This window comes from Paroedura picta, chromosome 14 (genome assembly GCF_049243985.1).
Source record: "Paroedura picta isolate Pp20150507F chromosome 14, Ppicta_v3.0, whole genome shotgun sequence".
NCBI classification, from domain to species: domain Eukaryota; kingdom Metazoa; phylum Chordata; class Lepidosauria; order Squamata; family Gekkonidae; genus Paroedura; species Paroedura picta.
In genome coordinates, this window is record NC_135382.1 from 17,928,636 (window position 1) to 17,992,442 (window position 63,807).

General features: G+C 47.2%; 2 protein-coding genes across 4 annotated transcripts in view; one reads left to right on the forward strand and one right to left on the reverse strand.

Moving 5' to 3' along the window:
• Positions 1–13,038: 13,038 nt before the first annotated feature.
• Positions 13,039–60,652, forward strand: DUSP16 (dual specificity phosphatase 16). The gene is made up of 7 exons (XM_077310779.1): positions 13,039–13,270; positions 36,601–37,281; positions 39,715–39,853; positions 52,268–52,431; positions 54,097–54,256; positions 56,984–57,107; positions 58,670–60,652. The coding sequence occupies exons 2-7, from the start codon at positions 37,051–37,053 to the stop codon at positions 59,841–59,843; spliced, it is 1,992 nt and encodes a 663-aa protein (XP_077166894.1). The 5' UTR covers positions 13,039–13,270; positions 36,601–37,050; the 3' UTR covers positions 59,844–60,652.
• A 2,254-nt stretch (positions 60,653–62,906) lies between these two features.
• Positions 62,907–63,807, reverse strand: part of BORCS5 (BLOC-1 related complex subunit 5) — a 23,543-nt gene continuing 22,642 nt past the window's right edge. For all 3 annotated transcript variants that reach the window (XM_077310781.1, XM_077310782.1, XM_077310783.1), the window contains exon 4: positions 62,907–63,807. This exon is cut by the window's right edge and continues 2,943 nt beyond it. The gene's annotated coding sequence lies outside the window, so the exon portion shown is untranslated.

The following is a 63,807-nucleotide window of genomic DNA, read 5'->3' on the forward strand; positions in this document are numbered from 1 at the left end:
AGAGATATGAAAGCGAATGCTAGAGCGTCACATCCTGGGACTTTAGGCGGAGCCGCCTGAGTTCCGGCGTGGAAAGCCGGTGCCGGAATGAGAACTACATTTCCCAGAGGCCTCCAGCAATTGCCCCGCACGCGATTACCTGGCTGCAGCGGAATTTGTGTGCATGTTAACTAACTTTGAGCTAGCGAATTATGTTTTATGTGGGTTTTACTGCTTGATTTCACATCGATCTGCGAAAACTGCTGTGTTTTGCCTGTGATTTTATTGACCTCCAGCAGGTGGTCAATTGCTACAATTACCAACTTCCAGGTGGGGAGCTGGAGTTCTCCCAGAATTACAACAGATCTTCAGAGCAAAGTTTGAGTCCAGTGGTACCTTAAGACCAAAGATGTTTCATTTGGGGAGTCTAAGCTTTCATGCGCATGCACACTTCTTGAGAAGTGATGTCCAGATTACAGAGATCAGTTCCCCGGGGGAAAATAGCTCACCCTCCTTTTTTTGTTTTTTTAAGAACTATTTATTTATTTACTTACTTACTTATTTCTTTATTTATTGGGGGGGGGGGGAAGCTTGTAGATAAAACCTGCCTTAAAATATTGATAGATTCAAGTTGGTCTGAAGATAGCTACTGTTGTGTAAGGTGACCAGATTATCCCACTTTTTGGGGGGCACCTGGCAAATTGTACTTATGTTGAAATTAAAAATATATATTACAATACTATTTTTGCATTCTATGTGTCCTGTGAAAATTTTTGTTGTTTCATATAGACCAAATTTTAATCAAGACCCCCCCCCCCCCTGTGACAATGGTGTCCCGTTTTACCAATGTTAAAATCTGGTCACCTTACTGTTGTGGATCTGCCAAGGACAGATCTTGATATCCCAGGCAGCAGAGGTAGTCAACCTGTGGTCCTCCAGATGTTCATGGACTACAATTCCCATGAGCCTCTGCCAGCAAACACTGGCAGGTGCTCGTGGGAATTGCAGTCCGTGAACATCTGGAGGACCACAGGTTGATTATCCCTGCCAGGCAGGACCAAAGCTGGCAATGTAATTTACCAATGTGCTGTTTTATTCCCTGTGCCTGGTTCAGTCAGTTGAAACCTGAAACTGACCAACAGACCGCACTGGCAGGAAGATCCGTTATTTTATTATGTATATAAGTTGGAGTTTTTCAGGGGGGTTAATCAGTTCAGTTTTGATTCTTATTCCATCAAACTGAGATCACAATAAAGTGCTGATTGAACTCCCAGTGTCCTGGCTTCCTTTGAACCCACGGATCTAACAGTTGCATTCTGCTTTTACAAGCCTTCTTATTATCACTTGTTATCAATTATTTCGAGTCTGATATGAACTTAACCCAACTTTATGATCAACACAACATGCCACGTATTAAGACAGATTCCATCGAAAAGTTACTTTATGATATGATTAATTTGATAGCGTTTCCTCATATATGTAAACAGATGTCAAAATTATTTTTAAAATCTATAGATATATAGATATACACACATTATTTATAATAATAATATGTACATTATTATTATGTACATGTGTGTACATACACACATTCACACTTTTAACCTTCAGCTTTAACAATAAATATTACATTTCACATAGCTAGTCTTTTAAGCCCTTTTTATAAATATATTAATCCAAGATATTATTTTAAAAATTAACGTGAAAAATAAGAGGGGAAAAAAGGTTTCCATCTGAGAAAAAAACCCATCAACCTTATCCCAAAACATTACTTTCTACTTAAAAACAAACCAACCCTTATCTGCAAATAATCTACTATAGAAGATCTCTTTTAAAAGGTACAATGATACTGTAAATGTTAGATGTTATATTGTTATTGCATTATTATATTTGCTAACAAAACTGAAAGAAAAGAAAACGGCTTCCTCTTGTCCCCACCTAATATTCAGGGAAAAGAAAGAGTGGGGGGAAGAACCAAGATAGAAATAACTACTCTCCCCTGTCTTCAGATCTCCCCCCACTAAAATAATTCTCTACCATCAAATTCATTACCAAGTCAAATTTATATCACAACAATACTGAACAAGTTTTCAAATTCTCCGACTACAGTCAAAATATTTTCACGTTTTATCTTCTATCATATACCTAAATTATACATATAATTGTTAAGCTTCAGTCTGCCTATCTCACCACGGGGACCACAAGGATCATCTGTGACAAATGTGTTCACCTCCCTCATTTGGTAGCCATCCTCAGCTAGGAAAAGGTGAGGCCAGTTTTGGCTCTCTGCAAACATTAGGTTGGGGGAGGGGGAGGGAAGGATTTGGTGCAGGATTCAGGCCCCAAATGGTGGGGCATGACTATATATGGTCCTATCACCCGATACATGTTTATCAAATTTAAAAGATATACTAAAAATTAATTAACTCCCACCCATTCAGGAAACCCTTCCAGTACTGTCGAGGTTGTCACAGAACCCTGGTTGCAAAAGCCTGCATTAAATAACAGTTCTGTTGGATGGTTGCCTTGGCCATTTGCCCGCTAACATGACATCTCGACGAATGTCCTCACTGGCTCAACAAGAGACTTCCCACTTTTTGAGTACACGTCCCTCTGCTTGCCTCCAGAACAGCAGTTGAACAGAAGAATGACTGCAGATAACAATGGACAGTTCATTAGGCCTCTCTTCTTTTCTCTTTCTATGCCTACCTGTTTCTCTTCTGGAAAGAACTATTTTATTCTTTAAGCAGCCTGGTGCTGTGCCCTCTCTGCATATTCAAACTCTCAACATTTTCTGCTTGGTTTGACATCACTGACTGTAAGCTACTCCCCCCCCCACTCCCTACCCCCCAAGCTCACCCCTTTGTTCCGAATTTTGGGGCCTCAAGACAATCTGGCAAACTTGTTAGGGTTGCCAGATACCCCTGGCCACCAGCGAGGAAGTGGGATAGGGTTGCCAGGTCAAGGTTGGGAAATTCCTGCAGATTTGGGGATGATGCCTCGGGAGGACAGGGTCCTTAGTGCGGTCCAATGCCACTGAGTCCACCCTCAAAAGCACCCAGTGTTCTCCAGGGGAACTGATCTCTTTTGTCTGGAGATGTGCTGCTATTCTGGGGGAATCCCCAGGTCCCACCTGTAGGCTGGCATCCCTATAACCTGCCCTCAAGCATCACGCAAAATGAAATGTACGACATCAGACCTATTTTTCATAAAATTAAAGCCTGAGGGGAAATACTGGGCTGCTTATTTTAAATCTGCGTGGGATCCATAGTCTGCTTTACGTCAGCGGTTCCTGGCCGAGTGCCTTTCTCCTCTCTGTCCAAGTCCCCTTTTGAGGTCCCTCCTGAGACCTCCTCCTCAGGTTGCCTCCATTTGCAGCCCTTCCTGTGTTCCTCCCGGCTTTGCCCCTTCCTTGGGCCTCTGCCTGCTCCTTTCCAAGGCCTTCAGAGAAGATCTACAACCATGGATGGCTGCCAGTTCAACAGTCAGAACTATAAATCTCAATCCAGCAACCACTGCGGAAAATTGCCAGTACAGAAGCCATCCCTTCTCTAAAAGCCACGGATAGCGCATAGAAGTGTCTTTGAAAATGCGTCACGTGGCCCTCTTGTGTCTTCAGTGTCACATCTTCGATCGGGTCTTCACACACTGGTAAGATGAGAAGAAGAGCTGTTTTTTTGTACCCCACTTCTTACCACCCAAAGGAGCCTCAAAGCGGCTTCCAGTTGCCTTCTCTTCCTCTCTCCACAACAGACACCCTGCGAGTTAGGTGGGACTGAGAGAGCTCCGAGAGAACTGTGACTGCCCCCAGGTCATGCAGCTGGCTTCATGGGAAGGAGGAGTGGGGAATCAAACCAGGCTCTCCAGATCAAAGGCCACTGCTCTTAACCACTGCACAAAGCTGGCTACCTAGCTAGGCAACAGGTATAAAAGGTATACAATTACTGTGTGGCACAGGAAGGGGAAAAAAATTCAAGTCTCTCTATGGCTCCTGGGAGACCAGTCTCAAACATGTCACACCCCTGCCTTTCTACCTTGCAGGGCTGTTTTTCCCTAACCCTTCCTAGGATCTGGGCACAGACCATCTGTCTCCTCTGTGACATCGGGGTAGTTTAAGCCTTTATTGATAGAAGTTTCAGCACTGCCACTGTCTATATATATAGGAAAGGAACCAAAGCATTTGTAAAGACATTCAACAAAAAACGAAGAAGTCCACAACAAACCAAAGAATCTCTGGCTACAAGGCGATGTCACGAGGTAAGAAAAGGAGTTGAAGTCAACCTTAGCGCTGAAGCAGGCTGCACAATGCCCTTCATTCAGGGGGACGATGGTTACACTGATGTGTCTATCTGGCATTCAAACAACAGGGAATTATTGCAGCTGATACGGTCGTTGCAGAGGTACAGAGGGAAAAAGTGGGTGGGTCATGTGAAATTCATGGAATACTTGAGGTGAACTCAGACTGCAGAAATATTAGTCACTTCTTCAGCGCTGTGTGCTGTGTGTGTCTTGCTTTGTACAAGCGCATTGTTCGTTCTCCAGGGAGGCTCAGACATGAGCTCCGTCGCAGAGCTGAGAGCTTTTTGTTGTGGTGGTTCTAAAGATATTTTCATGACATATGTTTACTCCTTTGGCCCACGCCGAGAAGTATGCCCGCATATGCATACCTATTACAGAACACACGCTGTAGTCTGTGAATGGCCCTTTCAGACCTAATGCTTGGGATGTGTTCACGGCTAGATTAGAAGACCCAAAAGGGGGGGCAGACTCAAAAAGTGGCCTTAGAAATACCCGATATACTTCCGCAGCTAATGTCCCCCGATGAAGATCAGCACTCTTAGATCAAAATTATAAAAGTGTCTTAAAGTGGCACAGTGTTTCAGGGAAATGTAACTGGCAAAGGTGGTAGTAGTAGTAGTAGTAGTAGTAGTAGTAGTAGTAGTAGTAGTAGTAGTAGTGTAGTAGTGTAGTAGTGTAGTAGTAGTACTAGTAGTACTAGTAGAAGAAGAAGAAGAAGAAGAGTTGGTTCTTATATGAGACTTTTCCCTACCCGAAGGAGGCTCAAAGCGGCTTACAGTCGCCTTCCCTTTCCTCACCCCACAACAGACACCCTGTGAGGTGGGTGAGCCCTGATATCACTGCTCAATCAGAACAATTTTATCAGCACCATGGTCATCCAGCTGGTCACCCAGCTGGTTGCATGTGGGAGTGTGCAGAATCGAACCTTGCATGCCAGATTAGAAGTCCGCACTCCTAACCACTACACCAAACTGGCTCTCTCACCAAACTGGTAGGGCCCTCTCTCTGGACAGAGGAATTCTTAGCACCCTTCATCACACTATAGTCCCTGGGATTCAGTTAAACCAGGGTTTCGTGAACCCCTGGAGTTTCTTGATGGCCCTGGAAGGGTTTCCCAAATGGGTGGGGTTAATTAATTTTTAATATATCTTTTAAATTTGTTAAACATGTATTGGGTGATAAGACTATATATAGTCATGTCGGCCCACTCCCCCACAAGTGGCCAATGATGGGGTTGTAGGGGGTGGGAAGGGAAGGGGCCCCAGGTAGGTGTGTCCACAGCTCTGCTTCCCAACCATATTCTGCAGGATCGCTCCTCTTTGGGGGTTTCTCAAAGCCAAAAGAATGTTTCAGGGGTTTCTCAACAGTAAAAAAGTTGAGGAAAGCTGAGTTAAATTGTTTACTTCTCGAGAAAGAACACTTCTTTGAAAGCGTTCTTTCAAAGTGGGAACGTGTCAATACAGACTGGGGGACTGTGTCAATACAAACTGGTATCCCCATACTTATGTGAACCTGTGGCCAATATTATACTATTAATATATATAAGGACTTGCCACTAGTGAAAGAACTGAAAACGGAGATTACCTGGATTCGTTTTGACAGAAGTCCTAAAGAATAAAGAAACAAGGAAAACTACAAACAGAGGACATTTTTCTTTCTTTTACGAATATATTTATCATATTGCCAGTGGATAGGTCTCTTTCTCCCCGTTTGGTTTAATTATCAGACCGTCCTTCTTATACTTCTCGAGAAAGAACCCTTCTTTGAAAGCAAAACATATAAAATGATTGCCCTTGATGAAAACAAGTTGCCAAAGCATGTTGTGGCTTTTTATTCATTATTCGGCAACAATCTAAGATTCGCCATTTCTTGTTGCTTTTCTGCATGCGAAGCCACCAAGATTGCATTGCTATCCCTTAATAGGCTCCACCATGGCAGTTTGCTGGGTGACACTGGGTCAATCACACACCCTGCCAGCCTCACTACCTCACAGGGTTGTTGTGAGGATAAAATGGAGGAGAACAGAATGATATAGAAGGAAAGGAAGTTTTTATACTCAACTTTTCTCTGCCTTAAGGAGTCTCTATGCCACTTACAGTCACTTTCCCTTCCTCTCCTCACAACAGACAACCTGTGTGGTCGGTGAGGCTGAGAGAGCTCCGAGAGAACTGGGACAGCCCCAAGGTCACCTAAGGCTTATGCATGCGGACGAGTGGAGAATCAGACCAGTTCTACAGATTAGAGGCTGCCGCTCTTAACCACGACTCCAAGCTGGCTAGCTTTCAACTCGAAAGGACGAGAGTTGAGTGTGGAGATGCCCACTCAGATCCTGTCTCCTCCTATATGAACAGTGCAAATGGAAGTCTTAGAAACAACTGGAACTGATTTTCCACTTGCAAGGAAACCAGAGTCCAGATAGGAGCTGTTTTCTCCTGCTCCAGATCAGCAAACACTGCAATTGGTACCAGCTTAGAACGGAATGGTCATGAGGCAGGACTACTGCAGGTGAATGTGTACAAGCCCTCCTCAACTATCCCCACCCAGGAACTACCCATCTTTGGGGGTTCCACATGTAGGCCCACTCTTCGGTGATCATGAACAGTACATTCAGCAGCACAAACTAACCAGCTAACTACCACGCAAACAGATTCTTCACTTTCAGTAAAAAAAAACAAAAACAAAACACAGGAGAGTTTTGTTCTTTTTTCTCTCTCCTCTCCCTCTGCACAGCAAAGCTAATTATTGACCCAGGCCCTTGTTAGTACAACATCCAGTGTATAAATATTAACCAGAGAAAGCCATTGATCTGCAGCGTGGAGTGGACTCCTGACTTTCCGGGTGTCAACAGCTAGGCAGAAAAACAGCACCTGCCCCATGAGCCAGACTTGCCCTAAAGGGATGAATGAGGTTTGCTAATGTTCTCCTACCAGGCTGTGCAACTTCCTTGGGCTGAATCAGAACATCAGTTCTCCCTGGCTCAGCGTTGCCTTCGACGCTCATTCACAAAATGTCGTGTTGACATCCTGCTAGAACCGCGAACGTGACGTGCTTAAGGATAACAGTGCATGTACGTGATCCTGGGAGCACAAAGGATTCATGTGAGATAAGGTTGCCAGACTGGTGCTGGCCATTGGGATGCCAGCCTCTAGGTGGGATCTGGGGATCCCCTGGAATTATAGCTCATCTCCAGACTGGAGGGATCAGTTCCCCTGGAGAAAATGGCTGCTTAGAAAGGGGGATTCTGTAGCATTAGACTCCACTGAGGTCCCGCCCTGCCCCTAGTCCCGCCCACTTCCGGCTCCACCTCCAAAGTTTCCGGGTTTTTCCCAACCCAGAGCTGGCAACGCCCAGGAGTCACAGGGCAGTGGGGCATCTTTGTGCAACTGGGAAATAAACACCTTGCCAATGTGGCAATGTCATTTCCAGCTGGATGATAATTTCCCCCCCCCCCTGTTTTTGCTCCCACTGCTCTAGGGAGCAGCAGTGGGAGTAGCTCTCTACCTGCGCATGAGAAAGCCAAAGGACACAAGTGGACTTCCCGGCCTGAGGAGTTTGGTGCCCCGGGCATGCAGGGGCCTTAACTAGGTTGTGAGTGTTGTGCACGGGGTGAAGGCAGTTTGGTTGCTCCTCCAAGTGCTGTTTTCCTGACCTGAAATGTCCCTGGGAACTGCTGTTTCCCTGTTGGGGAAACTTCCATATATTGGTGACTCTCCAGGGCCATTTCAAGTTGGAAACGTTTTGCAGCGAGGAAGCTTAAGCCTCTTTTCCCCATGTACAGCTCTGGACTGGGAAATACCAGAAGACTTTAAGGATCGAGCTGGGAGTGGGCAGGATTTGGGGTGGGGAGGAACCCCAGTGGAGTCTAACACTAGAGTCCGCCCTCCCAAGCAGCCATTTTCATCAGGGGAACTGATCTCTGTTGCTAGGAGATGAGCTACTGTAAACTACGATCCTGCCTTGGACCTCAAGCTGAATCCTCGGCAGGTCTACAGACACAACAAGTGCTTGTTGTCCTGCATTTGTTCAGGAGGCAAGCAGGGAGGAAGTGTGTGTAAACGAGCAGGAAGTCTCCAAAGGAGCCAATTAGGACACAGGAGGAGACTATTTGAAAAGTATGAGGAAGTTCCTTATCTAACTATGCTAAATACATATCTCCTCCAATGCCCCCTGCAGGATATTCTTCATATCCTCTTCAATCATGCACACACCGCATATCTTGCATATTACAACAGTTGGGTCTCCATGGCAGAGAGAAGCAGGGCATCTGTGAAGTCAATCAATAAATTAGCTGTTAGAAATTTGGGGAGCATGGCTGCACGCTGACTGGCCTTTGAAGCTTTAGGCAGAGGCCTTTCCCAGACTAACTGGAGGCACCAGTGACTGAAAGTCCAGTAAGATGCTTATGGCCTTTTATAATAAATGGACACCAAACAGAAGATAACTTGCAATGCTGGATCTTCCACTGTGCATCTATGGAAACATGAACCAACACTCTCATGGAAATATATAAATCTCACCGGTAGTCCCTCCTTTTTTGCTTTATTTGCTTTCGCATTCCCCTAAACCACGTTTAGGAGACATATGGCAACTTGGCTGGGAGCAAATGCCACCGTATTTATATCCTTTACCCGACAAACCAGCAAAAGATGTCACTGGAAATGCCAGCAGTGGGTGTATGAGCCAAACAGCCATGAATCAACTCTCCCAACGAAGTGAGGCAGTAACGGTGCATGCGTTCACATTAGACAAGTGACAATGATTTACAGCAAGATGGGCTGAAAGGACATAGAGGCATCCAAAACGACAGATTGGCCAGCCTTCAAAGCAGATGTGATTCTTGCAGGACCATCCTAAGCAGAGTTAGCCCATGCTACGTCCGTTAAAGTAAATGGGTTCGGAAGGGCGGAACTCTGCTACGGATTGCACGGTGACACTTTCCACACGGGTTCTCGCATGCATCGTTATCTCCCGATGACTACAGCCTCAAGCAACAACGTGCAACTCTTCATGAGCCATCAAGAGATTCATGGCAAAAGTCCTCATTTCCACACATCGGGATGGTTCCGTATGCCACCCCCCCAAGCCCTACACACACCAATCCAGTGTTTGGAAGATTACATGCAAGAGATATCCAAGCTAGGAATATCATTATACACTCCTGAGCACTGAGACATTCTGAGGGAAGAATGTTCCAGGGGTTTCTCGGTGGTAAAAAAAAAAACAAAAACGAGAAAGGCTGGTTTAGAAAACCTGTCACATTGACTCCTGGGGTTGCCAGCTCACGGTAGCTTCTGATGTCATCGTTGTATGGACAGGATGGAGGAGAGAAGATTGTGGGGAGCTGCCCTGCGACCACATAGGGAAGAAAGGCAGGGTGTAAGGGAAGGAAATGAATCCATTTTATGCCCATTTCAGATGGTTCAGGCCTTGGGAGAGAAAGGCAGGGCATAGATGAAGTAAATTTACCTAGATTTTAAAACATTGCATTAAAAATAAGTTTAAAGGAATTAACCTGACTGATCATTTCCGGGGACATGGTGCATTTGCTTTGAAAAAGCGGCATTGTACATTTGTCGAACAACATCAATCCAGTGTGTTCTTATTTGTTTAGTTTTCTGAATGCATTCCTGCCGTGGGCAGGGCAGTCCATGCTGACTTTGGCCTGGTTCTCACAGGGGTGGCATTTCGCTGTCTGCGATGCATCACCAAAGACGGCGAGCTCCCTTGGCTGAATTCCCCCGCATACATACCTAAGTGCTGCCAAGTCACAACTTAATGATTGATTGATTTTTATACTGCTGCTTTTCCAATGATCTCGCATAAAGCACTAAAATACAATAAAAGCCATAAAATCACCCCTTACAAAAATGCAACAATAATAGGCAGCTGGTGATCACACATTAAACAATTCTAATTTCCTAATCCCCTCCCTCCCTGTTCAGCCAGAGGCCAGGTTTCCTTCCACTGGGAGGGAAGTGCTAGATTTAATTATACCTTGGGGGATTCTCAGATGCAAACACCAGGACGGATGGCGGCCCCAGAAAGGGGCTTTCAAGGCAAGCAAGGAGCAGAGGTGGTTTGCCATGGCCTTCTTCTGTAGGATCCTCCTTGGGGAATGTCCATCTTGGTGCCAACCCTGCTTAGCTTCTGAGGTCTGGCTAGACCATCCCATTGCACATCCATGCTCCGGCATACGTACAAACAAAACAACAGAAGCCCCCTCCCCCATTTCTTTGCACTCTGAGAGCCAGCATGTCATGGAAGGTGCTGTGGCTCAGTGGCAGAGCATCTGCCTGTCAGTTACCCTAGGGGTCATGCACCCCTCCCCTGGGCCCTGGGACATTTGCAGTTTTTAATTTCAAACTCTCTATTGATAAAACAAGCCTCCCTTACCAGCTTGGGGTTCTCCTCCTACATCCCCCTTCAAGGAGGGATATTAGGCAACCATTTGGCTTGCTATTGTGTTGTTAGTCTTTAATCGTTTTAAATGTATTTATGTGTATAGTTTATGGTTTTATTGTTCACATTCTTGAGGCGTCAAGAAACCCCAGAAGTGGCTCCGTCATGCCGAATATGAGATCGGGAAGCAGAGCTGTGGACATGCCCAGCCGGGGCCCCTCCCCTTCCCACCCCCTCCCGGCCCATCATTGGCCATTTTGGGAGGGCTGGTCACCATGACGCAAAATCTGACACACGGAAGCCTCTTGAGCCATGGGGCCTAAGAGGGAAGCATGATGTGACAACAGGGGGCAGACAAGTAGACTGGGCAGACACGTTCTACCTCTGGGAGCTGGCCTTGTACCTGCCTTCTAGTCTTTTAGCCAAACCCTTTCCCATTAACCAGGGTTATCGATGATCTTTCCTGTGCTTTTATGGTCTGCTTCTGTCCCAAGGTCTGGTTTGTGGGTAGCGGTCATCTGGGTTGCCAACTCTGGGTTGGGGGTGGAGCCTGAGGAGGGGAAGGGCTCCAAAGGGTTATAATGTCAGAGCTTCCTTGTCCAAAGCAGCCACTTTCTTCGGTCAGCTGGAGACCACTTGTCACGGTAGGAGATCTCCAGTCACCACCTGGAAGTTGGCAGGCTGAGTTATGCGGGTTTTACACCCTAGTCCTTGACTTAAACAAACAAGCAGCCAGCTAATGGGCTGTTTTCCTAGAACAATGTTTGAGTGCAGGGGCACCTGTCCACCTTCTCCATGGTAAGCCACCTGGAGCTGGACTCCAGGGGGGGCATAGAAATGGGGAAAGTTCCTGGTGGGTCACTGGGAAGAGCGGGTTTTTTATACCCTGCTTTTCACTACCCAATGGAATCCTAAAGCGGCTTACAAACCCTTCCCCTTCCTCTCCCCCCAACAGGTTTCTGCAGTTGAGAGAGCTCTAAGAGAACCATGACAGTCCCAATGTCACTCATGTGTCATGTATGTATGTATGTATGTATGTATGTATGTATGTATGTATGTATGTGTTTTACCTACCACGCTCAGCAAGCTGGCTTGCACCAGGTCACCATGATAAAAACCTCACAATAAAATATAAAACCATCCCCACATTCAAAACCCTTTCTTCTTTCAATGACACTTTAGAACAGTGATCCCCAACCTTTTTATCACTGGGGACCGGTCAACACTTGACAATTTTACTGAAGCCCGGGGGGGGGGAGTGTCTTTTGCCAAGGGACATCATAGCCACCTGAGCCCCTGCTCCGCTTGCTTTCCCACCGGTGCCCCTGACTTCCCACCGCCTGCTGGGGGGCGCTGCCAGCATCAGCTGTGCAGTGCCATGCTGAGGGGGAGCCCCAGCCATGGCGGCCGCTGGTGGCAGAGTGTCAGGGCAGCCCCCAAGGCAGCAGCTGGGGAGAAGGACGAGGAGGAGCCGTGGCCTGTTACCGACTGATCTACGGACCGTGACTGGTCTCCAGACCGGGGGTTGGGGACCACTGCTTGACAATCCTGAAACTTACAAACTCCTTTCCCTTCCTTTCCCCGCCACAGATTGTCCAGTAGGTGGGGCTGAGAGAGCCCCAAGAGAACTGCACGGGTGAGAAAAGCTCTAAGAGAACTGCAACCAGCCCGAAGTCACCCGGCAGGCCTCGTGTCTCTCCAAGCGGCTGCCAAACACCGTTCCCCCTCCTCTCCCCACCGCAGACACCCCGCAAGGTCGGGTGGGGCCCGAGGTCGCCCAGCCGGCTGCATGGGGAGGGAGCGCGATGGGCCGGGCTGGAGGTGCGCGGACTGGGGTCCAGCTCGCCCTGGCTTCGGCCAGCGGGACAGGACGGGGAGGGAAGGGGAGGTCCGAGCCGGGCTTGCTCGCCGGGTATATATGTGTGTGTGTGTGCTGCAACCTGTCCGCACTCTGCTGGCCCAAGTGGCAGGAGGGAGGGGGCAGCAAGAGGGCCGGGCTGGAGCGACCGGGGAGGGGGGAGCCAGAGCTCTGTTCCCCCCCCCCCACTTGGGGACCGGCCGGGGGAGAGCCCAGCCCTGGCTGCCGCTCCTCCTCCTCCCCCCCCCTCCCTCCCGGCGGCTGCGGCGGCGGCGTTGCTCATTCCCTGGGATTGGTTTCCAGTGACGGCATCGCTTTATTTTTACCCCGATGACCTCATCCCAGCAGCAGCAGTGCCGCCGCCGCCGCCGCGCGAGTCGAGTGACCAGCGAAAGAAAGCTCGCCTCTCCCCCCGCCCCCCGGGTTGGTCCCGGCGCTGAATGACCCCCCCCCCTCTGCCAGCCCTGTCGGATTCTCTCTCCCCCCCCCCCCCCCGGTTTCTTTTTCCCGGCTCCCCTCCAGCCCGCTGCAAGGAGGAAGCAAAAACTGCAGACGCGCTTCTCTCCCCCCCCCTCCTTCTGAGCCCTGTTCCTGACCCACCCCCGCTGGAGGAGAAACCGAAACAGAGCCCTCCTTCGCCCCCCCCCCCCCGGCTCTGAAGAAGGGAGACGGAAGAGGCTGGTGGGAGCTCTCGGTCCTTTAACAGCTCGGGCAATTGATAAGAGGGGAGAAAAAGTAAGTCTTTGGAGTGGGGGGAGTAAAGGCAATGGGGGGTGGCGGAGGAGAAGGGGGGACTTTTCTTTCAACCCCCCCCCCAAATGCAAGCCCCTTTCCCCAGGTATCACATGGGTGTTTGTATTAGATTGTTGGGCTCTCCATTTTTTTTTAAGTGACATTCTCCCCCCCCCCCCGATAAAATCAAAAATGCTGTCTTTGCTTTTTCATTTGTTGAGTTGGGTTTCAAAGGCTCCTCGACAAGGTGGTGCTTGTAAGACCCTGCTTTATTTTTCCCCTCTCCTGCCCCCGGTTAGGCTCCGGCAGGCTAGTGAGAAGAAACTAGTCATATGAGGGGAAAATGCTATGGGGTGGTTTGTGTCTATACATCAGTGGTTCCTTTTGGTCTCAGTTTTACAGCCTGCCTTTGCTTTCCCTCCTCCTATAATCGTGAGTTGCTTTATAGTGTTTTTGTTAAAAGATTTTTGTGTGTTTATTTAACCTCCCAGTGTGGTTTGGGTCCATTGACAGGGGAGAGAGGCGAGCTAGAGAGGTAACCTGGACGAGGCACTTTAAAAAAAGGAGATTTGAAATGCCTTTTTTTTTTTTGAATTTCTATTTTGGAAAGAGTACGAAACCACCTGTATCTCCCTTGCTGTACATGTCATATTTCTGTTCCAAGAAGACAGGTAATCTCTTGAAGTCTTACCTTTCTTTACTAAAGCAAGCAGGCTGGGAGGGAGGAATATGTCTCAGAAATCCCCTGGTTAAGGAAGCTCTATATGTAGGTGTGTGTACAAATAATCGTAGCAATGTTTTGCCCATCTGTTGTGTTTGGTTTAGTGCTCCTGTCTCCTTTCTGCTTGTGGTATTCTATACTTTGACCTGACTTTGAGCTTTAATGTACAAATTCGACCCTGACAGCTGTATCTCCATTCTGGGGCTCACATCTACTGTTCTATTTCTGACGGTTAAGTACAGTTAGGGGTCTTTTCTATGAAAAAAAAATACCCATAAGTACAGCATTTACAAATGTTGCCATTAAATTCTGATTGTCTACTCTTTTCCATTAAAGTACTAGGCAGAAGCATGATTAGACCACAGTGTAGGAATAGGTGACCTTTTAGAACAGCCCTTGCTGTGAAAGGAATAAGGAGAAATGGTTTTGGGAAAACTGGAGAGGGACGTGTTTGCTTTTGTGAAAGAGTCGGTTGGTGGTGTCCAAAAGGTTTGTAAGACCCTCTATGAAACTGCTTGGGGACGGGGGGTTGGGGCAACCTAGTAGGCTTGCTGGCTTTATCCCCCACCTATTTAAGGCAATTCTGGGGTGTAATTCTACCTGCAGTGGGGGGTCCTAGTTATACTCCTAATGAGATTTCTCTGAAAGAAAAGACTGTGAAATGTTAAGTCTCCCAATTTTGGGGAGTGTGCGTTTCTTCCCAATTGATGTTTGTGGTTTTAGCGAGTGCTGCTTTCCCATAAAAGGACAAGGTAATAGGTGATGAGATGGACCTTGGAAAACCACTGCCAGTCAAAAGGGACACCTGACCTTGATGGATCAAGGGCCTGATTCAGTCTAAGTAGGTTTGGTCTGCAGGAAACTGGCCTGCCCCTTTAATAGATGTGTGGAAATGGGAGCTGAGGTTTTTCATGGCATGGACCTAAATAACATCCTATTAAGCCTCTGTTAAAGGGGCAGGCAGTTAGTTAGCAGCCCTAAGTGCACAGCAGCTTCACATGTTAGCATTTATATCAGCAGATGCATAACTTGTGAGTTAATAAGTTGGACTGATTTAGGAGCTGGGGAGAAAAACTGACTGTCACCTTCTAGAAGTTTCTGAAGTGCAGTGCGCTTTCTTGGAAGGACTTTAGCGTGTTACGTGTAGCTTTTCCAAGGAGGTATAGCTGCCAGAAATAGAAACTGATTTTTAAAAAAGACCTAGTGCTCTTAACTTTATCTGTCTGATAATGGGCTATGGTCCTTGTAAGCTTAAGTTGAAATGCAAAGATTTAATGTTTTTGTTTTGTTTTATTTCCACTTAAACTTCACTTGCAGAAGGTAAATTGCTCCATTCTAAAACGCTTGTTCTGACTTTAAAAAATCAGGAGTTTTAATGATTTATTTGCAGAAATGTGAGCACATCTCCCCAGGCTGGGCTTCTCTCCTCTTCTGTTCCTCTCCGCTCTGACTCAATTTCGTATTCTGGGTTTGTCTGAGAAGTTTATCTCAGTTTATTCAGCTGGCATACTGTAACAACCAAATACTTCTAGCCTTGACTGTCAACAGAGGATTCAGTCAAAACAAAAAGTCTTTTTGGTGACTTCAAGGAATGAAAATAGAATTCCTCAAAACCACTGTACCCTTCACAAGGTGAGAATTAGCAAAGCCGGAAGCCAAGGTCAAAGGTCACCAGTTTGGCATGTATCAATTACACTTAATCTTATGAGACAATTCAAAAGTTGGAATGAGACAATTCAAAAGTTGGGATGAATCTTTAAAAGCAAGGGGGAGAAGGAAGGTGTTTTAAATTAAAAATGTGAACAGCTGTCTAAAATAGGTGCTGGCCACAACATCTGTGTTTACTAAAGGATGTACTGCATAAAACTAGAATAAATGCTTAGTGGCAAAGACGGTCCTATTGGGGCTTATAATGTATATGTAGCAGGTGGTTAGAAAGTTGATATTTCTGATACAGTAGAGTTGGCATGACACCATAGGTTGGATTTGGGTACCTTGGTTCACGCCTCTGTCACCCAGTGCATATGGCTACCATGTCCAAGAATGGTTTTTGAAATACAGGGCCTGTGATTATGGCATTTGGGGTGACCTGCATGACCTCCTGGTTTATACAGTAGGCTTACCTGCGTCTTAGGAATGTGCTCAGGTCTGAAATGACTACGTGCCATTGATTGTGCAAGCCAGCTCTTTGCAGTGATTCTCTGATCTGTGTGGGAGATACAAAGAAGGAAGGCACAAAACAGGCAGGTGAAATTTGTTTGGGGTCTATAGAGTTGTCTTCAGGGACCACTGGACCAGTTAATTCAAGAGATCATCTTAAACAGCCTGACATGCTGAGACTGTCATCATAGAACAGTGTCCCAAGATGCTGGTTGTCTAGATTTTTAAAATCCAGAATTAAACCTGGCCATCGACTGTGGTGTACTTCGTCTTGCTTCTTCTGTTATATCTCCAGTAAGGTTTCCAAAACGTCCCATGACCATTAGCCTATAGTGCATAAGAATTGCTTCTAGATGACTCTTAAATTGTGGACTAGTGGGTTCTGTTCACTTCCTTGTGGTGCAGATTTCAGCCAAGAATGTAGTGGCTGTCGTTTCTGATTCTCCTAGAATCTGGCCTGTCAGTCTGAGAAAAACACCCTGTTTAACTATGGAGCAGATGATGTGTGTTTGCAGACGGATCTGAGTGCTGGGAAAATAAAACAAAACACAGCTGATAATCCACAGAGGGTTTATTGGCGCTTTTGTTTGTTTGATGGTGGTTGTGGTAGAGAGAGAGGTTACTTGGGAGAAAGGCCCCGATTTACCTGTTAACAATCCCTCTCGGGGTTATTGTCGCTTTAGTTCTTCCACCTTCTCCAAAGACTGACCCTGTAATAATGCAAGTAGATTATAATACAGATATACAAGGAACCTTTGTTTGCTTTGCTACCCTTGTCCCATATATTATGCACTGCAAAATATCTCTCAGCCTTATCCAAGTCCTTTGGTCTGAAAAGGGGGGGGGGGTTAGGAAGAAATAGCACTCCATGTTTTCAACAGCTTATTTAAAGAATTCAGGTCCTGAGGGTCTGGGACTGTCTTTCCTATGAGCTTGATTCGGGTGGCATCTTGCTACCCGGTATGTATTGAGCAGCATATGGTGAGAGGATCTTGGGGTCATGTGCTCCCATGGAGAAAAGCCATCAAATGATACAGGAGATTGGGTATGGGTTGTCTTGTCTTCAATCCTGCTAGATCTTATTGGAAGAGGGTGTCTCATCCCCTCTCAAGTGAGAGAGATCTTGCGTTGATTCAATTCTAAACTTGCCAAGTTCATTCAGTGCCTTTTCGGTATAGTGAGGGAGAAGAGCATGGGCTAGGAATTTTATCTATTCTTATTAATTTTATTTAATCACCCAGTGAGTTTTTAGTTTTCTTTTCATACAGCGTCCAGTTGATCCCTGGAACCCTTTGCCAGACCACAGGGTGCCATTAGCCAAAGTCTGGCCAATTAATACAAGACAAAAATATCTGTCCCGGTTGCCAAAGAGGATTGTATATCAAAAATCCACATGTTTAAATAGTGCCTAAACTTTAGATTGGAGCAGATGTTTCTGCTTGCATTGGCTGTTCTGTTGCAAACGCAGGATACTGCTGGTTGAAAGGAATTACAGTTCTTATATTAATTTCATATAATTCTTAGTAATGTTATAATACGGACTTGTTCATTATATGTTCTTTGTGTAAATTGAGATACATGTACTGTTTGTTTAGCAGCTAGCAAGCTGGGGCTCATTGAAATTTTGCTCAGCACCTCTAGCCCTACAGAAGTGTATTTGCTCATGTTAAATATCTGGTGAAAGTTTCTGTCATATAGAGAAATAAAATAATTTTGCAACAAGTGATAATTAGAGTATGTATACTGATAAGATTCAGATATGCTATTTTTTTGAAACAACATGTTTGAATATACAAAGAAAACAGCTGTGCGAGAATTATTCTTGCTATACCGACTGAGATGAAAGGATGACAGATTCTTTAAATGAAGAATCTATTGAAGAAGAACTGTAGTTTTAGAAACTGAAGTAAAAATTGCACTCACAGCAGTTTTGAGAAACCTATCTCCAGGAATATATGGGGTATCAATAGAGCTATAACAAGCTCCAGAAACTTCCATCACGAGTCTCTAAATAAGAATATGCCATCAAATAGGGAAAACAAAACAATGGCCCTCAGAATGGAAATGGTCAGTTTCCATTCCAATTTTTTAAAAAGGAGACATAAAAGACTGCAGCAACTATTGTGCCATTGCATTAATTTCTCACACAAGTAAAGTGGTGATCAAAATCTTACAGCAAAGACTGTTACTGTATATAAAATGAGAAATGCCGTATGTTCAAGCTGTATTCAGAAAAAAGAGGCACTACAGATCATATTGCAAATTTATGTTGATTATGGCAGCATATGAAAGAATGTCAGAAGAAAATCAGCTTGTGATTCATAGATTACTGCAAAGTTTTTGACTGTGTGGATCATGAAAAGATATGGTTGGTTTTAAAAGGGATGATGATGATGATATCCATTCAGTCATGTCCGACCCTTGGCGATTCTATCAGAAAGTCTTCGCCATGCGTCCCTGTCTCTAACAATATATGAATAAGGATCATGGTGGTATAAATCAATGACCCTATGAACAGCATAGCTTCATCAACCAATTTTTTTTTTATGTAGACCCAAAACACAGAACATGTCCTACAGGTCCTTGGAACTCACTGGCATTGACCAGGGACTTCCTATTAAAAGTAGCTCAGTGGTCTCTGTGTAGCGGCTGAAATAGTCCTGAACTGCCTGTTCCTTTCGGCCAACTGCATTCCCATCTTTCATGTTGTGGCCCTGTGATACCTTGGCTGCTTAAGCACCACTTTACTCTGTATTTGTTTGTGGGTGTTGGCAGTTGATGAAAATGTAAAAGGAGGGAGATGCAGTGGGTGTGCACTGGATTCTAGACCCTATCCTGGTTCCTCTTCTGCATGTCCTCATGGGATGAGAGGTATATGTCTCCTCATGTGTGTTTTTATTCACAGTGGCCAATGCTGAGTTATGTGAATCATTTCCCATGGCCAGCCCCCTATGCTCTGGGTCTTCTCAGTCTTCTGTGTTTCTTCCTTAGAGGTAGCCATGATAGTCAGCTAAGATGAAAATAACCCAGGGTCTGTTTTCCTGCATTTCACAGACCTCTGACCCCGCTGTTTGTTTCTGGTTTTTTCCACAGTCATCTAGCGAGGACTTGACTCTGGTATTTGAGGATGTGACTCTTGCCCATGAAAGCACGTTCATTTTTAGGGTGCCACAAGCTTCTGCATCTTTAAGATGCCATGAGAGCCAGTGTAGTACCAGGGAGAAGAGTTGGTTTCCCCACTCCTCCACATGAAGCTCCTGGGTGGCCCTGGGCCAGTCATGGTTCCCTCACAACTTTCTCAGCCCCACCTGCCTCACAAGAGGCCTGTTATGAGGAGAGGAAGGGAAGGTGACTGTAAGCCCCTTTGAGACACGTAAGGCCTGCTGGGTGGCCTTGGGCCAGTCATGGTTCCCTCAGAACTCTCTTGCTTGTCTTATCACCCCGTTGTCCTCTTTCCCCACAGTCAGTAGCTCAGATTCTCTGAAATTTTATCCCATCTGAAGAGTACTGACTTATACTGTAAGTTCTGAATTCGAAACCTTATCTTATCCCAGCCTGACTTCATTTGTATGCCTTGGTTTCTCAGGTTTCTGTTGACGTGTTTAGGCAGCCAGAGTGTATGCTTCTCAAACTTTTTTAAGAAGTCAGTTTGAAGCAGGCCTGTGCAGACTATTTCTCTCCCTTTCTCTTTTTCTCTCTCTGTCTCATTCATAGACCTCTAAGAGTCTGTGAGCAGTTTCCCCATGCGTTTGAAGAACATAAACATGAAGCTTGTTCAGACTCAGCTGGCCTATTGGTTCATCTAGCTCTAGCTCACTGTCCCATGGGCTGTGAATGACTTTCCAATGTATTTCTCAAGCCTGGTAGGGCAATCATTCTTGGATTGAACCTGCAATCTTGCTCATGTTCTGCATACATTTTCCCTCTTTCCCAGGGTGACATGGTGCTTTCCTCCCTGTCTGGAAGGTTGCACACTTGCTTGGAAAGTCCCAGGTGACTGATCCCACCTACATGGTTGCAGCACTCCTATGCGCTTCATAGTCATGTACATGCCCATGGGAAAGCAGTTTCCACAGCACTGTGTATGTGAAGGAAAGGGAGAGGCTGATGTTTTCCTTCTCTTCCAGAATGTTTATCCTTAGAGAAACACATCACTACTGTTTGATTTGGCTATGGTAGAAGAAGAAGAAGAGTTGGTTCTTATATGCCGTTTTTCCCTACCCGAAGGAGGCTCAAAGCGGCTTACAGTCGCCTTCCCATTCCTCTCCCCACAACAGACACCCTGGGGGGTGGGTGAGGCTGAGAGAGCCCTGATATCACTGCTCAGTCAGAACAGCTTTATCAGTGCCAAGGTGACGAGCCCAAGGTCACCCAGCTGGCTGCATGTGGGGGAGTGCAGAATTGAACCCAGCTTGCCAGATTAGAAGTCCGCACTCCTAACCACTCCACCAAACTGATAGAACACTGTGCAGCATACAAAAGGGCCTTTTCTGTAGTGGCCCCAAAGCTGTGTAAAACTCTCACTAGGACACTTAGCTTCTTCCCTTCCTTTGCTTCCTTGAATTCTTTAAGGCCTTTTGACAAGCTTTGAGTAACTAAATCCTACTACTGCTCTTTGTAGTCTCTTCAGGTTTCACATTTTTGAATTTTGGAAACACTGAAAATTGGAGTATAAAAACCTTACGTCCTCTTTGTTTCTCTCAGTTCTCTCAGCCTCACCTCCCGCACAGGGTGTCTATTGTGGCGAGAGGAAGGGAAGGCGATTGGAAGCAACTGAGACTCCTTCAGGCAGTGAAAAACAGGGTATAAAACCCAACTGGCCTTCATCAACATATACCCAGTGAGGTAGATGAGGCTGAGAGAGTGCTGAGAGAGCTGTGATGGGCCCAGGGTCATCCAGCTGGCTGGATGTGGAGAAGGCATGTGGAATTGAAGCCAGTTTTCCAGATTGGAGGCCAGCCTCTTAACCACTGTACCTATCTGGCTCTGTGCTTCACCCTTCTCTATCTTTCAGCTGTTTCTTTTCTAAGGCTGTTGTTCTAAAGCAGAGCACTAGTCTGCCTGATCCAGCCCCTGTCTCACATAGGTGCTCCTCCATGAATCCACCAAATCCCCTTTGCTCGTGGCCATCCCTGCTTCCTCTGGCAGGGAGCTCCACAATCAAACTACGCAACGAGTAAAGAATGCTTCCTCTTGTCCGCTCTAAATCTTTCTCCCCGTCATCTTTATTGCGTGCGCTCAAGTTCTAGTGCTACGGTAGGGGAAGAAGGTCCCCAAATCCCTTTTCCCGTCTCTTGTAGGATTTATAAACCTCTCCATCATGTTTCACTGTTGTCTTTTTTCCTAAACTGAAAAGCCTTGAACTCCTCATCCAGCCCTTAAAAAAAAAATCTCTAAGCGGTAGAGATTTTTGCGCCTGTTATTAAAACGGCTTTTGCTGTAAGTGTGAAAAGTTAAAAAAACATTAACAATAAAAAAGTCAACTGAAGTTCTTGCCTTTCAGCTGTTCTTGCTATTAGTTGGCTTCGGGACGCGTGGTTTGTTGACGGCTGTAGTTTGAATTCTCCAGTGGTGATCTGGTTGGTCCACGGTTTATGTTTTTCTCAATGACTGTAGCAGGTCCAGATTTTGGGAGGGGGGGGGCTAGAGGCATGTGCGAGGGAACAGGCCTTGTGTTTTCCTTGTGCTCCATTTGTGGTTTGCGGCTAAGCCAGGAATGACCTACTCAGAGCTGGCGTCCAAACAAACTGGCAGGCTTCCATCTTGTGTCTCTGTGAAATGCTCTTGTAGACTTTTAATAACTGAGATGAGATTTAAGAAGAAAGGGGAGGGGGGAGAGGGAAAGAAAATCAGGATTAGTGTTACCAAATTGAGGTCTGCCCCCCCCCAAGCTTTAGGGAATGATTTGGTGCCAAGAACTGCTCCTTCTGTCCCCTTTGTCTTCTCCATAAGCAGAAGCCATTGATCCTAGTAGCACATGCTGGGGACACTGTGGTTCCAGGGGGCCTTCAGGGGGCACAGAGGGCCTTCACACTGTGAGTAGTAGAGGGTCTTCGTATTTATGCAGCTTACAAACTGCAGTTATGAATAAAGGCAGTATGTATGCTCTGTTAATAACTGAATGTGCACATTGCTCATTGAGCATGTGTGCGGACCGCAAGCTGTATAAGGCTGGAAGTCCCTATAGATATTGGGGCCTTGCGCTCGCGTGTCCCGCCAAGGTGTGAGAAATGTTTTCAGCAAAGTGAAGCTGTTAGTTGCTTCCAAAGTTACTACTGTCTGTAGGAAGTGCGCCCTACTGTATACAAAAGTTGTATACAAAATAGAGACTTAAAAGAAATATATTAAATCGTAAGTATTAAAACAAGAATGAAACGAATTGGCCGCTCTTCTAGGGAGAGAGGTGACATTATAAAGATGGCCATTTCAATTGGTCAGAGGATTCTGACAGGGGGTCCGGCAGATCATATGTTTTTTAGGCCTCAACTGAAGGCCTGGCGGAATAGCTCTTTCTTACAAGCCCTGCAGAACTGTCCAAGGTCCTGATCTCAGTTGGCAGAGCATTGCATCAGGCCGGGGCCAGGGCTGAAAAGGCCCTGGCTCTGGTTGAGGCCTATCGGATCTTTTTGGAACCTTGTGAATGTGGACTGCTCTATGTACAAAGAGCTATGTTAGAGAACATACTTAGCTAACATGTCAAAGTTAAAGAAGCTCCTCCCTCTTCACTCGTTAAATGAAAACTGTATGAACAGCTGCAACCTAGTTGTGTGAGCATAAGAAATCCAGGCTTCTCCTTTTTGTCTTCGTTTAACAACAGGATCAGGAATTGCAGAACAGTATATGGGAGGCTGCAAGATTATCAGTGACTATTCACTTGTAGCAGAAAGTCTTTAAGCTAATGGAAGGGATTTTTAGCGTGCTGCTTGATCGCGTATTACACAAAGCTTGGCAGCCCAGCTCTGTGCTTGAGGTCTCATTTAACTGGATCCTGAAAGCTTTGACAGAAGCGCCCATCAGACATTACACAGTGTGCATTCGTCCTTTTTTATGGCCAGTCTTTCAAGAGCTTTGCTGATAATACCTTAAAAATTGCTATGGGTGGAATTTGCCCATTATTCTGTGGAAATTACCTACTGCAGGGGTAGTCAACCTGTGGTCCTCCAGATGTCCATGGACTACAATTCCCATGAGCTCCTGTCAGCATTTGCTGGCAGGGGCTCATGGGAATTGTAGTCCATGGACATCGGGAGGACCACAGGTTGACTACCCCTGACCTACTGCATTGAGAAGGTCAGGAAGGCTCCCTCACTTCTGTCATTCCACAAGATGTGGGGGGAAAAAAGAATATGCAACAGGGCATTTTAAACAAGAGATTAGAACTGTAATAAAATGTGTGAGCCAGGAGGGAATTTTATAATGCAACAGGGTTGTAATCCGGGGCGGTTATTATTCTATGTGTCATCTGCGTTTACAGCATCGTTTTATAACATGTGATCCACCTGTCCTGTTTGTAGCATGCCTTGCCTTAGATCAGCCTTTTAAAACTTTTGTTTACTGTTGAGAAACCCCTGAAATGTTCTTCAGGCTTCGAGAAACCCCAGAAGTGGCGCAATTGTGCAGAATCTGGTTGGGAAGTATAGCTGGATACAACCCACCTGGGGCCCCTCCCCTCACATCACCTGATAGATGTTTAACACATTTAAAATATATATTAAAAATTAACTAACTCCCACCCATTCAGGAAACCGTCCCAGGGCTGTCAAGAAACCCCAGGGTTTCCCGAAGCCCTGGTTGAGAAAGCCTGCCTTAGATGGTTGTTGCCTAAATCTGTAATTGTAGTTCAGTGGCCTTGCCTTTTTCTTACAAACTCCTTAGAACTGTGGAGAGAAAGGCAGACTATGCGCAGTGCAAAGAAAAAGACTGTTATTCCCTCCTTCCTCTATGTTATTCCACACCCCCGCTGTTTTTGCTTTTGCAAACTGCCCCCGGGGGCTATTCTGAGTTTCATTTCGAAACCTGCATGTAGCCATGTGAGTATCATGATTTTTGTTATGTGTAGATGTAGTCATAGTTAAGTTTCGTTAACTGCTTAGGTTTCTCAGCCCCAAAGCTGGCCTGGGACAGGGCCTTCTTGTCCTTGGCCCCAGCCTGGTGGAATGCTCTGCTTGAGGGGGGGATCTCACATAATTCCAGGGGGCCTGCAAATCTGAGCTGTTCCTCCAGGGCTAGGGTTGAAGCCAGGCAATGACATCAAGATATATTCCCACTTACTTAAAATATCCAGTAAACAGAGACCCTCTCCAAACTCTGAAAATCCGCCTAGGGAATTAATATTGGGAGGTGGTTTTAGTGGAAGAGGGTTGTTGTTATGTGATTTATTACCTGCCACCCAGACCCGCGGCTAGTGGTGGGTTACAATTTTAAAAATCCCCACAATAAAAACATAACCCCCCTCAACCCTTAAATTACAAGGGACACAACAGACGGCAGCGACTCCATCTCCCAGACCCTCCCTAACCCTCCTAGAATCCCCTTTCAAACCCATAACTCAGGAGAAACAAACAGGGAGATCATATAGAATGATGGCGCTATAGTTATAGTTGTACTGAGGAGGAGCTGAGTCTTAATCGCTCTGGCCTCACTCAAATGCCTGGAGGTTTTTAGAATGTTGATAACCGCCGGGAGCTGACAGTATGGGGCGGTATCCAAATAAAGTATTTATTTATTACCTTAAGCACAATTTGGCAGGGTGTCTCCTCAGGGAGGCTGGCAGAGGCTCATGGGAATTGTAGTCCATGGACATCTGGAGGACCACAGGTTGACTATCCCTGCTCTATGGCATTAAACCCCATTGAAGTCCCTGCCCAAGCATACCTTCCTCAGGCTCCACCCCTAAAATCTCCAGGTGTTTTCTAACTTGTAGCTGGCACCCCTCCTTCAAACACAGTGGTGTTTCTCCACTGCTGTCCCCTCACGATAGTCCTTATCATTTTACTTCCAGAATGTGAGAGGTATCAGGGACTGGCAGCCCAATACTAAAGCATCCGTTTCAGAATTGCCATTTTGGACCTCCTGCTTTCTTGTGTTTGCTTAAGAAACTGGTTCTGTTTGACAAATTGTTCCTCAGCCTGAGCTACCTGACCAGGCTGCCTCTCTAAATAATGCCGAGAATTAATCTTCCAAGTTCTCTGACCAGTTTGGTGGGGTTGCTCAATAAAACGTTGCTATGTCAGACTCGGATACAAGGAAATGCTTCCTGAGCCTTTCGTGGGGAGTCGAATCAGGAAGTTTCCTTACCTTTCTCTCTCTGGGTTCTTAGTGACATCAGTGCTGTTAGTAACAGCCGCTGTAAAAGAGCAGACTTTTGTAGATGATATTGAAACGGCATGCCTTTTGAAAATGAATAAGAGCACTGTTCTTTTGGGTGCGTGAATGCGCTTTCAGGTGGTTCGTAACCAAGAACTTTCTTAATGCTATAAAATCAGAGCCCACTGCTACTTCAGACCAACTCTGAAGTACTCATTTGAATCTTTCTTAATGCCAGTTCCAGAAGCGGGTGTCAGAAAAACAATGAATATGCAGCACTTCAAAGCCCGACGAATTTAATGTGGTTCTGGCTTTCACGGCGAGTCTTACTGTGTCTGATAAAAGCATTCGAATGTTCCTTAAGGAAGCAGTTGCTAAAATAGCCCTTCATGCCTGTATGACATATATCTCTCAGATATGAGTAGGCCTCCCTCGTTGACGGAGGGGATTAAGTTAGAGTCCCAGGCCACCTTTAAGACCAACAAAGTTTTATTCAAGGTATCATGCTTGAATAAAACCTTGAATAAAACTTTGCCGGTCTTAAAGGTGCCACTCAGACATTACTCTGCTTCTTCAGACCGGCCTGACTGAATGGTAGTTCTCAATATACTGGAACCTTGAAATTTTGGTGTGAAAATTTGAAATGTGTACATTTCTTACTCAAAATAAGCTGCCCCCAGTTCCCCTTCTTGTTTTTCTCTGGATTTCCTGAGCCATGCTTGAGATACACTCAAAATGAACATCATGTCAGGTGCATGTTCCCCTTTCATATGGGGCCAGGATTAGGGCAAGGCTGTCTCCATTTCAATCCTAGTATGAATTGCTCAGTTTTTATGCCAGTTGTAGGTTGTTAGCTAGGGATACCAGTGTCCAGGTGGGACCTGGGGATCCCCTGAAATTACAGCTCACCTGCAGAGATAAGATCCTCTGGATAAAACGGCAGCTTTGGGGGGGGGGTTCTGTGGCATTGCCTCCCACTGAGGTCCCTGTCCTCCCCAGATTCCATCCTCAAATCTCAAGGCGTCTCCCAACTTGGATCTGGCAACCCAACTGTTAACCGTTTCTGCAAAAAATAATTAATTTGACATCTCTGAAAAAAATCTAACAAGCACAAAGACTTGTCTGTTCTTCCCTCTCCTCAGAGAAAACTTTAACCTTGCACAAGATGGACGCAGGATGTGTGACTTTGTTGTCCTCGTATGCAGCCTTCATAGTGACCTCCCCCCCTCCCTCCACACATAGTTTTTATTTTTTTTTATTTTTATTTACATTGATAACCCTGCCCTCATGAGCCTGTAATCTTGGGGCAGCGTACAATATAGCGATATAGCAATAAAACCATAACAACATATAAATATACTAGGGGCCAAGCCCGCTGCGTTCCTGAATTCAACGGGCTCTAGATTAGGGGAGTGGAGTGGAAGAACTCTGCAGACGGCCTCCCCCTCCCCCCAGGACCTGGAAAGGCTGCAGGCAGCTTGTTAGGGAACTCACCGGCAAAGGCAGCTCTCACACAGCTGGGATCTGCAGCCTCCAAGCCTCAAAGGGAAGTGGAAGGAGGAGGGAGTGGCCAGGGGTGGGGGACAGAAGGCGATTGGCTGGCCGTTGGACAGACAGGCAAGCTGGTTGGAGGCGGAGGCACTCAGGGGCGGGACAGCCACCCTCAGTGGGTGTTAAGTGCTGAGTGGTACTTAAGCCATGAGACACGCTCCTCCTTCAAGCCCTTACCAGAAATATTAAGTAGAACAGATGAAACTTAGGCAGAGTTATTATCCAATCCCTTGATAAGGAGGAAATATAGGAGAGCCCGAGGTGGTCGGTCGGTAGGGAAAGCCCATGTGTTGTTTTAGTTCTTCCCTGCCTACTGGCCTCAACCATATGCCTGGTGGAAGAGCTCTATCATACAAGCCCTGTGGAATTGCACCTGCACCTGATGTTTTCTGGGAGATCATTTCACCAGGCAGGGGCCAGGGCCCAAAGGGTTGAGGCCTGCTGTACTTCTTTAGGGCTGGGGAATGTTGAATTCTGAACAAGTGCACGCTATAGCAGTGTACAGTAGAAGAGAGCCAAACCTACTTTAGCCCTCTGCCAGTCCAGTGTACTAAATAACTCTCAGCTTCCTCTCCTGCAAGGCTAAGAATGTAGCCTTGCTTTGCCATGTGACTCTAGGCTTGTGAGCTTCAAACCCGTCTGTGTTTTCCACTTCTGATCATTCCTCCTTTTTAATCGGTCTGGGAACTGGATTGTGAGATCGCAAGGGGCCCAAGGCCACGTCCCACAAAACGACGGCTGCTCGACCTTGAGGCTGGCGGTGATGTCATTCCATGGATGAAATCACTCCTTTCCTTTGCCCTCTGCTCCCAAGCTTGTTTTTCAGTCACCACCTTTGTTTTATTGCTATACAGAGGAGTAATTAAAAATCCTGAAGGGAACTGGTGAATATTGCATTATAGCAACGCCCCCCCCCCCCCCAGCTTGTCATTCTATGCAAAAAGGGATCTTTCCTGGCAAGCTAGCTTGGGGAAAACACTCCCTCCTGCGATGCTGTTCATACACCAGCTTCCTCCACCTTGGAAGACACTTGCAGGCTGAAGACACTTTTGGATGCCTGGAACTTAACACAGCCTTCCAGATCTCCGCGTAACTCTTTCTCCCAGTCTGTCATGACCATTGACTTGGTTTTGTGGGTTTTTGAGTCATCTCCGTAATGCAGTGGTTCTCAGCCTTCCTAATGCCACAACCCTTTAATACAGTTCCTCATGTTGGGGTGACCCCCAACCATAAAATTATGCAAGGGTTCTTTCACAGAAATTAAACCGAAACTGACCAATGGTGTGAAGAGCCGTAAAGAATGGGGGGGTATAAAAATATAAATAAATAAAAGATCCATTGTTCATGATCGTATATAAATGTTTTTTTTCCTGGGGTTTCTCAGTTCAGCTCTGCCTCTTGTCCCACCATGCTGATCTCGCTCTTTTCCGCTGCTCCAGAGAGACGAATGCTCGATCTTGATCTACCCTGCAGGGGTGTTGTGTGGATGGTGTCCCCCGGCCAAGCTGCTTGCCCTGCCACGACCCCCAGGTTGAGAACCACTGCCATAGCTGGAAGGACAAGGCTGAGGAGTAGTAACAGCTTCAATCCAAATACGTATTCTGTCAAAACGTGGACCAGTGAATGACGTTTTTATATATTTCCTTCCATGACATGAATGATGCTGAATGCACTTAGGAAACTTCGTAGACTGACACTCTTAAATTATCAATGAAAAGTTGTCAGGTAATTCCAACAAAATTTGGAATCAATAAAGTCAAGCCAACTTCTTATGGAGGACCATATAATGGTGGCACAGCCTACGAATCTCGTAAGTCCTCCCTTTGCCTCTATGTAGCCTGCTTGTCAACTTCCAGGTGGTGGCTGGCGTTTGATTCTAGCCTGAAGAAAGAAACTTCAGAATAGTGAGGACCTCTTGGTTCCTGAGCATCACTCCAAGCACCCGCTTTCCTCATGCCGCAGATAACCTTCATAGTCTTGATTTCTCTCTCTGTGTGTCTGTCTCTCAGTCTGTCTCTGTCTCTCTGGCTGTCTGCCTGTCTCTGTCTCGTGTCCCCAGAATGTAGCCTCAGGCCCTAAGAGTCCGTAAAGCAGCTCAGGACCAAAGACATGTTCATTGTGTTTTTGACGGGCAGCCAATGGTAACTCCCTTGAGCCTGGTGTGGGGTACATGTGTCCGCTGCACTAGGAATATGGACCCATGAGAGAAAGCTCTCTTTCTCAAGGAAGGACGAATGCTGTTAAGTGTGGCAAGTTTAAACATGAGGCTGACGGCAGAGCATTGAAAAAGCCATGTTGCGTCAGCTGGCAAGAAAGCCAAGCTGTGGTTTTTTTTTTTTTCCTTTCATGATGCCTCTAAAAATCCAGGTTTCGGCCCGGCTGAATGTCAAGTGCCTTAAACACAAATAATTTCAGGGGGAGGGAATTGAAGTTCAACTCTTTCACTGAAATCAGTTTGGCTGAATGTGGGCTATATAATGCCCACTTTGAAGAAGAAGAGCTGTTTTGTTACCCCCCTACTTTTCGTTACCTTAGGGCATCCCAAATAAATAAATAATAATAAATAAATTGGCTGGCGAGCACCTTTCCCTTCCTCTCCCCACAACTGACACCCTGCGAGGTAGGTGGGGATGAGAGAGCTCTAAAAGAACTGCTCTGTGAAAATAGCTCTAACTGCATCTAGCCCAAGGCCGCATGTGAAGTAGGACCGGGGAATCAAACCCGGTTCTCCAGATTAGAGTCTGCTGCTTTTAACTGTCACACCACGCTGGCTATCTGTTATGCTCGTTTATTTTCCTCTGCATTTTTTGCGTTGATTGTAGGGATGACATTTGGGTTTTTTCCCGTTCTTTCTGGCCACATTTTTGGATGGCAGAATTATATACCTGCATATAACAAAAGGCGGCCTGGTCTAGCCTGATTTTGTGAGATCCTGGCAGCTAAACAGGTCGGTCCTGGCCAGTCTTTGGATAGAACACCAGGGTCATGACATGGAGGGAGGAATAGCAAACCACCATTGAACATCTCCTGACTTGAAAGCCGTGTGGGGTTGGCAGAAGTCAGCTGTGACTCAACGGCACTTTCCACCACCACGTAACAAAAGCCTGAGGGGGGAAAGCAGCGTCAGGAGGGAGAACTCTGAACCAGCAGCACATGTGTGTGTGTGTGCGCTTTTGCACGAGGGTGTACTTAACCTGCCTGCTCCTCCCCCCTCCCCCAATCATTCATTCTTCCCCGCTGTAGGCTCACCTCCCTTCGGCTGTGTTCCTCGATCCTTGAGGATTTTCTGAGCCGGCTCATTATACCTTCTTGTTCTCTGATGTAATCTTTCTGTACGGCGTGTACTTTTTTCACCATTCAACCGGACTTACTGTGGCTTCCTCAAATTACTCCTGGAGCTTAGCCAGCGTTTAGTAGCACCTACATGCACGCAGGCAGGGACGCACCAGGGGTATGATAATGTATAAGGTTCTGACTCCAGTCTTGGGAAGACTGGGTTTCTCCAGCTGATAGCAAATGAGTACTATGGAAGCAGGTCATAAATGCAGCCATGTTCAGTGCTGGGAGGACAATTAGTACTGCTGGGCTAGATCACACTGTGATTTGGCAGAATGTTAAGAGAAGAGGCGTTGAGCATGAATCTGGGCATGAGGACCTTCTTGATTAAGATGCTTTGCCTTTGGATGATTAAAAATTAGGACACAAGCCTTGAATGGTGTGGGGATAAGGTCTTTTCCCTTGGCCCTGCCTTAGTATCAGAATCCCTGAGTCTGGGACTGCTCTGCCCAGCCTCCCTCCCTCCCTTGTCTCCTCCTCTGGTATGGTTATCCCCTCAGCTCCAGATGTTCTCAGCTCTACCTTCCAAGTGACTGGTGCTTGAGCATTTCTTCAGCCATATTGGGAGGTTTGATGGCCATGTATCAGGTTGCTGTTATCTTGAACTATGTGAGGTTTATTTTGAGGGGATCCTTCAAACAGATCTTGTCTCAACCTAACCTATTCCTCAAGTGGATCTTGACTCAGAATCCCAAGTCAGCCATAGAAGATTGCTGGGCAGCCGTTGGCCACTCTAACGCTCTCAGCTTAACTTATTTTGAGGGGGTTCCTCAATTTTATCTTGACTCAGTTCAAAAATGGCAGCTGAGGGGGAGGCTTGTTGATCTTGAGCAGGCCCAAGTTTGTTTTCGGTGGTCTGTGGTTGCTTCAGTAGTTGACAGGTTGTGTTCTGCTGTTGGAACAAGTTGAAACTTCAAAGGGAAACTACATAATTGAATTAAAACAGGAGAGGAGTAAACGTGCCTGTCTAGAATGGGATGAAAACCCATTCAAGAGATTGATGCTTTTATGAGCTGTGGATCTGTATTGATTGCTAAGCCTTGGAATGGTATTTCCCGCCAGTCTGGGGAGCCCCCCTAAATGGCGTTACCAAGCTGTAGGCGATGGCTGGAGATTGCCTGCTATTGCAACTCATCACCAGGTGACAACAATCAGTTCCCCTGGAGAAAGTGACCGCTCTGGAGGGTGAACTCTATGGCAGGGGTAGTCAACCTGTGGTCCTCCAGATGTCCATGGACTACAATTCCCACGAGCCCCTGCCAGCATTTGCTGGCAGGGGCTCATGGGAATTGTAGTCCATGGACATCTGGAGGACCACAGGTTGACTTCCCCTGTTCTATGCCATTGTACCCCACCAAGGTCTTTCCTCCCCCAGACCCCGCCCTCCTCAGGCTCCACCCCTAAAATCTCCAGGTATTTCTCAACCTATAGCTGGCAAACCCTACCTCTGAGGATTTCAAGGTGATTTTTCCAGGAGAGCTGCCAGGGCTGGGGTCCTAGACAACCCTGGTATCCCCAAACACTCCTCCAAGGACTCACTCTGAGGAAGTCCTTGTGAGCAGAGATGGGAGTAAATTCTTGCTCACTGTTGTTAATGACGTTCTCGTGCCCACTGCTTGGATTTCTTGACCATTAGCCTTGATTGTTGATGGAGGAGTTTGCTTAAAATGAACACATATCATTTGGGTCCCATATAGCAACAGTGTGTTTGCCTAAAGCGAACGCTGCCTGGATTTCCTTGTTGTGCAGACTGTATTCAGCTGTTGAACTTGGAAAACCCAAAAATAATGCTGTCTGCTGCTGCCGCCTGAAAATAGGAGCTCTGTTTTCGAATACAAGGAGGAGTGTTTATTGCCTCTTGGTGTCGGCATAGGTGAGGGCAAGCTTGCCTTTACTCGCTTTGCCAGTAGCTGGACAGGTAAAGGACTTACCTGGAAGCGTTTCTTTCTCCAGGTGCGTGTGGTGGGGTGGCAAGACCTCTGGGGCCTGTAGGCTGCCGAGGGTGGGGCGATGCTGTGAATGGGCAGGGCGCTTCCCTGCCCATCCATGAACGTGGCCCAATCAGCCTGGCCTTCTCATAAAACTGCTTTGGAGGAAAATAATGTTGCTCGTTTAAAAACTTGAATTGGCGGTTTTAAAAAGAGAGGTGTGTGTGTGTGTGTGTGTGTTGGAAGCAGTTGCAGCCAGGACTGCTGTTCAGACCCAGATCAGTTCCCCTGGAGAGAACGGCTGCTTTGAAGGGGGGACTTGATAGCGTTATTCCCCGCCACGGGCCCTTCGCTCACCAGATCCGACCCTGCCCACGCTCTACTCACAAAATCTACAGCTATTCCTCAACTATGGTTGCCAGCTCCGGGTTGGGAAGTCCCTAGCGATTTTGGGGATGGAGCCTGAGAAGGGCAAGGTTTGAAGAGGGGAGGTATTTCAGTGCACCTTCCAAGGCAGCCTTTTTCTCCAGGGGAACTGATCTTTGTCGCCTGGAGATCAGCCGTAATAGCAGGGGATCTCCAGCCACCACCTGGAAGTTGGCAAGCCTGGAGATCAGCCATAATAGCAGGGGATCTCCAGCCACCACCTGGAAGTTGGCAAGCCTGGAGATCAGCCATAATAGCAGGGGATCTCCAGCCACCACCTGGAAGTTGGCAAGCCAGTTCTCAACCCAGAGCTGACACCCCCTAATGCTTGAAGACCCATAATGTGCCAGTTAACATCGTTCTGGATGATCAAGCGACAGAAACCAAACCGTTTGCTGTTTTTATGTTTTTCATGGCTACTCTCTGACTTCCCTTTCTCTTTGAAATCTTTCTTTTGCTTTTGGCAGTGGATTAGAACAAAATCTTTAATGGGCCATCCTCAAAGACATTACACAGGCAGGATGCATAGCTGAAAGCGCAAGGAGCTTTCCCGGTTTTTAGGCAATCTCACGCTTCGGCTACGATCCAGCTACGAGGAACATTCTTCCTAACCACGGGGCTGCCATCCTATTGATGTTGAAGTCTACTGGGGTGTCCCCGGTGCCAGTTCCCCCTGAGGGAGCAATTTCCTGCACTCTCCTTCCTACCTTTTAAATGCGGCGCATGCGACTTTCCACCGTTCACCTGCACAAGCTAGCTGCGCAATGGCATGTGGGCAGAATTTGCATGGAGTCGCCCGGAGGTGTCAGGCGGGCATAGTGTTCTTGGACTGTTCAACAAATTCTGGAGCGGCATGACAGGTCAGATTCATAACGCTGAGATTATTCATTTGTTTTTCGACTTTTACCCAGCTGGCTCGTGGCGACTTACGAGTTTAAAACAAGATGCAGTCAAATACATATATGAAAACCGTCCTAAAGATTCTAGCCATCTAATATATCCCGATAGCAGCATCATTACAGCGATCATGGTAGTGGTAAACATGCTCTATTATTGATGTTGACGCCCAGCTGGCAGAGGGGCGACTTCGCTCAAGGAGAGATGCGGATGATGCTAGCGTTTTTAGCCTGGCCGCAACCAAATGCCTAGTGCAGGGGTTGTCAAACTGTGGCCCTCCAGGTGTCCATGGACTTCAATTCCCATGAGCCCCTGCCAGCGTTCGCTGGCAGGGGCTCATGGGAATTGAAGTCCATGGACATCTGGAGGGCTGCAGTTTGACTACCCCTGGCCTAGTGGAAGTGCTCTGTCTTGCAGGCCCTGCAGAACTGGACCAGCTCCGGCTGGGCCCTCAGCCCTTCTTAGAGCTCATTCCACCAGGTGGGGACCAGGACTGAAAAGGCCCTGCCCCTGGTCGAGGCCAGGTGAACTTCCTTCAGGTTGAGGACTGCCAGCCTGTTGATTGTTGTGTGGGGAGGGGTAAAAGTTAGGTTTCAATCAGTGTCTCCCCCTCCTCCCAGTCGTCCTACTCTGAAGGAATTCTTTCCACATCTTTGCTGCCAAAGAATGAATGTGCCTCAGCCCAGGGAGGTCTGAGCCCTGCACAAGGGTGCTCACTCCATTACTTATTTATTCACTGTATTTATTCCACGCATGACAGCTTTGCATCATTCTCCTCACCTCCCTTTTACTACACAACAGCCCTGTGAGGTCGGTTGGGCTGGGAGCGTGGGACCCAAAATCGTCCAATGAGCTTCCATGGCATTAATGCAAGGCAGAAGGTGAGAGCCTGAGAATGCACCCAGCACTCTGTTGTAAAGTTGCCAGGTCCCTCCTACCTGGTGCCCATTCCAAGAGTAGGGAGAAGTACTGAAAAATAAAACGATCTGCTGCCCTCAGCACTTTTAAATATCTATTTTAACAAATTCTATTGTTGTTTACTGGGCGAATATAAACGGCAGTCCTTTATCCGCACCCAAGCAGACTGTGGGGCTGCCTTCTTAATGGGACCGGATTTGCTCTCCTTTTTTTTTTTTTTTTGAAGCCACAAAGCAACCTGGGAGGGCGGGGGGGGGGGAGGGGGGGAAGGAGTATAATTAGACCTCAAGGAATCTTTGAATTTTGAAGCTCGTTCTCTTCTGCGGGGTTAAAATGCGAGGATTTGCTGCCCTGTATTGAGAAGACGGATGTGACTCAGTTGCAGCCAGTCCTGATGCTTCCGCAAGGGCCGGAGGCCCATAATTACGACCCATGATGTGTCCATGGAGAGGGAAGGCGTGGGGGATTGCAAGGAACCTGAATAGACACAACTGATCTCTGCACCTTTTGTGAGGGTGTCTCAAGTGCTGTTGAGCTGCAGTGGACTTAGGTAGACCCTGGGCTTTCCGAGGCTTTCCAAGAGACTAACGTGGCCTTTCTCAACTTTTTTTTACCATTGAGAAACCCTTGAAACGTTCTTCAGGCTTTGAGAAACCCCAGAAGTGGCATGATCCTGCAGAATACGGTTGGGAAGCATCGCTGTGGACATGCCCACCCCCCTTCTCACCCCCTCCAGGCCCATCATGGGCATTTTGGAAGTGGGGCAGGTCACTGGCTGCATGTGCAGGAGTGGGGAATCAAGCCCAGTTCCCCAGATTAGATGCCTCCTCCCTTAACCACTGAACTATACTGCCCTCATATGTAACTGAAGGAGTCTTTCGGACACTAACACTGACTACTGTACCTCTCCAGACTGCAATCGGGAGGGGGGAATCACTTTTAAAAATACTCTTCTGCTTGTTGTTTTAAAAAAAAGCCAAACTCCTCCTTTCAATAGATTGCCATGCTAGCGACTGGCCTCAGTTTTCAGGTTCAGATTTCGGTATTTCTGCTTTGGTCCAAAAGAACCTCGAAACAGTCATGAGGAAATACCCACAATTGTGGAGAAAGGGCTACTCTATGGTGGCTGGCTCAGGTGTCAGGAGCCCCTGTTCCCACGGAACATATTTTATAAAAAAGGTGTAAGAGACAGAGCATGCTGGAAAGCTGAAGTTGTAGCATGTATTTGTGTGTTCCTGCTTAACTCTTTTCTGCCTGTATTCTGTTCCCCTTCTGTCTTCTGCTTTTATGTGCATGTGAGAAACCAAACTCCTAATAGTGGGGGTAGTCAAATTGCGGCCCTCCAGATGTCCATGGACTACAATTCCCATGAGCCCCTGCCAGAGAATGCTGGGAGTTGTAGTCCATGGACATCTGGAGGGCTGCAGTTTGACTACCCCTGTCTAAGAGTGAAGGAGGATCCATGCTGGATCAGGCTAGTGGCCCATTCAGTCTGTGTCACACCATGGCCAAAATCCAGGTGCCATCGGGAGATCTACCAGTGGGGCCAGAGGATCTCCCACTGTCGTCCCCCCCTCCGAGCACCACAAACACAGAGCATCGCTGCCCAAGACAGAGTGCTCCATCTACCCCTTGTGGCTAAGAGCCACTGAAGGGCCTCTGCCCCATATGTCTATCAATAAGTTTGCCACAGCTGAAAGAAGACTTGCTTGGGAAAGTTTGTGCGTGTGTGTGTGTATGCATGGGTGGGGGGGCGGTAGGCAGTGGGCCAGGCAAAAGATGAAGCACGTCTTCCCTTCCAAACGGTGCCCTTTCCCAGTTGGCCGTTTTTGAGATGCTCTGGGATTTGGGTCCCCTCCAAGCACCTCCGTAGGGCGGAGGAGCAGTCCGACCGAGAGAGTGAATTTATCGCATGTGCATTCATTTCAGAGAAGAGGAAAGTTGGTTGAATGCGCACAACAGTGTTATTGTGACAATGGGGAATTAAGAAGGGGAGGGGGACTCTGGGTTGCAGACTCTCATCATCCCCCTCTCTCTCTCTTTTGGTCTGTCTGTCTGTCTCTCTCCTGCCCCCTCTTTCCCCATCCCAGTAGGCTCCAAGTTCCTCCTCTCCGAGGAGGCCGATGATGAGAGAACAAAGGTGAAGCATGATGTAATGGCAAGGCCGGCCGAAAAAGCATCTTTTGTTTGAGTTGTGAAACGGTTCCTCTATAGCGGAAGATGAATCAGCTGTGAGGGGGCCTCTTTGTAGCACAAGCCCTGTCTGACCGTCGCCTCGACTGGGAGCCAGAGGAGGCATTCATCTTCGCTGGGCCCTCTCCGCCGCCACCTCCACCACACACACAAAAAAAATGGGCCTAATTTTTCTCCTGCCAGTCACTACCAGCATGACCTCATACCCTCCGAGCACAATGGAGGGGCTAAGCCTTTGAGTGGAGAGCCATTACATCACCTCCTGGATTGCCTCCGCTGCAAATTGGAGAGGAAGGCGGTGGCGGGCGGGAACGGGGTCCTCCGTCCTCCTCATCGCCGCCGCCGGGATGGCCGAGGAGATGAGCGGCGCCCGGGTCATCGCCGCGGAGAGGCTCGTGGCTCTGCTGGAGAGCGGCACGGAAAAGCTGCTCCTGATAGACAGCCGCCCCTTCGTGGAGTACAATACCTCGCACATCTTGTATGCCATCAACATCAACTGCTCCAAGCTCATGAAGCGGAGGCTGCAGCAGGACAAGGTCCTGATCACGGAGCTCATCCAGCACTCGGCCAAGCACAAGGTAGGAGGCGGACGGGGCGGGACTCTCTCTTTTAATCGCCCCGGATTGGAAATGATGGTGGAATCTCTAGCTGTTTGGGAGCTGTAAAGGTGGGATCGAAATCCCCCAAATGGGCCAGTGCTCTGGGTTCAGGACCTGCTTCCCACCGCTGCCCAGTTAGGGATGTCAGCCTTCAGGTGGGTTACCTCAACACCGATATGTCATCCATTCAAGTGAGGAGCGTTAATGTTGAAAAAACAAACAAACAAATGATTATATTGCTAATGTGCTACACTGGTAGCTGTGCTTGCATTCGCCTTCCCTTTCCTCTCCCCGCAACAGACACCCTGTGAGGGAGGTGAGGCTGAGAGAGCCCTGATATTACTGCCCAGTCAAAGCAGCTATATCAGAAGAAGAAGAAAAGTTGATTCTTATATGCCGCTTTTCTCTACCCGAAGGAGTCTCAAAGCGGCTTACAGTCGCCTTCCCTTTCCTCTCCCCACAACAGACACCCTGTAAGGGAGGTGAGGCTGGGAGAGCCCTGATATCACTGCCCAGTCAGAACAGCTATATTAGAAGAAGAAGAAGAAGAGGAGGAGGAGTTGGTTCTTATATGCCGCTTTTCTCTACCCGAAGGAGGCTCAAAGCAGCTTAGTGGCCTTCCCTTTCCTCTCCCCACAGCAGACACCCTGTGAGGTGGGTGAGGCTGAGAGAGCCCTGATATCACTGCCCGGTCAGAACAGTTTTATCAACGCCATGGCGAGCCCAAGGCCACCAAGCTGGCTTTCACTTCACTCAGCTGAGTTTAAATTTTTCCTCTGGCAGAAGGAACCTTCTGCTAAGGGAAGTCTCCCTGGGCTGGAAGGGGGCTTCCTACTAGTCAGAGTGAAGTGACAGGAGGGGAACCAGAGGCCTGGAAGTGGGTTAACTGCACACCCTGGTTATCGCTACTTATAGCGAAGGTCAGGGTTGACGTAAACCTTAACCACCATGGCTAAGGCCAATGGAGTAAATTTGAGGTGGGGGGGGGGGAAAGAGGGGGTGGTATTCCTGCAGCCCCCCTGCCTATTCTTGAATCATGGCTCAGGGGCCAAGTGCATCATCGATGAACAGGTATAGTATTGTGACATTGTATATCGAGAAGCAGTGTGGTGCATTGGTTAGTGTCTTACTAGGAAGGGGGGAAATCTCAGGGATGGCAAGTAACGGTTCTCTCAGAGCTCTCTCAGCCTCACTACCTCACAGGATGTCTGTGGTGGGGAGAGGAAGGTGATTATAAGCCACTTTGAGACTTCTTTGGGTGGTGAAAAAAGCAGGATATAAAAAATCCAGCTCTTCTACATTGTGAAAGTTTCTGACTCTGCACATTGTTAGGTTGATAAATCTCATTTTAAAAATGCCTGCAAATGTCAGGTTTGGAATGATGCTGCACTGTCAGAGTGTGATGTACAGACGTTGTGTGCCTGTACACACCCAGAGACCAGGTACAGGTGGACATGTTCTTCAGAGCACCACAGAATTGCCGTCCTGGAAAAGTTCATCTCTTCTATAGGTTTTGTTGTGGGTCTGCTGTGGAAGAAATGTGCATTGCATAACAATGTGAAAGGGTAGCGGTTAAGGCTGTAGGCTGCGTGTTGAATGGCTTAAAACGTTCGTAATGGATTTTAGTAAGTTGCCAGAGCGTAGAACCGCTAGGTTTTGCTATTTCAGGAGGTATCACCTAAACTCATGGTGCCACTGGACTGGCGAACTGGAGAGAAATAGTAACGATTACTTCCCGGTTCTTTTAGGCTGCTTCTTATACCTTTTTAATCCAGTCTAACACCCAAGGCAAAAGAAGATGACGAAAAATATATCCCATATAAAGGAGTCTGTGTGTCTGCGTATGTGCATGTTGTTGTTGTTAGTTGCGAAGTCGTGTCCGACCCATCGCGACCCCATGGACAATGATCCTCCAGGCCTTCCTGTCCTCTACCATTCCCCGGAGCCCATTTAAATTTACACCTACTGCTTCAGTGACTCCATCCAGCCACCTCATTCTCTGTTGTCCCCTTCTTCTTTTGCCCTCGATCGCTCCCAGCATTAGGCTCTTCTCCAGAGAGTCCTTCCTTCTCATGAGGTGGCCAAAGTATTTGAATTTCATCTTCAGGATCTGGCCTTCTAAAGAGCAGTCAGGGTTGATCTCCTCTAGGACTGACCGGTTTGTTCGCCTTGCAGTCCAAGGGACTCGCAAGAGTCTTCTCCAGCACCAGAGTTCAAAAGCCTCAATTCTTTGATGCTCGGCCTTGTGCACGTATGTGACACTAAAATGATAAAGGAAGAAACATGTCAGAGTCAAAAGGAAGATGACTCCTGTTCTTGAGGGGACTTGGGGCATTGTGTCTTGGGAAATATGTCAGGGGTTTCCCCCTTTGATTCACACTGATGGTTTCCTTCCTGATTAATTCATCCCAGGTTGAAATCGACAGCAAGCAAGAAGTGGTGGTGTACGACCAGAGCTCCATAGATGTGGCTTCCCTTTCCGGTGACTCTTTTCTGACTGTACTGCTGGGAAAGCTGGAGAAGAACTTCTGCTCCGTTCGTCTGCTTATAGGTAGGAAGTCTTGTGGGAACGACACCAAGAGAAGCAGCGTGATGCGCCAACACACAAGTGCGGCTGTGATGCTGACGTAGCTGAGGCCAAGATATTCTGTGATGATGTCTCCCACTTCCTCTTTCACCATCAAAGAATGCAGGAAATAGAACCGTCATTGGGGTGGAGTTTTGGGGCTTCCATGTGCTGCTAAAGTTCAGATCAGTTCATTCCAGTTCCAGTCTAATGACTGTAGGACGTAAGCAAAATAGCTTTTCAATTGCATTCTGTCTGCAATGGATACGAATTTTGCCCCTGCTAATATATTCTTGAAACTTGGGAGGCGTGCTGGGAAAAATTTGGTACTTTTTGGATTCCAGTTTACCTGATTCGGTACAACTCGAATCAACTGAATCATTAATCCGGCATATCGATTTGAGACAACGGATCCTGCTCCGGAAGAAGTCTCTCTGAAGATCAGCTGTTTGGCGGTTTGGGAGGCATTTAAAGTGCCCCAGGTCCCTTTGAATGCATCCAGCCACCCTTTCCTGGACAGACCAGGCTTGTGCAGGGAGGGCAGCAGACAGGATCAGCTGTTTGGTGGAGCCTTTCTCCATTAGCCAACTCATCAATCAGCTGAAACTGATTCAGCTGTTTAAAATGGATGGGGTGTGTGATTCGGCTCGGATAAACTCAAAAATTTTTTAAATCAATATTGATTCTAGTATTTCGGGCTAATCTGAGCTGAATTGCTCATCCCTACTTGTAACTCTGTCCCCAAAAATATGAATTTGCAAATTCAGTGGAGCTACTAAAAACTCTAGAAAACCAAGGCACCAGCCAATGAAATTATGGTCCAGGGTAAAGACTGCAGGAAAAAACAGATTCTACAGAATTATTCCCATAAAGACATATACTTTCAGACTGAGAAATCTCCTCAGATCTACCTTCCAACAAAACTGTTGGTAAGACTTGGCATCTTGCTAGAGGAAAAACCTGTTGATGTCTAGGGAGACAGTAAAGAAAAATAAGACATTTAGTGTAATAATTTATTCCATCTGGAGTGACTCCTTGAGACCATGGCCAGCATGAACTGCTGACTTCTGACTCTGAACTTTGGTAAATCAGTATCATGAACTAATTATTCTCTATAATAATCACAGATTATTATGTCAAAATTGCTTTTTTATACCCAAAAGACTTCAGCTCTGGATAGAATAACCAAACTAAGAATTGGTATTATTACTATTGAACATTATTATCAAAATGTTTCTTTACCTCAGTGCCTGGCAAGATAAGTTAGCCTTGAAAGTCAAGGACCGTGCATAACCTACCAAGCACGAGGCCCTTTTCCTTGGGAGGCCTGGGGGGGGGGTGCTGATATGAATAATGTGTTCATACTTGGAGATGGACCCACTGCTAAAGCCCATGGTCTCTCTGCTCTGTTTTATGAGACGTGCTTTATTCTGACACAATGTCTGTTGTAGGGAAAGGAAGGGAAGGTCATTGTAAGCCTCTTTGAGACTCCTTGGGGTAGTAAAAAGCAGGGTACAGAAAACCAGCTCTCCTTCTCCTCCTCCTCCGTCTGCAGGGCATGCAACTGGAAATTGTATTCATCCAGTTGCATGCCCAGACAACATGTCTGCACAGCCGTAATGGACGCATGGCTGCTTTTTGTTTTGTTTATGACAAAGTCAGTTTTCATTGTGAGTGTGCAGGTTTGTGCATGTATGCACACATACATATATGTGACTGTAAAGGTAAAGGTATCCCCTGTGCAAGCACTGAGTCATGTCTGACCCTTGGGGTAACACCTTCTAGTGTTTTCATGGCAGACTCAATACGGGGTGGTTTGCCAGTGCCTTCCCCAGTCATCACCGTTTACCCCCCAGCAAGCTGGGTACTCATTTTACCGACCTCGGAAGGATGGAAGGCTGAGTCAACCTTGAGCCGGCTGCTGGGATCGAACTCCCAACCTCATGGTTGGGACAGCTTCTGACAGCATTTCTGCCGCTTACCACTCTGCGCCACAAGAGGCTCTATATGTGACTGTATGGGTGAACAATATAAGCTGCTCTGGGATCCCCTTTAGAGAAAAGCCCGGTATGAATGAAAACTTTGGTCATTGATACCCGTCTTTTCTTTACAGTGTGGACCCCAAATGGCTTACAGCATTTTCCTCTTTTCCATTTTATTCTAACCCTAACCCCGCGAGGTAGGCAAGCCATCTTTCCCAGCAGAAGGGGATTTGAGATCTTTGAGATCATAGCTGGGCACGGTAGCCACTCCTCCGTGATCATGTCATTTGCACAGTTTACAGTTGGCTATTCCAGATTAATTGGCATTTTGTATACTGTTGGGCAGTGCTACTGGATCACTGGTGTGTCCTTGTGACTGGCGGTGTCTTGGCTTCATAAACTTGGGGTGCACCATCTCTCCCAGCTTTGGTAGCCGGATAATATAATCTGTATTTCCTGGCTGTAGAAACAGAAAGTTGTAAAGATCACCCAAAACAATAGCAGCTCATTTACCTCCCTGCCGGATTAGCATTTGTACACCTCTTTGAAATGCTGGGTGAATTTTTAAGGAGAGCTTCTACAGAACACGTTGTATAATTCAAGCCACAATCTGGTGAGTTTCCTTATCTTCCGTTCCAGCTGCCTCTGGATTTCTTTCTTACATAAAGGAATAACTTGCAGAGTCAACAGTTCTGTGTTATCTTTTTAGTTTAAGATTAGCAAGTAGAAAAGAACAGCTCAGACGCAAGTGAGACGGTGGCGGATATACTGAACTGCAGTAAGAAACGAAATACTGGTAGCATTCCGTTTCCTCCAGGAACACTCCAAAATTCTGAGATGATTCTGTTGTCGGTGTTTTCTCCCCCCCCCAAAAAAAAAACATTTTTATTAAGGTGCAGCTTAACTGAAGCACACAAATGGCTTTTTGTGTAGTCTTGTTTGTCCTCTTAGCTTCAGAAGAGTGAATACAGTTATCTCAGTGAGTGGATTACAAAGTCTGGTAAAATGTTTGAGTCCATTGGTCAGTGTAGAGTGCAAAAGGCTTTTGGGGCGGTGGAGATGGGGTGGGCACACAAAGGTAACCAGCCTTTGATTCGTTTCCAGCCGCAGAACACAATATTGACAGAACAAAGAAGTGCGAGGAGTGTCTTTTGGCATATAATTGTTTCTGAACATTCATTCATTATTTCCTTTGCCTCTTGCACAGGTTTCTGGAAGTTGGCCAGGTTGCAGTCTATTTTCTCCATTGTAGTCCCACAGGGCTTGGAAGTTGACTTTTTAATGCAAGGAGAAGCGAAGCCTGTTCTTGGATTCATCCTTAATTGTATTATTCCACTTGTATGCCGTCCTTCCCCACAGTGCTCAGGGATGCTCACAGCAGCTATAATTTACATAAAATCATCAGATAAAAAAATTATTAACATTAAAAGCAAGTTTCAAGGTTTCAGAGAGGCCACCTCTTTCTCTTAGTGTAGAGGGAGCCAGTTTGGTATAGTAGTTAAAAGAGGCAGCCTCTAACCTGGACCCATTCTGCACACATTGGATAATGCACTTTCAATGCATTTCGGAAGCAGATTATCCGGTTCCGTACAGGAAAATCCAGCTGCAAAAGCACACTGAAAGTGCATTATGCAACATGTGCAGAATGGGCCCTGGAGAGCAGGTTTTGATTCCCTGCTCCACCATATGCAGCCAGCTGGGTCACAGTCCTGTTAGAACTGTTCTCATAGAGCAGTCTCTGTGAGTCTTCTCAGCCCCATCTATCTCAAGGGTATCTTGTGGAAAGGGAAAGCGATTGTAAGCCATTTTGAGACTCCCCCAGGGTACACCTGTGTCATTGGTGGTAGATGGTAACAAAGGTTGGGCGTTTTAAGTAGGGAGGCCAGAATTTTGATGCTATTTCTTGGCCTCATCTATAGGCCTTGTGGAACAGCTCTGTCTTACAACCCCTTCACCCCACCTGAGTTTCCTGATATGAAACCCACAAGATTCCCAAGCAGGCCAAATGGTATATTCCTGGGAACACTGCTGGTCAGGAAACAGCACAGGGAGAGACAAGCACCTTCTCCAGCCATGCCACACTTGTGATCTCGCTTGGGCGTATTGTTGGCAGGTTCCACCCATCACTGGTGTGTGTGTGTGTGTGTGTATGTGTGTGTGTATGTGTGTGGAGGGGTAGGGTTGTCAGGTTTCAGTTGGGAAACTCCTGGAGATTTGTTTCCCCATCCAGGGTTCCTTGAGGGGATGGGTGGGATGTGGAAACGAAACTCCCTCCAGATCCTCTGACCCTGAAGCTCATAGCTCCAGTGAACCCACTTGCACCTGTGCTGAACTCCTACGTCTTATCTCTCTTCCTTTCTGAATCTGCAGAATCACTACGTTCCCAGAGGGACGTCTTCTAGGACTTCACTAGGCCAAAAGCCTGAACTGGAGTTTATGAACAACCAATAAACTGCCAGACAAGGCCAGTTTCTTGACACGGGATACTACTTTTCAGTATTTCCCAGTGTGAAAAACATTGTTCTGCCTGATGTGCTGCTTCTTTACTTGCAAGGAGCTCTGTGTGTGTGTGTGCTTTCACACACAGGAGTGTTAAAAATTGCCCTACGCTATCTGCAACTTGATGCTCTACAGTAGAGCCACCCTTTCATTCTGCTGCCTGGCCAGACTCATTTTTGATTCCATGGCTTTAAGGAAACTGGACTTTGGGGTGCAATAGCTGTTGTGCCAAGGCTGAATCAAATTAGATTGTTGTGTTAGAGGTCTGGCTTTGTTTGTAGGCTTGCAGGAAGTAGTTTGGATATCCAATCACTTGTATGATGAAGCATTTCTTCTGTCAGTTGGCAACTGGGAAGCCAGTCTCCCGCTGGACATGATATTCCCCTGGAATTATAGTGGGGGGGGGGGGGCAGAATGCCATAACATTCAACTTCCCAAACAGCCATGTTCTCCAGGTGAACTGATCTCTGCCACTTGGAGATGAGTTGTCACCTGGAGGTTGGCATCCCTGAAAGTGAGCATGCATTTCCAATCCCTAATATTCCCATGCCTAGGAGTCTCCTTTTTCATTACTGCCATACACCGAAGGCCAAAATACGTGTGACATTTTTTTCGATGAGTCGGTTTCATACGTGGGAAGTTCCAAAATAGGGCCCTTTCTGCTTGGAATACAACACAGACCTAAGCCAGTTTGGAGAACGTCCTCTGCCATGATTTCCTGAGCCCAGTCAGTCCCCTGTGATGCTTCAAAAAGCAGCTGCAAGAGGAATGAGCTGGGGCCAGTGGACCCAAACTCAACTCGTTAAACGTAATCTGCATTTGGCCTGGAGAGGATATATCCATTGCATTGCCCAGTTCAACCCCAAGATCTCTTTCCCTCTGTGTCTCTGCCAAGACCCCATTGGTATATATTTGAAGTTAGCATTGATTGCCTTCATGTGCATAAGTCCAGCGGGAAGAGTTAAGCTTGCAAAAGATACTAATCGTCTACAAACTTTTGTGGGCTCTCTAATTTTTTATAGATTATTGCATGACTGGAGTCCAGGAAAGGTCAGATTTTTGTAGTGATGAATCAGCTTCAGCAAAAAAGGGGGAAAATAACCCTCTTCCTTAATGATTCCAGAGCAGCAACCCTGTTTATGCTTTGCAGCAAAAGAAAAAAAAATCAGTCTTGTGGCACCATAAAAACACATTTTTAAATTCTAGCCCAGGTTTTTATGAGCTCCAGCCTACTTCATCTTATAAAGCAGGCTCTAGGCCAGGGGTAGTCAAACTGTGGCCCTCCAGATGTCCATGGACTACAATTCCCAGGAGCCCCTGCCAGCAAATGCTGGCAGGGGCTCCTGGGAATTGTAGTCCATGGACATCTGGAGGGCCGCAGTTTGACTATCCCTGCTCTAGGCCATGAAAACGTATTCTAGGCTCTGGGGTGCCATAATACCCCAGTTTATGTATGGCTCTAGATTACTTTAATCCATTGTGAAGTGCTCTTGGGATGGGATGTGAAATGATAACTTTTTAATAAGTGAAACAAGTTCCTCTTGTGATCAAGGAAGGCTCCCTGGAGAAATCTCTGGCCAGCACTCGTTTGTCCAGGGAGAGAAACCTCTTGCATTCAGTCCTTTCCCTGGAGGATATCACCTTTCCGGAAGAACTCGGGGAAAACTGTCTTTACTGTTGATATTGAAAAGCTGGCTCAGAAAAAGTTTGGAGCACAGCGCTGTCTGCAGAAATGAGGAGTGTTGTTTTTAGTAAGGCTCTGTTGTAGGAGCAGCTTATGTAATGGAAAAATGGCATGCTTTGCTACGGAGGGGAGCAGGAATGCCTTCCTCGTAAGGATAGGCATGGAATCAGCCGTTCATTTAAACAAGGTGGAAACATTACGAATTGAGAAGAGCCCTTGAGTCAGGAAGTGCACACTGTCTTTTTAGCCCTCTGGGGTTTACTTGTTGAGGCTGGAGAGGAAGGTGGCCGTATTTATTCCTAAAATGTTTTAGATCTCTAAAACAGTGGTCTCCAACCCCTGGTTCGGAGACCGGTACCGGCCCGTAGCTCAGTCGGTACCGGGCCGCGACTCCTCCTCATCCTCCTCCCCGGCTGCTGCCTCGGGGGCTGCCCTGCCACTCTGCTGCCGGCTCTCCTTTGGTGCTCTCCATCGGCCACCTTGGTTGGGGCTCCCCCTCGGCGTGGCACTGCACATCTGCTGCTGGCAGTGCTCCCCAGTGGGTGGCAGGAAAGCAAGCAGAGCAGGGGCTCAGGCAGTGGCGACATCCCTCGGCAAAAGTCTACCCCCCCCCACACCTGAGTAAAATTGTCAAGCGTTGACTGGTCCCCGGTGATAAAAAGGTTGGGGACCACTGCTCTAAAATGTAAGTAACAAATCTTTGCTAGATAAACTATACACGTGATATTGGGTGCAGAACGCAGATTTATTTCTACCTGTCTATCATCCATCCATTCAATCTCAGATTTTATCAACTATTTTACTAGAGAACATTGAGAACATTCTTCAGGCTTCAAAAACCCCCAGAAGAGCTGCGATCGTGCAGAATACGGTTGGGAAGCAGAGCTGTGGACACGCCCACCCAGGGCCCCTCCTCCTCCAGGCCCATCATTGGCCATTTTGGGAGGGGGGGCAGGTCAACATGACCATATATGGTTTTATCACCTGATAAATGTTTAAATATATATATAAAAACTTAAATAAACCCTACAAGGGCTGTCAGGAAACTCCAGGGTTTCACAAAACCCTGGTTGAGAAAGCTTGCTATAGGGTTTTTAAGGAAGAGACATTCAGTGCTCACAAACCTGGACGTCCTTGATAGTCTCTCTTCCAAATACTTACCAGGCCCAACCCTGCTTTAACAACCAAGATCTGATGAAATCAGGCTAGCCTCTGGGCTATCCAGGTCCGGGGAGTTTGTTCCTTGACACAGAATTTTAATTTGTTAACACTGGAGATCACACTGCCGGTAGTGACCATTGGCTGGTTTTATGGGAGCACCTTTGAGGAAAGGTCAAAAAATTATTGCCCACGAGCCTTCCCTGAGAGTGTCACTCTGTTTAGGCTGGTGCTGTAAGGCTGCATGTGAACCGTTTTACCTGCAAAGAGCTAAGCAAACTCCTTTTAGTGAGCTGTTTAGGGGCCAGCTGTTTCCCCCCTGAGGCTAAGCTGCAAAAAAAAGCAAAAGGAATCCATGCGCCGCCAGATGGCGCTGTGCCAGCAGAACGGCACTGGAGACACATTGCATCTTTCCTGTAGTCACTGCCATACTGTGGGCTTGGTTCTCTTCTACCATTCCTTTAGTGATCGTTCTTGCTGCATTCACTCTGAGATGCAGCACATGTGTGTGTGTAAATGCTCAAGAGAAGTTGCACCGATCACCATGTAAGCGCCTTGTGATTTTAAAATCCATCTCCTCGACTGCTGTTTTCTAAACCTCCTTTGTTCCATCTCTTTATCTCAGTCAAAAAAGGTTAACTTGGAGCTCAGATTCCTTATCCGAGAAAAGAGACAAGCATTGGACAGGTAGAAGAAGAGTAGGTTTTTATACCCTGCTTTTCACTGTCCGAAGGGGTCTCAAAGCAGCTTATAATCTCCTTCCCTTCCTCTCCCCACAATAGACGACACCCTGTGAGGTAGGTGGGGCTGAGAGAACTCTGAGAGAACGGTGACAGGCCCCAGATCACCTAGCTGGCTGCATGTAGAAGAGATGGGCATGAAACAATTGAGATTCTAGGTTAAGATGACCAGATTTTAACATTGGTAAAGCGGGACACCATTGACTGGGGGGGGGGGGTATTCTAGGTGCGCTTCTACTGATGCCCAGCAAACATCTGTCTTTCAGAAGCTCTTACCTGAAATCGGTGCTCTCGAAAGTAATTGAAGCAGGGAAATGTGAGTTAGCTGCAAATCAACTACTTTTATTCGTGCTGCCATCTTCCTCCTCCCTCTTACTGATGAATAGCTAGAAGAGATGAGTAAGGGGAAAGGAGAGTTCCACAGGGAAAATATGCTTGGCTTTACATGTTGTCAAGTCACAGGGACCTTATGGCAACTCCAGCAAGGAGCATTCAAGTAGGGTTGCCAGACTCCAGGTGGTGGCTGGAGATCTGCTATTGCAAATTACCTTCTGGTGACGGAGATCAGTTCATCTGGAGAAAATGTCCACTTTGGAAGGGGAACTCTGTGGCATTATACCCCCACGATAAGTTCTTCTCTTCCCTAAACCCTGTCCTCCTCAGGGTCCACTCCCAAAATCTCCTGGGATTTCCCAACTTCTAGCTGGCAGTTCTACTGTCAAGGCCAGTGAGAAGCAGAAGTGGATGGCCAATTGCCTTTCCCTGCAGAGTCCTCCGTGGAGGGTCTCCCTTCCAAGTCCTGCTGAGGTTGGGCTATACCGAACCACCTTCCCTCCTTCATACCTTTATAATAACACCTCTACACGGTCGGAGGAAGCTCTGCTGTGCTTTGATCAAAGAGGAGCTTTGAAGCCACATTTTTACACCCCTCCTACCAGCTGGGTAATTAAATATGATATTGAATCTTGGCATGCTTTTTTGCGGCTGGAAGTGGGGAGAGAGTCTGGGTTTTGCAAGCAAAGATCTGGGAGGTATTTGGTTTCTGCACAACAAAGACAATTTGGGCTCTCTCGACCACAAACGGCTTTTGGCGCCTTAAGTGGGTTTCATAGAAACTCTCCTCTGAAAGCCGTAGCCACAAGTAATAAACTGAACAAGCCAGCACTGGAAAAGCCGCACAGCGCATTAACCGGGGGAAATATCCACAAACCACAGACTAAATAAAACAGCCGGTTCTGTTAACTGACACTCTGAACTCCCATTCATGAAAACTCTCTGTTCTACACGCTAGCCAATGCAACAGAGATGGGTTTTCACTCCTCCAAATGATCAGGACTTCAGCCGTACCACCTCATCACATTGGCTAGCACAGGGGTAGTCAGACTACGGCCCTCCAGATGTCCATGGACTACAATTCCCATGAGCCCCTGCCAGCGAATGCTGGCAGGGGCTCATGGGAATTGTAGTCCATGGACATCTGGAGGGCTGCAGTTTTGACTACCCCTGGCTAGCATGTAGAAGGGCCTTGTTTCAAAAAATGGGTGGCTCAGGGTTATGGACATTTTAAATATGCAACTTTTAAATATGCAACTCTAGGAGGAATATTTGGGGGGGGGGTGTATCCAGGGCGGAAAATAGCACCCCTGCATCAGATGAGGCTTTCCATCCTGCTCACTCCAAATGTTTGTGCAAACTGGAGTTCGGTTGCTGCGTTTCTGTTTGTTCATAACATGGTTCGGTAGTAGGGGATTTGAGGGTGGCCTTTCGGGAGGGAAAGGGCCAGTAGGGTATAATGCCCTACAGTCCCCTTTCCAAAGCAATAATTTTCTCCAGAAGGGAATAAACATTTAAATAAGTCCACTATGCAGTCTGGGGATCAGCTGTAATTCCAGAAGAGCCAGTTTGGTGTAGTGGTTAGGAGTGCGGACTTCTAATCTGGCACGCCGGGTTCGATTCTGCGCTCCCCACATGCAGCCAGCTGGGTGACCTTGGGCTCACCATGGTACTGATAAAGCTATTCTGACTAAGTAGTGATATCAGGGCTATCTCAGCTCTGTCTACCTCACAGGATGTCTGTTGTGGGGAGAGGAAAGGAAAGGCAACTGTAAGCCAATTTGAGCCTCCTGCGGGTAGAGAAAAGCAGCATATAAGAACCAACTCTTCTTCAGGAGATCTCCAGCCCACACCTGGAGGCTGGCAATGCTTTTTGGCAGCTGGAGACACCTATGTAAAAGCTGTCGCTTAGTCCCAATGGCAATAAAACAAGCTAGTAAAATCAAAATCAAATTAGTTAAATGAACAGTGTTTTAGTACTGCCTTGAGTTGGAATAGTTGTGATGGGGGGTTAAAATAAAATGGAAATTACCATTGCAGGTTTAATTGGTTCAAAAAACAGCTTCGTGGTAGAAAGTGCTGTCGTCACAGCTAACTTGTGGAGACATTCAGAGCTGGTGGTGTTCTTAGGAGGCCTCCCGTCTAAATACCCACCCTGCTTAGCTTGCAAGATCTGACAAAACCAGGCTAGCCTGGGCCACCCTTACGTTCAGGGCAGAGCAACTAGCTTAGCCAAATGAATTTCATTTGGTGGCTAAATTTAAGCAGTGTGGGAAGACATTAATCTCTGGGGTGGAAAACTAAGATTATCCTTGAGTTGTGTTTGCTTGTGGTGTGCTACTATCACAAGAAATACGAAGAACTGTTTAAGATGGCTTAACTTTCTAAGTTTGGTAATTTTGTTGTTTTCCACTTGAAAGGTTTCTTATACTTTAGTATCTGAAACTTGATTGATATTCGGTAATATTCAGGTTTGGAGCACTAACACAGCAGAGAAAGGAAAAGCATTTGTAATGCATATACTTATCCTGGATGCTTTAGGATGATCCTTCATTGAGGGGGGGTTGGACAAGATGGACTGTATGGCCCCTTCCAACTGTTTTTCTGTTTAATAAAGCAATGATTATAGTATTAATAAAGCAATTTTGATGGCTCAAAGTATTTTTCAAACATTGTATTTCCATACTTACAACAAATCCTATAAGGTAGGGAAATATTACCAGTACTATAATGCGGATGAAAGCTGAGAGCAAGCGTGATCTGAATCCAGGACGTCTTGATTTTTTAAGTCACTGCTACACCATAGCACCATAGCAGTGTTACTCTGAGCCACTTGGACTGCACAAATTCAGATGCATTAAATTGATAAACGGTGGAATTCATGACAAATTAAAGCACAACTTGGTACTGATCACATGCTAATTTCATTTCTAATAAAGTTTTTATGGTAAATCTTGGCAAATATTTATAGTATCTTAAAATGTTAATAAATAAACTGAGCTGCCTGAGAGCACAGAAAAGGTGTTGTAGCACAAGGACCTTACAACTTTCCAGCTTTTTCTGTGCCAGGGTCTTGTGCGGGCTGTGACGATTTCTGCAAACGTTTCCAGCTGTGGATGCAGAAACCACATCTGAATTCTGTCCACAGCTAGTCCTAGGGAACCACTTCTTCACATGGAAGAGACTCTGTGGGCTAAGTTAATTGTCCTCAAACAAGGTTGGGCTGCAGAAAAGCTTTTCTGTGGGATGGGGAGACGGCCGGGGGAACTGAAGCACGTAAAATGGTTGCTTAGTGACTTAATTAATACCCCCTTCTTCTGCACAGTGGGGACCCAGAAGGCTTATAGCCTTCTCCCCAAGGATTAATTGATGACTAATCTTTAAGGAGAGCCTCTTGTGGTGCAGGGTGGTAAGGCAGCTGACATGCTGTCTGAAGCTCTGACCATGAGGCTGGGAGTTTGATCCCAGCAGCCGGCTCAAGGTTGACTCAGCCTTCCATCCTTCCGAGGTCAGTAAAATAAGTACCCAGCTTGCTGGGGGGTAAACGGTAATGACTGGGGAAGGCACTGGCAAACCACCCCGTATTGAGTCTGCCATGAAAACGCTAGAGGGCATCACCCCAAGGGTCAGACATGACTCAATGCGTGCACAGGGGATACCTTTACCTTTAATCTTTAAGGATTTCCCTGACATGAAAAATTAATTCTGGATGATAAGGTGGTTGTTGGAAAACATATGTATACCACTTGACCCTTGCAGCTGATTTCCTGTCTAGCAGTGGAATGGCTGAAAAACATTGTTTGCAGGTTGCATGGAAGTTCTGATGGGCCAACTGAGCATTGGTGCTGTTACTCAATATAATAATCCTTCAGTGATGTAAGTGGGAAAGCTCTACGTCTTCTCATGGGCATTGGTACATGTCCCCCCGGAAGGTTGTTTCATAATGCCCCACTGCCATTTCTCCCAAGGATAAAACTGGGCCTTCACTTGTTCTTTCCTTCAGGTGGATTTGCTGACTTCTCCAGTCGTTTCCCTGGCCTCTGTGAAGAGAAGTCTATTCTGGTGCCTTCCTGCATTTCTCAGCCCTGCTTGCCGGTCTCCACCACGGGCCCAACCAGGATCCTGCCTCATCTGTACCTTGGGTGTCAGAGGGACGTCCTCAACAAGGTGACATTGAAGAGCGGTGAAGTTTGAAATGTGGGTTGGGGAATGTGTCATAATGGTGGTGGCAGAAAGTGCGGTCAAGTCACTGCTGATTGATGGTGGCCCCTGGTGGTCCCCAAGGCAAGAGATGTTCAGGGGGGGTTGCCCTTGCCTGCCTCCACAGCATGACCCTGGTCTTCCTTGGCGGTCTCCCATCCAAATACTAGCCAAGGCTGTCCCTGCTTCCCTTCTGAGATCTGACGAGATCAGGCTAGCCTGCAGATCAGGGCAAAATAGTCCAAAAAAAAGAGTCCAAAATCCATAACAGAGTCCACAAATCAAGAACACAAATTATAGGAGGCGTATGAGATGGTGGTTAGGGCGGCTAGACGAGAGTTTTACGATGCCTCTACCGCATCCATTCTCGCCCAGCCCAATTATTTAGGGTAGGTCGATCCTTGACCATCCTTAAAGAGGGGTGTCAAAATGTTAATCAATTGACACTTTACTGAGAGGCATTTGTGAGCTTCTTTGCGGATAAAGTCTTGTCACTCTGCCGGGATCTTCCTGCCACTCTTGATGCAGTAAGAGAACTGGAAGTCCCTTGGTCGCTTTGGGGGGCGGGACACAGTTGATGGCTTCAGCCAGCTTTTGGAACCCGAAGTGACAAGTTCCTGGGATTAGGGAGGGCAACCACCTACCCCCTTGATCCCTGGCCATCCTGGTTGTTCAAAACAAGGGACCAGCGGATAGGAGGCCCTCTGGGAGATATCATCCATCTCTCCCTGTCTACCGAGGAGTTCCCAGAGGGGCTAAAGAAGACTGTGGTCTATCCCTTACTGAAAAAACCACTGCTGAACCCACGGGAACTGGCCAGCTATTGCCCAGTGTCGCATTTGATGTTCATGGGCAAGGTGGTTGAGAAGGCTGTGGTAGACCAGCTTCTGGCGTACTTGGTTGAAACTTTGGGGCTGGATCCATACCAGTCTGGCTTTTGTCCTGGCCACGGGATGGAGACGGCATTGGTCACCTTGATGGGTGATCTCCAGCACCAGCTGGATCGAGGCAGGTCGGTCATACTCGCTACTCAATCTGTCAGCTGCTTTCAATGTAGTAGACCATGAGTTGTTGGCTCACCGCCTTGCCGGGATTCGGAGGGCAGACCTTCAATGGCTGTACTCCTTTCTCCAGAACCAAATACAGAGGGTAGCAGTTGGGGAGGAGTTATCGCACCCCTATCGACTCCCCTGTGGGGTCCCTAAGGGGGCAGTACTCTCCCCCACATTATTTAACATCTTTATGTGTCCTCTGGCCCAACTGGTTTGGAGTTATGGGCTGGGCTGTCACCAGTATGCGGATGACACTATACTAAGCTGGCTGTTTTTGACTAAAAGATGATGCCAGACCTGGCATGGAAAAGGTTGCAGTAAAGCTGGAAGTGGATTCTCAGGGGACAGCATCATGCAGATACTAAAAAAGGAAAAGTTGCCATGATTTGGATTGAGAGCAAAATGGTCAATGTGATGAATGTGCTAGAGAAATTGCATAGTCTTTTGTCACCAGTATTTTTGGCAATGTCGAACCAGGGAATAGTTCTGGCTTCTCCCTAATAACCAGCATGTCGTAACCATCTCTTTTGGACAATAAGTGGCACGTGCTGACCGCGGTTCTGACGGTGGCCTCTTGCAGGAGCTGATGAAGCAAAACGACATCGGTTACGTGCTGAATGCCAGCAACACCTGCCCCAAGCCGGACTGCATCCCAGACTCTCACTTCCTACGAGTCCCCGTGAACGACAGCTTCTGTGAGAAGATTTTTCCCTGGCTGGACAAATCTGTGGACTTCATAGGTAAAGCTCTTAGAGAACACTATTTCTCTCTCAAAGTACAGAATAATTTAATTCTACTAAACCTGTTTCGTCAGTCGCAATCGCTCACAAGAAAACCCCATGGTGTATTCTTAAACAAAACATTTTTCTCCCTTAGTGGTAATTTTCCAGGGTCGCTTCCCCCAGTATATCTGCTCAGAGCATTTTCCATGAAAGAAAGCCAGTCCAGTATCTAGATCCCAGAGTATCTGCTTTTGCCCTCCCCTTCTGTCTGCTTTGCAGGGGTTCATGGGAATTGTAGTCCATGGACATCTGGAGGGCCGCAGTTTGACTATCCCTTCTCTAGACCCACCTTGTGTTATTCTGTGATCAATGGATAGTCTGTGAATTACCCCTGCTCTGTCCAGACACCAGCTTCCTGCTGAATCCTGGGTGGTAACTTTATTGTTAGCAGATTTTGATCCAGAACTAACTCGATCTGCTGCAAAATACACAACAATAGTGGTCTCTTCAAAATGCTGCTAAAATGAGCCGTATCCTGCTGACCACGAGAACTATATATGCTCACTCATTCCTTTTATCCAATGTGTTGTAGACTTTTATGAGAGATATGTACTTTTATTGTTCTGTGTTTTCCTCTTGCCTATTTTGTCATGTTCTGTAACGCTGGTTTTATCCAGTTGTAATCTATTGTGGCTGTTTAAAATGCTGCTAAGATGAGTTTCATCCTGCTGACCATATGAGAACTGTAAATGTCTGCTCATCTATTTTATCTGATGTGTTTTTAGGCTTTTATGGGAGACATGTACTTTTATTGTTCTGTTTTTTCCTCTTGTCAGTTTTGTTGTGTTCTGCAATGCTTGTTTTATCCTGTTTGGATTTACAGGGTTTATAGTTGGTCCCATGAGCTTAATCATAAAGGAAAGGATCTGCATGGGCAAGTGAGCAAGTAGAGTTGCTGCTGATCTGGTAACTTTGGAGGACTTGATTTGGTGCTAATAATTTGAGGATGACCTGGAGGAACGAGGGTGGGGTAGGACGGTCCTCTTGTCCGAGGCCATCCCCATGTACTGGGTGTCACTTGCTCCAGTGTTTGCAGTTTACCTATTCAGTTTTTAATCGGCCCGTCTTCCAGGAAGCTCAGGGTAACAGGATGTCCATTTTAGCCCCCCAACAGCCCGGGTTAGCTGAGAGACTAGCCTCAGATTACCCGGGGAGCTTCATGACCATAAAGGAATTTGGACCCATCTAACACTCTGACCCAGCCCTTTTCATCCTTTTGACTGTGTGGGAATTCGTGAAATAATTTTTCAGTCGTCGAGGAGCCCCAGAAGTGATGCCAGCTGGCCACACCTTCCTGGCACACCCCCTGGAAGTGACATCACCACCTGCAATCTTTGCTCGCCTTTTGCTCCCTTCCACTGCCTTTACTAGTACTCCAGTGGCTCCGCCTCCTGTAGGCCCTAAAGAAGGGCAGGAGCTGAGAAGACAGGCCGGACTTCCCCTACCACACCACACCCAACTCCCTTCCCTGTTGATTTTTACACCAACAGCATATCTGTTCAGGTCTCCGAGAAGGGGGGGGCATGGACCCCCAAGGGTCACCAGATCCTTGGCTGGTAATTCCTGCTCACTATACCAGACTGACTCTCGAGACCTGATGACTTACCCCAATCCTGCAAAATCAGAATTGCTTTTGTCAGTCTCCATGCTGTCTCTGCTGGTCACGTTTGTTGCCAGAAAGCTTGGTCTAGAGCAGGGGTAGTCAACCTGTGGTCCTCCAGCGTTCGCTGGCAGGGGCTCATGGGAATTGTAGTCCATGGACATCTGGAGGACCACAAGGTGACTAACCCCGGTCTAGAGCATGAAGAGATGAGTCCGTCTTGCAGACATCAAGAAAGTTTGCAAACAGCCGGCGACATGTTATGGGACCTTCACATTTGTCGTTCAATGTTCTGTTCCCAGAAAGGAGCATGAAATCACTGCATCAGAGCCAAGGATCATCGTTCAATTCACGTTTAGCTTTGTGATGCTTAGAGATATTTGGCATTTTGGTTTTGAAGTTTTGTGGTTATTATTCCAGCGACCTCAAGCCTATGAAGAGCTGGGGGGTGGTTGCTTTGAATAAATGAAAAGAGCTACAGACTATAACACTAATCCCCCCCTTTGATACATGCAGGAGAGGAGATTCAAAAATTGCTTTCATTCATTTTTCCTCCCAGTTGAGGATCCTTTGGGGCCTAGATAGATTTCTTTCTTAGTGACTTTTAGAGAAGCATGGCCTGGATCCACTGCAAGGACTGTGTCCAGCCTGCCTAAGGATTCCTTTCTTCTGAGTTTTCCCTTGCCCTAGCAGCCATTTCCGATGGTGGGAAAATATACTAGGGTCTTGCTAGAATTGCCAACCTCCTGGTGCTGCCTGGAGATCTCCCAAAGTTACAATTGATCTCTAAATCACAGATCATTTCCTCTGAGCAGAACTGTTGACAGTTGAGCGGAATGCTTCCTTGTTTTGCAAGGTCCTGAACACACCAAAATGAAACTAACATCTTCTTGAACAAGCGTTTTTTTGGTGAGCAATTCCATGTACACTGTAAACATGTGACTTTCCAGGGCTGTGGCAGAGCTGGCATAACTTCTGGGGTTCCTCAAAGCTTGAAGGCTATTTACTGCCCAGTCAAAAGGTTGAAAAAGGCTGCCTTAACATTTGGTTGTGTTTGTTTTTCCTTTTCCTCCCTCCTCCCACAGAAAAAGCCAAAGCCTCGAATGGTCGTGTTTTGGTGCACTGCCTAGCTGGAATATCTCGCTCGGCCACCATTGCAATAGCCTATATCATGAAGAGAATGGATATGTCCTTAGATGAGGCCTATAGGTAAGGAAATGGGGGGGGGGAGGGTTGGTTCTTGAGAAAATGAACGCTGAGGACTGGCCTCTAACGTTCTGACAGTAGCCATGGTGGAACCAGTGGCGTCTGTAGATCCGTGGCTGCCACGATAGTGGGACTGGCTTCCAGTGCTGGTGGAACTATGGATGTGGTAGACACCCAAGGTCACTGCTGGCCCCAGGGGGAGCTATGGGGAAGGTCCTGAGTCATCCTTCCACCCTCCGAGACTGAGCTCATTTGCCTTGTTGCTTGGAATTCAGATTTGGGGTGGTGGGGGGGGGGGTAGTAGCCGTGTTGAACTGAAGCAGCCGAACAAAGTTCGATTCCAGCGATATCTCTGAGAACACTGAGACAGTTTGGTCCTGTATCTTGCTGTTGTTACCTTCATAAAAGTTGATGGTTAACTCGGGTGTTATTCAGCTGGCTCAGATGTTTCCGGGTGAAAGGCAGACTCGCCCTTCAGTTCACTGGCCTAGTCTCTGTGCATGTGTGTCTGCGTATCCGCAATGCCGAAATAGCTTTAAGAGGGCTGCAGCTCTGTGGAAGAGCCTCTGCTTGGCATGCAGACGGCCTCAGGCTCAATCCCTTCATCTCCAGTAAGGATCAGACTGCGGATGATATGAGAGGCCTCTGCCTGAGGCCCTGGAGGGCTGCTGCCAGTCTGACAATTACTGACCTTGATGGACCAGAGGTTAGATTCAGTATAAGGCAGCTTCCTGTGTGTTTCCCCTTCAGCAAAAGGTCATGATTTAAATAAAATAAAAATAGATAAATAAATACATAAATACATAAATAAATTAAGAATGCTCTTAACCAATCACTACAATGCCTTGATTAAAGTACATAGGTTAGATTGTCGACGGGTAAACCAGAGACAATCTGTTACGGTACTTCAATTTCCTCCAGGGGGTGGGGATGTGCAAATGCCATTTGCTGAGAAAGGGTTCAGCAAGTGCCTTCATCAGGGCATGGAGCAGAGGGAGGGGGGAAAGAGAGATGGAAGCAAACTATAGGTAAGAGGGAGAATGGGAAGAAGACCATTGCCTTCTAAGGAAAAAATTTGCTTGTTACAGAACTGTGCCCCCCAACACCATGCAGATAGCTTTGTGGCTCATTCTTGGGTTTGCCAATGGCTTTCCTAACTTATGGGGTGTGGCTTGCTGCAATGTACTTTTCATGTGCAGGACACAGGTTTTAATAAGCCAGCATTGTATTGCCTAAGATATTGAGAGCCAGTGCGGTGTAGTTCTTAAGAGTGATGGACTCTTAACCTGGAAGGCTGGGTTTGATTCTGCACTTCTCCTCCACAGAAAGCCTGCTGGGGGTGACCTCACCTGCCTCATAAGGTGACTGGTGGAGAGAGGAAGGGAAGGCGATTGTAAGCCCCTCTGAGACACATGAGACCTGCTGGGTGGGTGACCTTGGGCCAGTCATGGCTCTCTCAGAGCGCTCTCTGGTGCGGAGAGGAAGGGCAGACTGCTTTGAGACTCCTTTTGATAGAGAAAAGCAGCTTGTAAGAACCAATTCTTGTTGCTCTAAACCCTGTTTAGGTTTGTGAAAGAGAAGAGGCCAACCATTTCTCCTAACTTCAACTTCCTCGGCCAGCTCTTGGACTTCGAAAAGAAGCTCAAGAAGCAGAGCGGGCCAACGGGGCCCTTCATCAAACGGAAACTTCTGCATTTGGAGAAACCCAATGAGCAGGGGCTGTGTTCGGATGGTGGGCCCGGCAGCAGCCTCTTTCCCTCCCCGCAGCTATGTGCTGCCGCCTCTACCTCGGACACTGTGGAGCAGGACCCAGCAGATTCACTTAGCCTGGCCGCCCCACCTTTGTCATCCCTTGATGACAGCCCGCTGGTTCAGGGCATCATCGGACTCTGTGTGTCCTCAGACAAAGTGGAAGACAGTAACCGTCTGAAGCGGTCGTTTTCCTTGGACATCAAATCTGTCTCGTGCACGGCCAACAGCAGCTGCCTTCTGGCTCCTGGACAGGGATACTCTTCTTTGGAGGACACGTTAGAATATTACAAGCATTCGGCAGCTTTGGAAAGCGGCGCCAAGCTGTGCCAGTTCTCCCCCGTCCAGGAAGTGTCGGAACAGACGCCGGAGAGCAGCCCAGATAAAGAGGAAGCCAAGATTCCGGAGAACTCCCAGAAGGCCTGGCCCACTGATGGTCCAAGTAAATGGCAGCACTTCGGGCGAACCACTAGCTCCACTCAGAGGTCGTACCCCCTGCACCGGAGCGGGAGCATGGAAGATAACTACCGGACAAACTTCCTCTTTGGTCTCTCCACCAGCCAACAGCATTTGGCCAAATCTGCCGCTGGGCTGGGGCGGAAGGACTGGCACTCAGACATTCTGGCCCCCCAGCCCTCTCCGGCATCTCTTGCCAACAGCTGGTATTTTGCCACGGATCCCTCTCGCTTCTATTCCTCCTCTGCTTTGTACAGCAGCAGCACGGCTTACTCTGCCTACAGCTGCAGTCAGCTGCCCACGGGCTGCGAGCAGGCCTATGCGGTACGCAGGAGAGAAAAGCCCTGTGCCCGGGGTGACTCGCGACGGAGCTGGCACGAGGAGAGTTCTTTCGAGAAGCAGTTCAAGCGGCGGAGCTGCCAGATGGAGTTTGGGGAAAGCATCCGGTCGGAGAACAGGTCCCGAGAGGAGCTGGGGAAGGTGGGCAGCCAGTCGAGTTTTTCAGGCAGCATGGAGATCATCGAAGTATCCTGAGCTCGCACCATGACTATGACTCTCCCCCCTCCCTTTGTGGGGGTCAAATAATTTCCCTGTAAATCTGAAATTAAAAAAAAAGAAATGCACTGTGGGGCTTTAGGGTGAAGTAAGTGAATCTATACAGTGAGTGTGAGAGAGTGAATATATGTGTATATATATATATATGTGTGTGTGTATATATATATATGTATATTAAAAGACTAATTAAATGGTAAGCCTAGTAACTGCACAGGGCAATCAGCTGTTTTCCTCATGGTCCCTTGTCCATACACACCCTGTCTCCCTTCACTTCAGGTGGGGGGGGGGAAGCTATTTTGTGAGGGTCTTTTAAAAATTCCCTCGACAACTGAGGCAGTTACAAAGAAATGCAAGTTCTGATCGCAGTTAAAGAATCTTTCTTTGTGAGATGGGCAAATCTTTTCAGTTTGACTGAATTACTGCCCTCAAAAAATGAGTTCTGCTTTCCAGCTGATTCTGTTCTCCGAGTCCTTCAGCGATGCAAATGAGCCACTCTGACGGAAACACCGTTTCAAGGAAAATGAAAGCGTACTCACCGCTCCTACCCGTCTCTGCCCCTTACTTGTTGGTATCCAGGCTGGCCTGAAAACCAGCCAGGCCTTTGGCCGGACTTTGTCAATGGTGATTCGGTGGACAGATTTCATGTTCTGTGTGACGAACAAGTACCTCAAACGAAAAACACGGGCAAGTTTTTCTGGCTATCGGACGATACAGTGTGAAAGGAGAAAAAGCAGCAGGAGTGCTTACTCTTTTGGTTTCAAGTGTGGTATTAAATGTTGATGCTCCTCTGTCCCTGTCCCTGGCTCATTCCCAAAAGCGTGCCCCGAGAGTGATTGAAATGCACCTTGGAAAATTAAGTTGTCTCATTGGGTGTGTTCTTCTCTTGCGCCACTGGGACTGCTTCCATACAGAGCTGATCTCCCTGCCGCATCTCTCAGTATATGGGCGATGCAATGGGTTCTGAAGGAGCAAGAAATGACATGGTCTGCTTCCTTGCTGCTGCCTAGACTCCCGATCCCTGGGACCCAAAAGGGTGTTGCTGGTCGCATCCTTCAGCTCTGAGAGCCTGGACAGTCGGGACCGCAGCCTGGGAGGTCAACCAGCCAGTCTCCCAAATGCAAGAAAGCCTGCTTGTTCTTGTCGGAGCTAGGTGAGACAACCGCCTTCCCAGGGCAACTCCTAAATGGCAAAAGCCAGTTTAGGAACCACCAGTTTTAAGCAGAAATGCATTTGTAGGAGGACTCTTAGAATAGCTCTGGAAGCGTTGGTTGATGCGGTCACATCCCAGTTAGCTTTATGAGAGAAGGAGTGAGTGGTGACAATATAGCATTTTGGTTTGGAACAAATGTGAAAAGGGAACAGCCATTCCGTCTTTGTTAAAAATGAGGGGAATGTGGTTTCCTTGGGCATTCTAAGAAAATTTAATGTGCTGGTTTTGGTCCTGGGCTGGGCAGGGGGTCCACCTAGAGAAGGAGTAGCATGGAAAACTTGCTCTGTGGGCCAAGTATCCAATGGAAGCCTGCTTGGTGTTGTGGTTAAGAGCCGCAGCTTCTGGAGAGCCAGGTTTGATTCCCCACTCCTCCACATGTAGCCAGCTGGGTGACCTTGGGTCAGTCACGGTTATTTCAGCTCCACCTACCTTCGAAGGTGCCTGTTGTGGGGAGAGGAAGGGTAGGCAATGGTAAACCATTTTGAGACTGAGTAGCAAAAAGTGGCGTACAAAAACCAGCTCTTCCTCTGTTCTTCAAATGAATATTCAATGGGGAGTGGGAGGTAGAGCAGTGAGGCTCCTGCCTCTCTCGGCATTCCTCTGAGTTGTACAACAATTTCGTAAGAGAAGCTTAAGATGATTTTGTATGAGCAGCTTGGACAGGCAAGTACAGGGCCGGTTCACACTTGTACCTGACTACAAAACGCACCAGTGTTCAGATGGCAAAGGGTGGACCCTAAGACGGCCAGGTGCTTGGCTTCTGCATTCAACCCCTGCTAACTCATTTACCACCTGCAAAACTTATCGGCCAGTATTTATTCATCGTATGCTGTGCATAGTGTAGCTAGGCAAGGGATGCTTGGAGTTAGGTTTGTGCGCTTCAGCACACTTTGGTGGCCATTCAAGGCCAAGATGGCCGGCGGCGAGGGGCAGTGTGCTGCTGCTGGCGCCGCCCCTCCCCCTCAGGCTTGAATGGCTGCCAAAGCGGCCGAAGCGCACGAGCCTACTTGGAACTAGCTTGTTGTTGCCTGCCTCTGCATCACAACCCCTAGTGCACTTGATTGGGGAAGCTCAGAGGGGGGAAAGGGAGCGGTGGTCAAGAAACTTATTTTTCTTTTCCTGAACAAATGGGGGGGAGGGGTTGTGTGAAATCCAGCTGGCATTAAAGAGTGCTTTATTAGACAGAGTAAGCTGGGGGAGGAGCTGAGTTTCTGAAGGGGGGGGGAGCCAACAGCAGTAGCCTCATAGAGAACAAGGAAAATCTCTGCTCAGAAGGGTGGGCTTCTGGAGTGCAGTCACTCTAAAACAGGGCAAAAGTCTTGGGAGGGAAGCCTTGCAACTGGGAACTAGGAAGTCTTTGAACTGATACCCAGCCAATCAGGGACAGACTGCTACTCTACGTCAGCATTGCAGGAAGTTAATCTAGCAAAACACCAATCTACATGTATACTGGGAGCTTTCTAAAGTGGGTTTCTGAAATATAGCAATTTATAATCTGCTCCTGGATGTTGTGGGGGAAATATAGGGTCCCTGTGGATCAACGATGCATGTTGCAGAGGGAAAATTTAAAGTGCCCAAAATCAAAATGGAAATCGAATACGGAGGGGAGGGATTTATTTGGGCTGGGAGAGGATAAAAAGCAAAGTGCAGACTCGACCCCAGTCTCCTTTAAGATCCTGACTGGTCTTCACAAGGGACATGAAGGCAGATTGAGGTGGGCCACAGCCACAGTGGGGGAGGGCAGTCGGCTGCGGGGGAAACGAGGGCAGAGGGTGCTGCCAGCTACCGTACAGGATTTGTGCTCAGACGGCGGTTCTAAAACAAATATTCCCTTTCAGTATCAGGCAGGTGGTATGACTCACCTGTCCATTTATTAACAGAGCCAAAACAACAGATATTTCAAGTTAAGACCACACACCACATTGGGGGGGGGGTAACCGTAGTCCAAGCAGAGACCCGGCACAGAGATAAGAGCCGTTTTTCGAGAGAGCAGCTGCCACAAATACGGTAACCTGCATGGAGAGTTGTACAATCTGCAAAATGACCGCTGTTTCCTTGCCTCAACAGTCGAGATGAAGGTAGGTTTGCCCTGCAGGGGAACGTCAGCTCTCGGAATCCGAAAAGCATCACAGAAATTCTGAGGCATACAGTCAGATGTCGCTAGGTGCTGGCCCAGTCTCAGGAGCACTGTGGCTGTCCCTGGAGAAGAAAGCATACACTCTGGCCCAGGCTGACTACGTCCCGGGAGCAAGTGGTCTTTCGGGGGAGCTTTTCTACTGCTAGGGACTGCTGGAGGAATCCTTACTGCAGTGGTTCTTCGACTTGCTGAAATTTAACCCGCTTCTCCACTTAAAGCACGGCTTTTGCAAAGTACCTGCATGCTATTTCCCTGCCACCTCCTGGACATAAAATGCATGGATAGCACGCCAATTCCTACTCAATAAACTTTTCTATAAATATTTATAGATCGCATCATTGAGTGATGCCCATGAGAGAATCACAATGCACTTCTGCATCTTAACCGACCATTTGATAACAGGTGCACTACAGCAATCTTCCAGGAATTCTGCACACTAGAGGTGGAAAACAGAGGGGACAAGTACCTCCTTAAAAGATTTTTAAATATCTTGGAAATGGAACAAGTGAACTTTCCGCAAAAAGCACATACCCGCCTCCCTTCAAGACAGAGAACGGTATAAGATAAATGCTAAAGCCCTCCTGGCTGCAAACAGC

What these genes read in the sequence shown, in the direction of transcription:
- DUSP16 (XM_077310779.1), top strand. Translation starts at nt 37,051, where the DNA reads ATGGCCGAGGAGATGAGCGGCGCCCGGGTCATCGCCGCGGAGAGGCTC. An exon ending in CAAATCTGTGGACTTCATAG is followed by an intron (nt 54,257 to 56,983) that starts GTAAAGCTCTTA and finishes CTCCTCCCACAG; the next exon opens with AAAAAGCCAAAGCCTCGAAT. An exon ending in TCCTTAGATGAGGCCTATAG is followed by an intron (nt 57,108 to 58,669) that starts GTAAGGAAATGG and finishes AACCCTGTTTAG; the next exon opens with GTTTGTGAAAGAGAAGAGGC.